The sequence below is a fragment of the Triticum dicoccoides genome, chromosome 1A, assembly GCF_002162155.2.
Source record: "Triticum dicoccoides isolate Atlit2015 ecotype Zavitan chromosome 1A, WEW_v2.0, whole genome shotgun sequence".
NCBI classification, from domain to species: Eukaryota; Viridiplantae; Streptophyta; class Magnoliopsida; order Poales; family Poaceae; genus Triticum; species Triticum dicoccoides.
Genome location: NC_041380.1, coordinates 473,007,686 through 473,061,384, shown reverse-complemented (window position 1 = coordinate 473,061,384; position 53,699 = coordinate 473,007,686). Strand labels below are relative to the sequence as shown.

Sequence of the window (53,699 nt, the reverse complement as noted above, 5' to 3'; positions counted from 1 at the left end):
GGCCCACTAGACCGGGAACTCAAGTGGCAAAGACCCCCTCGGTTAGGACTGACAACACGCTTTAAAAAATATACTTGACATTTTTCAAAAATGTGTATACAATGTACATATAAAATGTTCTTGTAATTCAAAAGTAATTTCCTATATAATTAAAAAAATATTCATGTGTTTCAAAAATATATCCATGACATCCTAAAAAAATATTCAAATGTAAAGGAATGTTCGCACAACTAAAAAAATTACCGTCATTAAAAAAAATCAAGGCACATTTGAAATATTTTTAACACGTATTTTTAAAATATATTATAAATGTGTACTTAAAAATCATTTTATTTTAAAAATATTAAACGTGTATATTTTTTCAAATATATACGAAAATATGCAATGTGTATGAAAAATGCACATCACAACATATGTTTGAAAAAACAGATTAAAAAAAGATAAATAGGTATTAAAATTATTTCTGCTGTATACAAAAATGTACAGCGTGTGTGAAAAAGTAATCATGTGTTGAGAAGAAGACACATCTAGCGGGCAAATGGTTGTCCCCTAGTGCTCCCCGGCAGTTGGTCATTTTAGGAAACATTTTTGTCCCCTTCCTTAGCTAGAAAAGCTTTTTCATCTGTTTCCCTTTTTTCCCAACTTGTTGGATGCTCCCACGATCACCCTACGATGCATGTGTTTTGTGATGTTTTTCATTCAATTCACGGTTTTGAAAATTAAAAAAGGCATAACTCCAAAATGTGCATCAAAATTATGATCTGTTTTCACTGTTTGAATCACCGTGATGTGCTTTTTGAAACTAGATTATGTATAGTATGTTTCACGAGGTGCAACTATGTAGCGTTTGATGTGCAACTGCCTGACAGTCGCCTTGCAATTTCCCCATACCCGTGGACATGCAGTATTCATCGATGGTACCTTGATGGCCACGAGTATAGGAGATCAATCATAGTCCTTTCAACAAGTAAGGGTGTTGAACCCAACGATGAGCAGATGAATTTGATAGGCAGTTTGTAGTAAGGTTTTCACCGCAAGTGTTGTAAAAAAGTTTAATATATATTTTGATAGCAAGATAATTTGCAACAAGGTAACAAGTAACAAACATAGTAAGGCCTGGCAAGTGACTCGATCCTTAATTGTGATAAGGACAAGCCGGTTGTACTTTTTATAGTGATCAAAATGATCTTGAGGACACATGGAAATATCGCCAAGTTACTTTCACCATCATTCATCGACTTACATTGGCCTAGATGGACCAGAGCTAAGGTATTGTCCCAACTTGAACTAATACCTATTCATGATTATACTCTCCATGCAAGCCCCCACAACTACAAGAGAAATAATTAAGATAAATATAACCATGTCATTGAACAATTGGACTCAAAACAGTCTCTTACAAAATATATTCCAAAATAATTCTCTAAGAATCCACCGTTTTGAGCTTCAAATAATTGCTTTATCTTATGTTGCTATTTCAGGCTCAGAATTTCAGCTGCTATTAACCCCTCTCTCTTTTTATAACTTGCATTTTAAGAGAGAAAGCTTGCACCATGTTGTGAAATACATCATTAGTAGGATAAACTACAGTAAGAAATAATGTTGCAAAATGCACGTATCACATCTTCATCCCAAACAACCCCTAGCAGTGAGATGCCCAACTTCGTCTGTTGCCTAGATCAACTGCCTAGTAGTCGATGTGCAACTTTCTCCTGCTCGTGGATGCGCAGTTTTCATTGTTTGCTGCATTGGTCAACTACTTAGCAGTAGATGTGCAACTTTAGATGCTGCCCCAACCAAATGCCTAACAGTGATGCGCAACTTCCCCCCACACTCTGTGGACATGTAGTTTTATCTGCTAGCGCCCCGTCCAAACCACCGCCGCTATTGATATGTGCAACTTTTGTGCCCTGCCTATATGAATTTTTTCACTGCCCTCATGAATGTGCAGTTTTCACCATCCAACTATCTCTGCCAGTGAGATAAGCAACTTAATTTGTTGCCCCACCAATTGCTTAACAAACTATGTGCAACTTTTCATATGTTGGCCCCATCAACTGAAACTATACATCCACAAATAGGGAAGGGAAGGAGTTGCACATGAACTACTAGGCAATCGGCTCAAAAAAGAGACTAAGTTGCCCCTATCATTGGTAGCATTGGTGGGATAGGGTGTGCCAATAGTGAAAACTACACATCACATCTACAAGTAGGGACATGAGTTGCACATCTACTACTAGGTAGTTAGCCGGGCAACAGACTATTTACATGTCACAAAAAGTTGGTTGCCATGTTTGTTACGTTGCAACCTCATAGGAGGTTGGAGCATGCCACTTCAAAATTGATTTTGAAAAAAAATGCACCATGTAGTACTAAAATTGCAGCATGTAGTAATAAGGTCGCACCATATCACACCAAAGTTGACATTGATTTTTTTTGTCCATTAACGTCAAGAGGATCCTAACAACGAAAAAGGATATTAATTCTGATGCGGGGTTAAAAGACATGACCTTTTGATTTTATGTGAAAATACACGCAAGGTTGCATGCAACTCATGTATGATGGCCTCGTACGTCTGCAAAAAAAAACCCACTAAGCCTTCACGCATGCATGCAGAGTGTTGCAATCTTGTTTCAGTTTGTTTTGTCGCGTAGCTCGGCCACTCATTTTCATCAAATTGTGTGCGCACACGATCTAGAATTTATGTTGAAAAAGACCCCAAGAAATATGTAAAAAAAACACTTCAAACCAAAACCCAAAAGAAAACCATTGAAAACTGCCACAGAAAACCGAAATAAACATAAAAAACCAGAACCCGCAAGAAAACCAAATAAAAACCAACACAGAAAACACACAGTAGAGAAAAAAACGCGCGTAAAACCTCTATCCTATTGGTCCGGGCCGGCCTAGCAGGCGCGAAAAAACTTCCGGCGAGATGGAAGGTAGCGTCGCAGTAGGCGTTATATAGCTTAGAGGACTATGTACCGCACCTGTGCAAAGGCTCAGTATGGTCCTGGGCTTACGGAGGCAACGCAGAGGTGTTGGGTGGGTCACCTTAGGCTTCTCCCAACTCTCAGCCCACGATGGCACAAGGCTTTCGGCCCATTTGTTGCATCACAACGACCCCGGTACCGCCTGCCGTTCCCGCCATCACCCACCCCACCTTCCCGCCGAAACCCTCTCTCCCTCTCCCCCAATATATTCCCTTCCCGCCGAAACACAGTCTCTCCCCACCATTCCCCCCTTCCCGCCGAAACCCTAGCCTCGGCGCACAGCCGCACGCGTCCTCCACCGGAGCCTCCTCCGACCCCGCGGATGGTAAGCGGCCCGTCTCCCCCAGCTTCCCCTCTCTCCCCGACCCACGCCGCCGCCCCGCGCGGCCGCCGCCGCCTCCGGATCTAACCTTCTCGCCGGCTGATTTGCTTTTCCCAGGACGACTCGGAGAACAACGCGCCGTCGACCCCGGGCTCGCCGGGCTTCAGCACCGACCGGCTGCCGCCCAACACCACCACCAGCCGCGGCGCCACCGACCCGTCCTCCTACTCGGACGACGATGGCGAGGCGGAGGTCGACCCCAACGTGCTCCCCGAGGACGACGGCGCCACCGTTATCCGCGACGAGGAGGAAGACGACGGGGAGGACCTCTTCAACGACGACTACCTCAAGTAAGACAGAAACGTCTGAGCCGGAGATTTTCCGGATCTAGTGTTATTTGGGACAGCGTTTAGGTGTTTCTACTAGTAGTTGACAGGTTTAGTCCGTTAAATCTGGCAATAAATTGATTATTCAGCGACTTTTGGTGGTTGAGAATCTAGGGATTGCGGCCTAGATTTACTTCATAAATAGGCAGATTTGTGGCACAGACAAGGGAATAGTCAAACACTTCACCTGATTGTGTCTTTTTTGTTACCTTTAATGTTTTGTTAGTTCCTTGAACTTTACAATGTAGAAATGTCTGCTAACCTGCTTTCCAGTATTGAATATTAAAACCTTGTGTTTGTGCTCAGTAATTTGTTCGGTTATATTTCAGTTTACCAATTTCAGTTGCCTATATGAACTGGTGCCTGTCATGTCCTATCCCTTTTTGATGAAAATGGTTGTCTGAATAGGATTTGTTGATCAGTTGTCTGCTGTCCAGTTTTGCTAGTGTTTTTTTTACTTTGTGGATTTGTTGATATCTTGGAAACTGCATTGTTGAGTAATAATTCATTTTGCCATACAGTTTGGTTTCAAGATAGTTAAGTTAACTATAGGATTGCATGTTTTAGTGTGTATGAAATAAGCCATACCTCAAACAAACACAAACATGTTCGAAATTGTGAAGTTCTTGCTAGTCCTCTTATTTTTTTCCCACCTTTTGCAGTGATTACCGAAGAATGGATGAGCAGGACCAGTATGAGTCAGTTGGGTTAGATGACTCAATAGAGGATGAGAGGAACCTGGATGAGATCATGGCTGATCGAAGGGCTGCAGAAGCGGAACTTCATGCAAGGGATGTGAGGACTGGTGCAACAGCTGATCGAAAATTGCCTCGTATGCTTCATGATCAGGGTAATGGCATCACACACAGTTCTTATTTTCTATGGTGTATTAGGACAAACCTTACCTTTTTTCCTTTGCACTTATATTCTGTTTGTTTGAATTGCTGCTTGAGTATTTGGGTTATGTTTATTTTTCATATTGTTGTGGTGAAATGTTCCTTTTTTAGTATGGTTGAAATGAGCATATTTTTTCCTTTGTGGTTTCAAGTTTGATAGAAGTGTCATGGGTAGGAACTTTGAAGCCCATATAATAATGCTGATTTTTTCTGAAAATATCAATAAGTAGTATCATATTTACATTGTGTATTTTTCTGACCGTCATCCATTTATCAAAAGATGTGATGTATCTTCAAAAATCAGGGTCACTATGTATACAAAAATAAGCAAGCTTGGATTTGCTTGAAGATCTTAGTAATAGTATCCTCATATGGATGGTTATGACTTGTGAGTTTTCCTCTGTAGTGGGTATCCTTGATCAATAACATAAAAAGCAAATGCTTGGATGTCAGCCATTGTAAATTAAAGACAACATTTTTTAATTGTGCAGATACAGATGAGGATATTAACTTTAGGCGTCCTAAAAGGCACAGGGCTAATTTTAGACAACCAAGTGGAGGACCAAGAACACCCAGAAGTGATGATGATGGTGATGGTCTCACTCCTAGTTCACCTGGAAGATCTCAGCCATATTCTGGTGGTGATGTGCCTATGACTGATCAGACTGATGATGATGGATATGAGGTATTTTCAGTTTGAGTGGAAATTAGTCATGCTGTTGTTTAGCATTTGCAATTAATTTTGTTCTTATTTTCTAGATATTTCAGTTGAAGTAGGCAACTCATGTTTGAAGGGCCTGTATGGTTGTCCAGTTTTCAAATGGGGTTATATTTTCTGCAGGATGAATTTGATGAAGAAGATGAGATGAACATGTATCGTGTGCAAGGAACACTTAGAGAGTGGGTCACAAGAGATGAAGTCCGGCGCTTCATTGCAAAGAAATTTAAAGAATTTCTTCTTACATATGTAAACCCTAAGAATGAACAAGGAGAGTTTGAATATGTCAGACTAATTAATGAGATGGTTTTAGGTACTGTTTTTCTCCACTTTCCCAGTTTACATGAAAGAGGCTGCACTATACTGGTTATAACAATTGGCATCTTGTAACCTTTACTTCCATGTTTTGCAGCTAACAAGTGTAGTTTGGAGATAGACTACAAGCAATTTATTTATATACACCCAAACATTGCCATCTGGTTGGCTGATGCACCTCAATCAGTGCTGGAGGTTATGGAGGAAGTGGGCAAAAATGTTGTTTTTGATCTCCACAAGAATTACAGAAACATCCATCAGAAAATATATGTGCGAATCACCAACCTTCCTGTCTATGATCAAATACGCAATATCAGGTAGAGAACACCTTTTTACCATGTTATCTCTTAGCCCCCAAATTAAATTTATGTCCTTAATCCTAGTTGTCATTGTTCAGGCAAATTCATCTGAACACAATGATTCGAATCGGGGGTGTTGTTACTCGAAGGTCAGGTGTGTTCCCTCAGCTGCAGCAGGTCAAGTATGACTGTAGCAAATGTGGAACTGTCCTGGGTCCTTTCTTCCAGAACTCTTACACTGAAGTAAGGGTTGGGTCTTGCCCTGAATGCCAATCCAAAGGTCCATTTACTGTCAACGTTGAGCAAGTAAGTAACATTAAACAGTTAAGCTTAGTAGTACTATTTTTCTCCTTGCATGATATTGATTTTTCTTCATTTGGTATGCATGGCTGAAGTATTTTCCTTTGGAAGACTATATACAGGAACTATCAGAAACTCACTCTTCAGGAAAGCCCAGGGATTGTTCCTGCTGGCAGGCTTCCCAGGTACAAGGAAGTAATACTTCTGAATGATCTGATTGACTGTGCTCGTCCAGGAGAGGAAATTGTAATGCTCTCCAGACTCTTATTGGTTCTTATATATTACTCTAGAAAGAACATGTTGATTAATACTTATTATCCATTTCAGGAGGTTACAGGGATATACACAAACAATTTCGACCTGTCTTTAAATACAAAGAATGGTTTCCCAGTTTTTGCCACAGTGGTGGAGGCAAACTATGTATCAAAGAAGCAGGATCTGTTCTCTGCATACAAATTAACAGATGAGGACAAGGCTGAGATTGAGAAGTTGTCAAAGGATCCTCGTATCAGTGAAAGGGTTTGTCCCTGAATCCGTAAATCTCTTCCAGTGACTATGATAGATAACTAGCCTTGTTAACAACCAGAACTTTGGGTTTACAGATTGTCAAATCAATTGCACCATCCATTTATGGTCATGAAGATATCAAGACTGCCATTGCACTAGCTATGTTTGGCGGGCAAGAAAAGAACGTGAAGGGAAAGCATCGCCTAAGAGGTGATATTAACTGTCTCCTCTTGGGTGACCCAGGCACTGCGAAATCCCAATTTCTCAAGTAAGGATAAAGTGGAATAAATCTTTTTCATCAGTTCCTTGTAAGATAATTCTCCACTAACTGTTGTTCTGTAGGTATGTTGAGAAAACAGGACACAGGGCTGTATACACAACTGGGAAAGGAGCTTCTGCTGTTGGACTCACAGCAGCAGTTCACAAGGATCCAGTAACACGGGAGTGGACCCTTGAGGGAGGTGCACTGGTTCTTGCTGATAGAGGCATATGCCTTATTGATGAATTTGATAAGATGAATGATCAAGATAGGTATGAAATACCCTTTTGATGTTGCATGATTAGCATTTAATGTTTCAGTGTGCTGAATATTAATTTATTTCCTGCTGATTGTTCCAGGGTAAGTATTCATGAAGCCATGGAGCAACAAAGTATCAGCATATCAAAGGCAGGGATTGTCACATCCCTTCAAGCTCGATGCAGTGTTATTGCTGCAGCAAACCCAGTTGGAGGAAGGTAAGCTGAATTACTTGCAATGCTAGTTATACTTGCACTCTTGTTAGGCAACATCTTGATCCTCAACATGTTGACTTCGCAGATATGATTCTTCGAAGACATTCACTCAAAATGTTGAACTAACAGATCCAATCATTTCACGTTTTGATGTCCTCTGTGTTGTTAAGGTTTGTAGTTCTCCATGTAATATATTTTGTCCAGTGCTTGGTTGTCTGTCAATACTGAGTTTTCTTACTGCAATGCAGGATATTGTTGACCCATTTACGGATGAAATGCTTGCAAGGTTTGTTGTAGATAGCCATGCCAGATCTCAGCCCAAGGGTGGTAATCTTGAAGATAGAGTTGTAGCTGATGAGGAGGATGATCCATTGACTGTTGCCCGGAATGCTGACCCAGATGTACTTATCCCTTGCACTTGTCTGTAAGAAGCTAACATTTTACTCAAATTTGCACCTCTAACAAAATCCTCCTTTGCCAGATCCTTTCTCAAGACATGCTGAAGAAGTATATCACATATGCTAAGTTGAATGTATTCCCCAAAATACATGATGCTGACCTTGACAAGATCAGCCATGTCTATGCTGAACTTCGACGTGAATCATCTGTAAGCCACCACTTTTCCTAGCCTTGTTGAATGATTAGGTCAAATATTTGAAAATTAATATTCTTGAAAACCAGGAAGTAATTGTTTGCAACTCTTTTTTGCAGCACGGTCAAGGAGTCCCCATTGCAGTAAGGCATATCGAATCAATCATTCGAATGTCTGAGGCACATGCAAAGATGCATCTGCGAAGCTATGTGTCTCAGGAAGATGTGGACATGGCCATTCGTGTGCTGCTTGACTCGTTCATCTCAACCCAGAAATTTGGTGTCCAGAAAGCACTTCAGAAGGTAACTTTTGAACAGTTGAACTTAACTGCTGTTGTGTTTCCCACTAGTGCCAAAGTATATATATATATATATATATATATATGTTGGTTTGAACTGAAGTGGACTACCTAATGCAGTTCTGTTAGCAAATTCATTCATTTGCATGATATGTCTTGATACTCAATGATCTTATATTCAGAGTAAAAATCTTGCTTCTCTTTTTGCCTAGTTGGTAGTTTTTAACAAACTTCTGTTGTCTCTGCAGAATTTCCGGAAGTACATGACGTACAAGAAGGATTACAATGAACTGCTTCTGCTCCTTCTGCGCACCCTGGTCAAGGAGGCGCTGCACTTTGAAGAAATCGTGTCTGGATCAACCACACGCCTGACTCACGTTGAGGTTAAAGTGGATGACCTGAAGAACAAGGTAAGAGCTATGAACACCTGTGTCCATGATTCTTCGTTGCCCGAGCAATACTGCTGCATGTCCCTCCGCTGTCTGTCAGTGTGCTGATGTTCTTGTCTATGAATCCAGGCCCAAGAATATGAGATCTACGACCTGAGGCCGTTCTTCTCCAGCTCTCACTTCAGTGACAACAGCTTTGTCCTCGATGAAGGGCGTGGGATCATCAGGCATCCAGTTGCGGCATAACAACTCAATCGACCTCAGCCGATGACCCTTGTGTGATGAACAGCTACCTCTTTGTTCAAGAGCTAGTGATGGAGCTAGAAATGTCCACATGTAGTGTAAGTTGGCAAAATGACTGCTTTTGTCTGTTTTATGGGAATTCTGATATTGGTGTACTGTTTGCTATCTGAAACCCTTGTGCCTCCAGTGGCATTTAGAGTGTCTGTACCTTCTTGATACCATAATTCAGTGTTATGCGACTGATGCCATCCTCCTACTTGATATTATAATTCAGTGTTATGCAACTGACGCCTTTTTTTTGGAAACGGAGGCAAAAGCTTAGTCTCATCCATTAAATAATAAGTTAGAGTGATACTACAGTGTCCCCCTTGTTACAAAATTGTTACTCTCCTGTCATTAATTTTCCAAATGCTTTGCGTGTGTGACTTCCGAAGGGCTGCATCGTTCTTGATCATGTTGAAGATGACAAATGGAGGGGAAGATTTGTGCTGGAAGACCCTTGTTTCAAAGGGGTGTTATGTAGGCACGCCCAAAGGGTAACAAATAACATGATGAAGCCCAAAGTCCCAAGTATGAGGCGGCTTAATTTTCTCCACCCAAGCATCTCTTTCATTGCCTCCCTAGCCTTCCATCGCTTCCCCTTCAAGGCCTCAAAGATGATCGGTGCAATCTCTTTTGGCTTGCTCCCATGGCGAGTCCAAGAATGGTGTTCGTGCTCTATTGCCCACGATGATATTCGTGGAGGCTTAGAAGACCTCGAGGTCCGCTTCATCCCAAGGGTTTTCCATTCCCACCCAAAGCTTGGTAGGGTCCTTCCAGTGGTACCATGGTCATCGGAGTCTAAGAAGGTGAGAAATTTTGTAAGGTTTAGGATACAAAGCCCTCCAAACTCAGTCGGTCGCCGAAACCCTAGAGGACGCATGATAGGTTGTCGATGTCTTCTCTAATTGGGGCCATAAAATTGCAGCATCGTCCGTGAAAACGGATGTACGAAATATAGTTTTCCGCCCTCTTATCCTATGCAGCAGGCCATGACGGGTGGCCAAGTTAAGAATCCGTTGAAGAGGGTCAATGGCAATGACAAACAACAATGGGGGTAGGGAGTCGCCTTATCGTAGTCCACGACAATGCTTGATAGGAGGGTCGGGGATGCCGTTTAGCAACATTCTCAATGATGAAGTAGAAAAGAGTGGTGATGCATTCTCGGAACTTGTTTGGGAACTCTTGCCGTTGCAGGAGATCGAGGATGTATTCCCATTTTATAGAGTCAAAAACCTTGCGGATGTCTATCTTGAAAAGGAGGGATGTTTCTTTTTCTTTTTTCTTTTTTTGCTTTGTGCAGTCGCCTCGCAAGGCTGCGCACGGACATGAAGTTGTTATGAATATTCCTTTTCCTTATGAAGGCGCTTTGGGCATTGGAGACAAGGTTGTCCATATGTGAGGAGCAAGCCAGTTTGCAGGCACCTTGACAATGATTTTGTGGTGATGTGAATGAGGCTAATTGGCCTATAGTCGGTGATGCCTTTCGCCCCACTTTCTTGGACAGGGGCACAATGTTGGCGGAATTTAGCCACTTCAGTTGTGAAGAATGAAGGCCCAAGAAGTAATTTATCGCCCTCATCACATCATATTTGATGATGTCCCAACAGCGTTCGAAGAAGGCGCTCGTGAAGCTGTTCGGGTCCAGAGCCTTGTTGCCAGGCAATGGATCGTCTAGACTTTGCAGATCATGAGTTTTTCGTTTTGGGACAATGCATTAGTCGGTTGGCAATACTCCTACATGTTGGTTAATCGAAATGTTATCCAACCATATTACGTAACGATGACAGCCACATTTACCAGGGAATGACTTTCATTGTATCCTGGGTTAAAGATTTCCCAAAAGACACTATATCATGCTACATTGTCGTCATAGATTTGTTATTTTTTCAGCGTGAAGTCGATGGGAAATCATTCGTTGGCCAAACTTTTACATGAATACAAATACTTTTTTTTTTTGCAGGGATGAATACTAGTACTTCATCATATTTGATTCCAAAAAAGACATGGAGTTTGTTGACTTTCTTTGGAATTACTACTAAATTATTTGGCGCATATAGGGTGCGCTCAGCAAGCTGGGACCTCATGTATGTGATCGTTCGGTCAGACTTTGGTCGCTTCTCCTCTTCCATTCCAGAGTCCAGAGTCCAGACACACAGCAGGTTTGCATCTTCTTACGTAGAGACAAAAAAAGATGTGTGTTTTCCGGATCTGCCGAACTTGATTCAGACTGGAATGCGGCCAGCCGTCAAAGGGTCACCGTCCTCCACTAGGCTTGGCCGACAGACCATATCGGGCACATAGCATTGAAAGTTCCTCCTCCACTACTAGTACTAGCATGCATTTCCTTTTGCTCAGAGTCTGAGTAGCTTCAGTTCGTTGCTGTTTCCATGGACTAATAAGCTGATCGGCGACGGGTAGCTAGCTAGAAATGCTTTATGCTTGGCATGGCAGCTGCCATTTCGTCGAAAGCCCGAGTAAAACCGCAAGGGCAGCCGTAGAAACAAGTGAAAAGCTCTAATAGTCTAGTACTTTCGTACTAGTACACAGTAGAGGAAGAAGCTCAACGTTGAAGAAGAATTTCAGAGTTGAAGTTGTCCGTGCTCTGGTACGCACGTTCGCCTCGTTCCACCAGTAGATTTCCGAGCCCGCACGCCGTCGACTGTTGAGTGCCGCTGGGGTTTGATTTCGTGCACGATAAATGTTGGCAATCTACTCCCTCCGTTTCAAATTACTTGTCACAGAAATAAATGTATCTAGAACTAAAATACATCTAGATACATCCATACCTGCGACAAGTAATTTGGAAGTATATAGGTAGCTAAATCTTGATTCGTTAAACTACAGTCGAATTGCAGACCGCACCACTCCATTCTTCACTTTTCGCGCGATCAGAGGCTGTGGATCGCTCACTCGAGGCCACCGAATCCGTGGCGCGCACGATTCAATTCGGTCTAGTCAAACACACGGTCGACGCTAAGCTAAAGTTCCAGTAGGATCAATGCATGCACGCTACTACACTAGTTTAAGAGTAATTAGCTAGTAACACGAGTTACTTAGCCACCGGCCGGACGCCAACACGTCCACTAAATCCACTAGCACTAGCTAGGGCGGTGACCCTATTCATTCATTCGATCTGCTTAGTGGTTGCCTAACTGCGTGGAACGCACGAGACCACAGAAATACAATGTGATTCTTGTGGCTGTAAAATCTCAACACTCTGGCGTAATCGGACGTGTGGATCTCGTTAGTTGTGCCTTGATCAGCAGCAAACACAGTGGAGTTCGTTAGGTTCAGCTTTGGACCGAGCAAATGGGTTTAGTGCTTTTTGACGGCGCCACCAAATCTTCAAGCAAGGTGTTTTCTACTAGGAGAGAGCCACCAAGGATTGATTCAAGGATGCTGACCTGCTGAGTCAAGGAAGGGAGGGAGTCTATGGCCCCATGTATGCAATGTTTTCGAAATTGGAGGAACACTAAAGATTCAAATAAGGCATGAAATATACGCTAAGTCTGGCTAGATAAAATGTTTTGGATAACTGAGGCTCTAGGGCATGTTGTTTGTTTTTTGTACTTAGGAGAATGTTCTCTTGTTCTTGTCTCTGTCTCTGTTTGGGTTGATCCATGTACTTCTATGGTTGCTGAACCTTGTATGAGCTCTTTGGGCTCCTCTTTTCTAATCTAAATGTAATCTACATACAATTCTTCTGCATGGTTCAAAAAAAAATAAAATTGTGGTTGTACTCCTAATCCACCATGGTTAAACCTCGGGCTGACAGTTCTGGTTTTCTCCTCCGACATCGTAGTCGTGCGAGGGTGTCAGTTCTGGAGTTTGATGGCGTGTCCGGAGACACGTTGCCCTGGTCTGATTCTTTCAACGACAATGATTTTACTTCAGGCAAACTACTTCGGAGCAGTGGCGGAGCTAGCCAGTACATGGAGCCGGGGCAAAATACAAGGAGATGTGGTTATGGGCATTTGCCTACTAAAACTGATGATTAATTCCCCATCTCCTTTTATAATCAAGTGGGAATTTCTGGGCAGAGCCCGGGCAGCTGCCCAGGGTCCCCGGGAGGTGGCTCCACCACTGCTTCGAAGGTTCGTAAAGTTGCAGATCAGCGATGGGGCACGTCGAGCTCGGGCGAAGAGGTGATTTGTCTCCTTTTCCATGGTTGGGAGGTATATGTGTTGGATTTTTGCGTAGGATTATCCTATCTTTTCAGCCCTGTAATCTCGGTGTTTATGTGGCTTGTAACAGAATCTTTATTTTTTGATGAGACATGTATTACCATGCAAAAAGAAGGTTTGATCCTCTATATGCCTCATTTAAGGCATGCTATTCTTTTAGTAGAAAATGACTTCATTAATACTGAAACACGGAGACTCTAGATTTTAGTGCATGATGTGTGAGTGTCTGACTATCATGTATGTATGTCTATGTTTAACTATGTGTTCACTAAAAAAACAAATATTTTCAGCAAAAAACTATATTTAAATTAACTGGATGAAACATTTTGTAAAAAAAATTATTTCTACTAGGAGATTAAGGTTATGGTTAGGTCTCAGTAGACTAAGACTTAACCAAGTCTAAATCAAGTGACATAACATGTAAGAAAGAAAAAAGAAAAAAAATGAAAATTTTGCACGGATGTTAATGTAAGATCCCATGAATATAGCTTCGACTTAGACTTGGTTAGATTCAGTCGACTGAGATTTAGCAATCCCGAAAGATTAAACATTTTTATGTAGAGAAAGCACTACTCCCCTCCGATCCATGTTACTTGTCGCAGCTTTAGTACGACAAGTAATATGGATCCGAGTTAGTATTAAGTTTTCTCCAAATCTAAGAGAAGCAATATAAAGATGATAGTACACGAAAAGAAGCATTCACGAATGGTGTATGGTTTTTGTGCTTTGGCACATATCAACTGAGTTTTGGCCCCATATCCGCTTTACATTTTTGTCCTGGTTTATTGGTTTTTATTTTGGCAATCCCCGACAGGGATATATAACCCAACCACACATAGGATTAACACGCATTACATATTACTCGCAAAAAAACCCAAAAAAAACACGCATTACATATTCCCCTAAACACACACATTGCACATGTCCAATGAATCACAATACATGTTGCTGTAATTTGTTAACCCATGGAAGAAGAAGTGTCATTTGATTGAATCCTACCAAACCAACCCATGCAAACGTCGCCTCCCCCGTGTAATGCATCACATGCATCTCCAGCTCGAGGGTTTGACTTGTCACTTGAGCAGTGCTTCCTTCTTTTTTCCTTGGCGTCACCGCCATCCAACCGATCGACCATCGTCCAAACGCGTTTCTTAATCAGGGACCCCAAAGACCAGCCAACCTTCCAAAAACACCACGACTCCTATCTTGCACACACCCACACTGAATCTGCTTATAAAAGGCCAGCGCAGCTCGTGCAATCGCCATCTCAAGCAGGGACACTGCACTTGACAACCTCGATCGCCATCTCAAACATGGCGGCGTACCACCCTGCCGCGGCGCTCTCCTTCCTCCTCGTGCTCTCGCTCTTCCTCCTGGCCCGCGCCGACCCGCCGCCGGCCACGCCGGTGCCGCCCTCCACGGCGTGCGACGACACGACGGACCCCGCATTCTGCCGCTCCGTGCTCCCGGCCAACGGCACCGGCAACCTCTACGCCTACGGCCGCTTCTCCGCCGCCAGGTCCCTCTCCAACGCCAACCGGTTCCTCGGCCTCGTCAACCGGTACCTCGCCCGCGGCGGCCTCTCCGGCGCCGCGGTCGCCGCGCTGCAGGACTGCCAGCTCCTCTCCGGGCTCAACATCGACTTCCTCTCCGCGGCCGGCGCCACGCTGAACACCACCAAGTCGGCGCTCCTCAACCCGCAGGCCGAGGACGTGCAGACGCTGCTGTCGGCCATCCTGACCAACCAGCAGACGTGCGCCGACGGCCTGCAGGCCGCCGCGTCGGCGTGGTCCGTGCGCAGCGGCCTCGCCGTGCCCATGGCCAACAGCACCAAGCTCTACAGCATCTCGCTCTCGCTCTTCACCCGGGCGTGGGTGCCCCGCGGCAAGGGCAGGAAGCCGAGGCCGGCGCCGTCGTCGTCCGCGAAGCCGCCTCGGCAGCGCGGGAGGGGCCTGTTCGACGCCACGGACGACGAGATGGTGCGCAGGATGGCGCTCGAGGGGGCCGTGGCGGCGGTGTCGGTGGCCGGCGCGGTGACCGTGGACCAGAGCGGCGCGGGGAACTACACGACCGTCGGGGACGCCGTGGCGGCGGCGCCGAGCAACCTTGGCGCCAGCAGCGGGTACTTCGTGATACGCGTGGCCGCGGGCGTGTACGAGGAGAATGTGGTGGTGCCCAAGAGCAAGAAGTATGTCATGATGGTCGGCGACGGCATCGGCCAGACGGTGATCACCGGCAACCGGAGCGTGGTCGACGGCTGGACCACCTTCAACTCCGCCACGTTCGGTGCGTTGCTCAATTTAGCTTCCTTTATCTTTACTCCGCTTTTGGCTTGGCTTCGTTTGAAAGTTTGGCCGTGCTATTTCTATAGTGCCGGTTGAAATGTACCTACCATTGACATGATCCCATGACACGACTGCCCAACATGTTCTAGAGCTTCTGTTGTGAGCTTGACTACACTTACGTTACTGCCTTGCATGATGAACGTGCTGGGCGCGTCCTAACTTTGAAGATTCGACCATGCAGCCGTGCTCGGGCAAGGGTTCGTGGCGGTGAACATGACGTTCCGCAACACGGCGGGGCCGGCGAAGCACCAGGCGGTGGCGCTCCGGAGCGGGGCCGACCTCTCGACGTTCTACCAGTGCAGCTTCGAGGGGTACCAGGACACGCTCTACACCCACTCCCTCCGCCAGTTCTACCGCGCGTGCGACGTCTACGGCACCGTCGACTACGTCTTCGGCAACGCCGCCGTCGTGTTCCAGGACTGCACGCTCTACAACCGCCTCCCCATGGCCGGCCAGAGCAACACCGTCACGGCGCAGGGCCGCTCCGACCCGAACCAGAACACGGGCACCACCATCCAGGGCTGCTCCATCGTGGCCGCGCCGGAGCTCGCCGCCAACACGGCCTTCGCCACCGCCACCTACCTGGGGCGGCCGTGGAAGATGTACTCGCGCACAGTGATCATGCAGTCGGACGTGGCCGGGCTCGTCGACCCGGCGGGCTGGATGCCGTGGAGCGGCGACTTCGCGCTCGCCACGCTCTACTACGCCGAGTACGACAACTCCGGCGCTGGGTCGGACACGAGCAGGAGGGTGAACTGGCCGGGGTACCACGTGCTCAACAGCACCGTCGACGCCGGCAACTTCACCGTCGCCAACATGGTGCTCGGGGATTTCTGGCTGCCGCAAACCGGCGTGACCTTCACCGTCGGGCTCAACTGATCCATCATCTGACTCAGTGCACCAGACATTACAACATGCGCAAGAAATATATATTGAAATAGCTAGATATATATACAGAGAATAAAGTTCAAAGAATATATACCATGGAGGCAAATGCTTTAACTCATGAGTCTTTCAATTCTTACGTGTAGAATTGACAGATTCCAACTTTATATACTCCCTCCATCCGGAAATACTTGTCCCAGAAATGGTTGTATCTAGATTTGTTTTAGTTATAGATACATCCATTTTATTCATATTTAGGACAAGTATTTCCGGACGGAGGGACTAACTTATGGGTGGTAGAATGACATTTTAGTCACATTTTCCTTGTTCGTCCGATTACAATCTTGCACCTGGTTTTGTCTTCTGTTGGACAGAAGTAACTGAAATGATGCAAGTTTTAGTCAATCTGTCCTTTGTTGCTACCTTTTCAAATTTGCAGCGGGAAGAACTTGACCAAAATTTGTATAAGTTTTAGTTGATCTGTTGCATACGGTTAATGATCTGAATTTGTGTTAGAGGCAAGGAGAAAATCGAGTGGAAATTGTGCGAGGTTTAGACATTTTGTCCCATGTGCTTATTCTTTTGAATCTTTCTTTTGCGAAACTATTCTTTTGAATCCGAGTTGATGGCGGGTAGAAACCGACTAAAAATTAATCAATGCTGAGTAGAAATCAATCTCTTGCATGTGTCTGTTATTTTGAGTTTCTGCTAAAATCAGGGAGAAAACGACTAAAATTGTGCAAGTTCCAATGACATGCCCATGTGCCTATTCTTTTGGATTTGTGCTAAATGAGGGGACAAATTGATTGAAAATGTGAAATTTTAGTCACTTCTATCTGCCGCAAAAACACACACATCCAAAAGCCCAGTTTTAAAGCAATTAACACCAACAATCTAGCACACGAACATTATAGCATCAAAATCCATAATTAAGTAAAAAAATTATCATTCAGTCAACAAGCCTACAATACTCAACCTAAACATCATATATTTCGCGGCATCATCAAAACCAATCGCGGATGCAGATACAATACATATGTAATGGTGACAACATTATTATTGATCAATTGATGACTCAGTGTTGCAGATTGATTCTCTCCTCAACCCATTTCACTAACAGCCTAACAACAATGATGTCGAGTGGAGAAATAGTTAGCTAATCTTCAGGCCACGCAAGCCGAGGGTAAAGTCACCAATAGAGTAGTTATGTCGATCATGAGTGTTGTACTTCCATGGAACCGTTAGTAGTGTTGCGCCCCCGAACCAGGCGGCCCATACATATGACATGTGATCTCCATTGCAAGTCGGCCATTTGCGAATCCCCGAGTACAAGTTAATGTGTCAAACTAATAATAGAATATGGGCGGAAGACCAAACCGTGCATCTTCGTTATATAACACTAAACCGTCCTCCTGATTTCATCTGCACTGCCTTCCTCCCACCCCCGATCCCATCTGCTCACCTCCAGCTCTCGCGAGCAGCCATGCCTCCTCCTCTACCTCATGCCCCGTGGTCATACCGCGTTGCACCCCGCATCGCCCCCTCCCCCCTATCCTGCTGATGGCCTCGTAGTTGTCGTCCCTCACTCCATCCCGACTCTGCCGCCTCCTCCCCTATGTGGCCACTTTTTTGGTAACTGTAAGTGCATCTAGTGCCACCCCTAGTTGGTTTTGAAGTATTAACGACAAACCTAGTTGAGGGACTAATGTGTTTGTGAGAATTGCAGGATAACACAGGTAGAAGTCCCTCATTGATTCGGTTTTACTACCAGAGATGACCCCTAAAACTGTATGAAGACATTGAAGTCAAAGGTGATATATGAAGATATTCACATTGAAGACTATGACAAGAGAAGACACTATATGAAGCCTATGGAGCTCGAAGACTTAGATCTTTCGTAGTTCTTTTTCTTTTGTGTTGAGTCATAGGAACCACCGTACTGTTAAATGGGGTCCAAGAGAACTAGTCAGAATGACTGAAGTGATGCCTAAACCAAAAACCTATGTCTTCGAGTGAAGACTATGAGAGCGAATCTTGTCTAGAGTCGGACAAGTCAGCTTTGCTTGTAGCCCAAGTAAAGTTGCCGTGTGAGTTTGAAATCTGACCATTGGAACATGTGTCAGTTCCTTAGTGACCCAGGGTCATTTCGGACAAATCAGATCGGGTTGCCAAGTGGCTATAAATAGCCCACCCCCTACAACCATAAACGGTTGGCTGCTCAGATTGAAAGTATGGCTTTTGTCGTTTGAGAGCAACCCACCTCGAAGCCTTTGAGAGAGAATTCCTTGCGAGGATAAAGCCCTAACCACCAGAGCCAGAGAGAATTGGGCATCACTTAAGTCTTCTTGTCTGTGTGATCTGAAGACTTATTACACTTGAGGACTGTGCATCCTCCAGTCGGTTAGGCGTCACGTTCTGAGCTTCCAAGAGACATTGTGGATTGCCGGTGAACGAAGTCTGTGAAGGTTTGGGAGTCTACCTTAAAGACTTACCAGAGTGGTTGGGCGAGATCTATGTGACCTTAGCTCAAGGAGAATACGGTGAGGACTGGGTGTCCTGAGCTGCGTGTTCAGGACGGGGTATCCGGGACTGTGTGTCCTAAGGTTTAAATACCTAGCCGCTCCAACCAGACGTACAGTTGTCACAGCAACCGGAACTGGTCCAACAAATCATTGTCTTCAACGAGTCACTGATTTCATCTTCACTTCCCTTTACTTACTGTTACTCCTTGTGAAGTCATTGTATGTTTGTACTATCATTTGTCTTCACTGAGTGACTGCGTGTTCTGTTTGGCTTCACAATATCTTCCTACCTGATCCTTACTACCTAGCTGCTATTAGTCTTTGTGCTTTCACTTTATTGAATACTTGACTATGGTTTGCCTAGTGTAGTCTACCTTCCGCTGCATGGTAATAGGTTTAATTTTATCGTTTGTCTTCAAAACTTCTATGTTCTGAAGACTTTCATAAAAATCGCCTATTCACCCCCCTCTAGTCGATATAACGCACTTTCAATTGGTATCAGAGCAAGATGCTCCCTTGTTTTGTGTGATTCGGTTTAACCACCTGGAGTTTTAGCTATGTCGACTACAGGGATAATTAAAGTCTCCGCTGCGTGCCCCGTCTTCAATGGAACTGAATATCCCTACTGGAAGAATAAGATGCGCATACATCTTGAAGTCATTGACGTCGACCTATGGTATGTCGTCGAGAACGGCGTTCCCAAGGCTGGAGAAGGTGTCACTGCTGCTGATGTCAAGAAATTCATTCAACTGGACTCTACTGCCAAGAATATCATCTGTGGTCATCTGACCAAAGGACAGTATGGCCGTGTGAGTGCTTTGAAGACATCTAAGCTGGTCTGGAACTGGCTCTCCAAGGTCAATGAAGGCATCTCAACCCAGAGAGATCAGAGAATCAGTGTCCTTCGCAACCTCTTCAACCGCTTCAAGTGAAATGACAATGAGAATGTCCAGCACACATTTGACCGACTCACTGACATCACAAATTAGCTTCAAGCCCTCGGTGCCACTGAGATTACCAAACACGAAGTCGTCAAGACGCTGCTGAGATCACTTGATAGTTCGTTTGACATCCTGGCCCTGATGATTCAAGAACGTCCTGATTTGAAGACACTCGATCCGTCTGACATACTTGAGAGGCTCAACACACATGAGTTTCAGCTTTTGGAGAAAAAGATATCTACGGTCCAAACTATGGGCGAACTCGTGCCTTGAAGGCAAAAGCTGTCTTCTCATCTGAAGAAGAATCTGACAGCAGTTCTGATGATCCTGAAGACATTGGAAAGGAACTTGCTATGCTTGTCAAGAAGTTCCAAAAATTTACCAAGAAGAAAGGCTTCAGAAAGTCTTTCCGATCAAGTTCAAGGAATGATGAAGCTCCTGCTCATGACTACAAGAAGAAAACATGTCACAAGTGCAAGAAACTTGGCCACTTCATCTCTGAGTGTCCACAGTGGGACAATGAGAACAAAAAGAAGAAGAAGAGCAAGGAATATGACTCTGACGACAAGAAGAAGAAGAAGAAATACTCAAAGTCTTCTTCCAAGTCTTCCTCAAAGTCTTCATCACACAAGAAGAGCTCATCTGGCAAGGCACGTGCGTTTGTTGGCAAGGAAATGGATTCAGAGGAGGAGTCTGCTTCTGAGGAGGCGGAGGTGGAGTCTGAGGAGGAATCTGACTTAGGCGTCGCAAGTCTGGCTACATCATACGTTGCCAAGTCCATCTTCAACACTGAAGACAATGACTTCATCACCGACACCGATGCAAATTACAAGGACTACTCCGCTTCTACCTACTGCTTCATGGCACGCGGTGCCAAGGTAAACACATGCACTACTCACTATCAAACATCTAGCAACAATGACTCTGATTGTGGTTCAAAACCTAGCTACAAAACACTTGCTAAAATTGCAACTGAACAACAGAAAGCTATGGAACATATTCAAAAACTGTTAGACAGAAGCGATGATCTGTTAGGTGCTGAAATGACTCGATCTGAATCCTTAATTGAAGACATAAAAAATCTTCACGTTAAGTATCAGGAACTTGAAAGTCATCATGAAACTCTCTCAACAACTCATGAAAAGCTTTCCTATGATTATCTTCAAAGGAAGCAAGATCTTGAGAAATTGAGAGCGGTTCATGAAGATTTTCAAACGGAAAACGAGTCACTTCGCGCCAAACAGATCAGTCCCGCTCAGGAAGGATTTGAACCACCATGTCTTAAATGCATTGAGTGTGATAATGCTACTTCTGTTGCTGAATGTTCTACTGCTACTGTTGTTGCAATATCTTCAACTGTTGATGTGGTAACTAACCCCTCTGCTGAGGATACCACCGCTATTGCTGATGAGAATGCTAGGTTGAAGACATTGCTTGAAACAGGGATGTACAAAAGTCTTAAAGGGCATCAGACACTATGTGATGTCCTGAAAAAGCAGATTCTGAACCGAAACCCTAGGAAAGAGGGTGTAGGGTTCGTAAGGAAAATGAATGCAGATGGCTCTTACTGGAAACCTGAGCAGTACCCCAAAACCATGTGGGTTACTGCAAAGAAACCTTCAGCAGATCCATCCAATCTATCTGGCTTCACTTGTGCTAACCCCGTTGTCATTGATGAATCCTTTGATGCAAACTATATACTGTTTAAGAATCAGAATGGTGAAGTATTTGCCAGGTATATTGGTACTAACTGCAGGAATGAACCGCCTATGAAGAAGATCTGGGTTCCGAAAAGGTGTTTGGAGAGTCTTCCTGTGAATGTCATCATGACACCTCACGTGAAGAAGACAAACCTCAGACCAAAGGCTTTATACGGTCCAAAGGCTTCATACAGACAGAGGACTCACCTGAGTCACACTAACACAAATGTTTTGCAGGGAAACCATACTCAGGCATATGAATATGAGAGCGGTTCATCAAACCGCCATGTTCATAAGACCAAGAACAATTCTGCTTATTCTTATGAGTACTATTGTCCGCCTGCAAGACTGTTTGCTAAGGCTTCAAAGCCAAAATTCTCAGATGCTGCACTTAGACTTATTGCTTCTAATCCGCCCTTGATGTGGGTGGCTAAGAAAGCTTAACTCTCTTTTGTAGGGAAAGGTCTCCAGCAGAAAACCAAAATCGTCTTACGCTATTGCTGGGGACCTTAAACATCTTGTAGGGCGCAAGATCAAATGCCCAAATGGTCTTACTATGTACTTCGTACCTGAATCGCTTGCTACTCTCCCTATTAGTCCTAACATGGATCTAAGCTTTCATAACCCACTGGTTCGTCAAATGTTTTTGCTTCACAATGCTCTTGGTGAAGCCTATCCCCCTAACTGCACTGTAGGGTACGACACCAGCGTCTTCAGAATGGATTATTGACAGTGGGTGTACAAATCACATGACTGGCAAAAGAAGTCTTCTTATGGACTCAACCTTACGTCCATCTGACAAGAGCCACATCACATTTGCTGACACTGGTAAAAGTAAGGTATTGGGTCTAGGTAGAGTTGCAATCTCAAGGGATCAACACATGGATAAAGTCATGCTTGTTGTATCCCTTGGCTTCAACTTAATGTCTGTCTCAATGCTTTGCGATTTGAACATGATCGTAATGTTTGGAAAATATCGTTGCCTTGTACTAATGGAATCTGACAAGTCTCTAGTGTTTGAAGAGTATCGAAAAGATGATTTGTACGTGGTAGATTTCTCAGCAGGGCCATAGCTTGCAGTATGTCTTCTACCAAAGGCTTCAGAATGCTGGCTCTGGCATCGGAGGCTTGGACATGCTGGCATGAGGAACCTCCACACCCTTGCGAAGAAGAAGCATGTCATAGGCATCGAGGGCGTCAAGTTCAAGAAAGACCACTTATGCGGTGCCTGTGAAGCAGGGAAGATGACGAGGGCCAAACATCCCTCGAAGACAATCATGACCACTACTCGACCCTTCGAACTGCTTCACATGGATCTTTTCGGTCCCACTCATTACTCAACTCTAACTACTACTGCTTGCCTCTATGGCTTCGTTATTGTTGATGATTATTCTAGATATACTTGGTGCACATAATCCTTTACAAGACTGAAGTGCAGGATGTCTTCAGACGCTTCGCCAATCGAGCTATGAACAATTTTGGCGCCAAGATAAAGCACATCAGAAGTGACAATGGCACTGAATTCAAGAACACTGGCCTTGATACATATCTTGATACCTTGGGCATCACACATGAATTCTCAGCCCCGTACACGCCACAGCAGAATGGCGTCGTCGAACGCAAGAACAGAACACTAATTGAGATGGCCAGAACGATGCTAGATGAATACAAGACCCAAAGAAAATTCTGGCCCGAAGCCATTGATACTGCATGCCATACAATCAATCGTGTTTATCTTCACAAGCTACTGAACAAGACATCTTATGAGCTCCTTACTGGCAAGAAGCCAAATGTCAGTTACTTCAGAGTATTTGGCGCAAGGTGCTGGATCAAGGACCCACATCACACCTCAAAATTTGCACCAAAAGCACATGAGGGTTTTATGCTTGCATATGGAAAGGATTCGCACTCCTACAGAGTTTTCAATCTCTTTCATTACAAAGTGGTTGAAACAGTGGATGTGCGGTTCGATGAGACCAACGGTTCACAAAAAGAGCAGCTGCCAAATGTGCTAGATGAAGTTCCATCCAGTGAATCAATCAAGCTAATGAGAACTGGAGAAATTATACCTTCTGAAGCTCATCCTGAAGAAGAACTTATCATTTCAGCACCTGATCAACGTGAAGACAATGCTCAGCCTGAAGACATTCCTTCCAACAACGACAATGAACAGCAAGAGCAAAGTCTCCGCCCTGTACATCCTCGCGTTGCCAATGAAGTGCAGATTGAAAGAATAATTGATAGCATCAATGCACCTGGTCCACTCACTCGTTCAAGGGCAACTCAGCTAGCAAATTTCTGTGGGCACTTTGCATTCATCTCAATAACAGAACTCAAGAAAGTTGAAGAAGCCTTCATGGAACCTGAATGGATTCAAGCTATGCAAGAAGAGCTTCAACAGTTTGAACTGAATAATGTATGGGAACTGGTTAAGCGTCCTGATCCACGGAAGCACAATATAATAGGCACCAAATGGATATACCGCAACAAGCAAGATGAGCATGGTCAAGTTGTCAGAAACAAAGCTCGTCTCGTTGCTCAAGGATATACTCAAGTGGAAGGCATTAACTTTGATGAAACATTTGCTCCTGTGGCTAGACTTGAAGCCATACGCATACTGCTGGCCTATGCAAATCATCATAACATACTTCTATATCAAATGAATGTGAAGAGTGCCTTTCTCAATGCAAGATTGAAGAAGAAGAGTATGTTGCACAACCGCCTGGCTTTGAAAATCCAAAACATCCTGACATGGTATACAAGCTCAACAAGGCACTGTATGGCCTCAAACAAGCCCCTCGGGCCTGGTATGACACACTCAAATACTTCCTGAAGAGCAAAGGCTTCATACCTGGTTCCCTAGATCCCACTCTTTTCACGAATACATATGATGGTGAACTATTTGTGTGCCAAATATATGTGGATGACATTATCTTTGGCTGCACCAATCAGAAGTACAGTGAAGAGTTTGGATATATGATGCAAGAGTAATATCAGATGTCCATGATGGGGGAGCTGAAGTTCTTCCTCGGTCTTTAAATACGACAACAACACAATGGCATCTTCATATCTGAAGAGAAGTATCTCAAAGATTGCCTGAAGAAGTTCGGTATGCAAGACTGCAAAGGCTTCACAACACCAATGCCAGCCAAACATTATCTGGGTCCTGACGACAATGGTAAAGAGTTCGATCAAAAGGTATACCGCTTCATGATTGGTTCTTTACTTTACTTATGTGCATCTAGGCCAGATATTATGCTTAGTGTTTGCATGTGTGCTCGATTTCAAGCGGCACCAAAGGAGTCGCATCACTTAGCTGTGAAGCGAATTCTTTGATATTTGGCTCACATCCCAACTCTAGGATTATGATATCCAAAGGGCTCAGAGTTTGATCTGGTTGGATTTTCGGATGCTGATTATGCTGGTGACAAAGTTGATCGCAAGTCTACATCAGGCACATGTCACTTTTTGCGACGATCACTTGTATGTTGGTCTTCAAAGAAGCAAAACTGTGTATCTCTCTCCACTGCTGAATCTGAATACATTGCTGCTGGATCTTGCTGCGCTCAGCTTCTGTGGATGAAGCAAACACTCAAGGACTATGGCATTCATCTGAAGCAAGTGCCACTATACTGTGACAATGAAAGCGCCATCAAGATTGCCAACAACCCAGTTCAGTACTCGAAGACAAAGCACATTGAAATTCGTCATCACTTTCTCAGAGATCATGTTGTGAAGGAAGACATTGATATCATACACGTCAACACTGAAGAGCAATTGGCAGATATCTTCACCAAGCCCTTGGATGAGAAGAGGTTTTGCAAGTTACGTTGTGAGCTAAATATCCCGAAATCCTCAAATGTCCTGTGATCAGACACACATCCTAACCCTTATGCATATTGATGACTTAGATGCGCAACACACGAAGTAAAGTATATCTTCAATCAATGAAGACATACATTCTAAGTGTGAATACATTAATATGGAATTTGACTTCGGAGCGCCACGATAATTGTGCGCCGTATCTGGGTCTAATACTTCCTATATGGTGGGTAACGCCACCAACAAACGTTCTATTTTGAAGTGTTTCACTCATGGCGTTACCTTGCAATGTCTTCATATTTGGTTTGGCTTCGATCTCAACATATTTTCATGATTATCTTCACTATGTTGATTATATATATATATATATATATATATATATATATATATATATATATATATATATACACTAGTGTTCTGTTCTCTACAGCATTCACTTATAGCTATGTCTTCGTGTTGAATCTTTTGAACTAAGCGAATGTGATCGGACCCTAACCTCTCTATGATTTCTATCTCAAACTCTATCTCTCCAAGTCATATGCATTCTATTGAAACTGTCAAATATCTTCTCTGCGTCCTTGTCAGCAGAAGATACAGAGACAACCATTAAGTCCGTTTTCAATGCTCATTCCTCCACATGAAATCCAGAGAAGTAGGAACGAACACTCGACAATCCAGGCGTGCGTGGGACGTGGAACAACCCCCGATATGCTGCATGATGGCCACGTGTTCCTCAGATGTGAATCGCCAGGGGCACCTGTGTAATAACGCAGTGCCGCCCCTGTACCTATAAATACACACCTCACAACAGTCATTATCTCTTCTTCCACTCTCGCACGAACCCTAGCGCCACCGCTAGCCCTCGATGATGCCGGCGATGAAGCGCTTCGCTGCCGCAACCTCTCCGACGCCGTCTTCACGCCGACCGCGGACATCGTCTTCTCCGCCGTCGCTGTAGGTGTCCTTCGTCGCCAAGTTAGGGCACGGACGATCGAACTGCTCGGCCTCCTCTTCCACTCCGTCTAGCAGTTCTTCGTGTGGTAAATAAAACCTCCTTTTTACGGCCCCTTTGATCCTATAGCTTTATCACTTTCTACCACAAGCAGTTTCTATTCACACAAGTTGGATCTCCTTCATACTGCATCTCATAACATGCCTAGTATATTCACTTATGCTTCACAAAGTAGTTAGATTCCTCACTTGTACTGATCCGTAGATTCGTACAAATCTGGAACCAACTCCTTATCTATGAGTGAATGTCTTCGCACGATGAGGTCAATGTCTTCTAAACTGATTTATCTTCAAAATCTTCTGAGAATTCATATGACCTCTTCCCCTTCCCTCGCACCTTAATGCTGTCACTGGTACATCTCCGTGGGAGAATCCTTTGGTTCTCATAGTCTGCATTCATTTGCAGAATTCTTACAGCATCACATAAATTCTCCCGAAGCCAGTTCCTGTTGGTCCAGCAAATGAAAACCTTTGAAGCCTTTGAACGTCTTGAAGCCTTTCAAGTTAAAGTTTATGGCATCAGAGAAAGTAGCAAGGAAGGGTGGCAGAAAGCGTCGTAGTGAGACCTCCAGAGATCTGCCAGATGAACTCTCAGAAATGTACAAGACAGATCCTGAAGAGGATTACAGTCAGCGCAAGACCCGAATCCAATGGATTCAAAGATATTGGGCAGAACAATGGTTCAAATACAGATTTGTGACCCAGAAGTATGTTGAGAAAAACGCCATCAAGGGACCGTGGGGAGACATCCTATTCAAGAATCTTCTACCCAGGTCCAGAGATGAAGCCATTGCTCAAGGCTTCTATCCATGCATGGTCCATGGACCACAGCCTGCTGATGCATGCTCGTCGTCACTGCTATGGTGTCGTGACGACAATCTGTTCAAGCACAACTTCCAGTTTGCTCAGAACTCAGCGAAGCAGAACAAGAAGACTTTTGGGTTAGACTTCAACCCTGGTCCATCAGCACTAAGGGCAGATGGCACACGAGATGCTGAACCCAATGTCATCGGTCTTTTCGCCAACCTTGAAGGCCTCATCACCTACATCTTAGTTCAAGGGACTACAGTGAATGAGCCTGCAGCTGACACTGAATCAGAAGAAGCTCCTGCAGCTCTGAAGACAAAGAAGCTGAAGAAGCCTAAAGCTTCAAACCTGCCCCTTCACCAAAAGTCTCAAGGGCGAAGCCACTGGCAACTGCACCTCCTGAAGACAGTGTGCAGTCTGAAGACTTATCACGCGTCTCCAAGCCCCAGAAGGCCAAGATGCCTCTGCCTCACACTGGCCAAGAGCTAACAGCTGTTGCCATTCTACGCAATGACGACATTGATCTGTCAAGTGATAAAGATCTTGCAGATAACGCTCTTGAGCAACTCATCAAGAGCAAAGAATAAGTAGAAATCTTCAATGATCTGCCTCTCTTTGATGTCACCATCATCCACAACTTCATTGACGAGTGGTTTGACACGCCAAATATCAGCTTTGAAGATCTGCAGCTACCCATTGGCCTCAGTGTCGCCTTCCAAGGCGCCATTGCTTCAGAACTTGCTATTGCCCAGCGCATTGTTGAACTGAAACAGAAGATTGACTATGAAAAGGCTCAGTTCAAGAAGCATATGGCCAAACTCAGCGTGCAAGAAGTGAAGAACTTCAAGACAATGATGCACGAGCTCAAGGAAGCCTTTGTGAAGAAGCGTGCAGAAGCTCAGGGTTCGCGTGAGCGCATGAAGACTCTGGCTGATAGATGTGTGCAAGCCTATAATGAGGCTGAGAAGCGCAAGGCACTTGGGCGTCCTGGCATCAACCCCAGGATGGCCGCAAAGAAGAAGAAGAAGCCTACTACGGCTGAACCTGATGCACCAAGGCAAGAAGCAGTTCTGATTGTCTTCCCAACTAGACCGACTGGCTCGAAGCCAAAAAGCCGGTCAACAGCTTCAGAGCTCAAGAAGACAAGGACTGCTGAGGCTGAAGCCAGGAAGAGAAAACACTCTGAAGCCTCTCCTACTGCCCCCTCCAAGAAGAAGATGAAGACCAAGAAAGCTCGGGCTGCTTCCACAGAGCCCTTGATAGTTGAACCCATTTCTATGGTCTATCCTGAAGCTGAACGACAACTAACAATTCATGAGCCTACTTCCACAGAGGCTCATGAAGCTGAAGACATTCCAGCAGCTGATCCCATCACTGCTGAAGACATTGGTCATCATGACAATGTAGTAGATGGTGCAGTTCTTCCTCAGTTTGAAAACAGCAAACTCATCAGCATTGGTCGTCCACTGACGCCAATTGCACAGGATGCTTCACGGGCGGATCGCCCACAAGAGGAAGAAGACTATGAGGCCCAGCCCACTCCAACTCCACAGACGTCGTCTGCGTCCCGCAGGCTTCACAAAAGTCCAAGGCCTCAAGTCTCTACTGAAGACATTCCGGTTGTATCAGCCGCAGAAGAAGGAGTCCCACAAGATCCCACTCCCCTGTCCCACCAAGAAGCAGTTCTCCAGGAGAATGTGCTTGTGACCGACCCTCCAGCTAGTCAAGTGGAGGATGAAAATCATGAGGCTGTCACAATCACCAATGAAGCTAATGTGGAGCCCTCCCCAACAAAGGCATCAGAAGACAGCGAAGCCACTGATCCCGCCACTTCTGTTCCTGAGTCTGCTGCCAGTCCTCAATTCGACTATCATGTTGAGCACAGGCCTCAAGTCCAGAAGCCAATCCCAAGACTGCCAAGATTTCCAGGTCCTGCATCAGCACCTGGCTCCTTCAACATCAATGGCTTCAGGGCAGACAACACGTTCTTCAATAGCTCCAGGAACCCCTACTCAAGGGAAAGGATATCATCTGATCGGTTCTGGAGCTATCCTCAGCGAAGCTATTACTCTTGCGTTCTTTATAACCAAGGTCGCATCTTCCCACACAAGCGCCTTGACGTTGAAGCTATAGCTGGTCTGCCCTGTCTAGAAGAAGCGTTGGATTGCTTCAAGCAAGTGGGTCTGCTGCAGTTTGTTACTGACGAAGAGCACTGGAATGAAGAGCTGCTGCTTCAATTCTATGCCACACTTCACATCAGAGGGTACAACAGAGATCCGAAGACTTGGGTCCTAGAGTGGATGAATGGCAACGTTCATCACGAAGCCAATGCATTTGACATCATTGAGCTCACTGGCTTGCCCACTCCTGGCGATCTCTTCGAGCAAGGCTGTCAGCTGCATACTGAAGCTATTGAGAGCATCTTTCAGTGGCCAGAACCTGATATGAGTCAGATGCTTAGCATGATGAAGCCATTGCCCCAAGATGCTGCTTATCCCACAGAGTTCTTCGTTGAAGACCTTGATATCTGCCAAGAACCATCTATCACATAATCAGGCGAACTCTTTGGCCTATCAAAGGGCACTCTCCAAATGCCAAGCTTCAGGGTGCAATGAAGACTTTGGTCTTCTATATACTCCATGGCAAATGCTTCAATGCACATGACTCCTTCATACGCCAACTTGCTGCATCAGGCATTGATCTATTTGGTTTGAAGTTCTACGCCCCTTGGGTCATGCGGCTGATCAAGCTACACTCCGCCATCTCGTATCAGCCCTCAGCCCGCAACCATCGGATCTTCTTGCCTGACGTGGACATGTCTACTGAAGCCATATATTCTGAGCCTGCCAAGCAACCTCTAAGTCTTCAGAATGCAGAACATCAGAGTTTTACTCAGAACGTTGAAGGCGTTGAAGCAGTTTCTCGGGTGTATCCTTTGGCTGGCACTACACGTGCACCACACCCTGCTTCCACTGAAGCCACTGACAGTGCCACTGCTCCAAGACCCAAGAAGCGCACTCATGTTCTCAACGACCAAGAGCTTCTTGTGGCTCTACATCAGAAACAGGATAGGCATCATGACTGGCTGAAGCGTCAGATGAAAAGCCTCTTGGTGAAAGTTAATCGCGTTCGCAATCTTGCCACCAAAAATGCTTTCATTGCCCATGAAACCTGTCGCCGCACATGGAAATGGCTCACGATGATGTGTTCTGAAGCTGATCTTCAAGAGGATGGCTTCACTGAGAGATTCAAGTTTGACTCCACACCTCCTCGAAGGGCTGTGCTGCTAGGAACTCCATCCCTTGAAGACTCTGAATTCTCTTCCTCTGCTGCCACAGTGACTGCCAGAATTATTGAGGAAGAAGACGATGCTACTTCACCGCCACCTCCTTCAGCACCTCCAAGCTCTTCAGCACCGCCAAACAATACCAACAACCCTGCTACTTCACCTACTCCTCATGGGAACGAGTAGAGGCTCTATGTCTTCAAACCTTTTTGGTCATTACTGACAAAAGGGGGAGAAGCATATGAGATTGATAGTCTTCAAGCGGGTCCATATGGGCGGGTGCTTTATATTTTGCTTCATGCTTACAACTCTCATTTTTGATACATTTGGTTCTTATGAGTTGTAACACTTAAACTAGATGGTCGTCTGCTACTTATTTGCCACCTTGTTTTGCGAAGATAAATTCCGCATGTGCGACGATAAATTCCGCACTTAGCTCATTCTGCAGACGTCCATTTTCCATTATGCATGTCATTTTCTTCACATACTTTCACATGCATAGTGGATTGTCATCATAAGTTGAAGTGGATCTCCACAAGTACAACCTGCCATGTGCATTTGCATTCCAAAAAGCAAATTAACTTATATGCACATCTTCAGGGGGAGCCCTTGCAACTTATGAAGACAATTCCTTATCCTTTACAGTTTCACAGATTATATTCCCCGTTGAAAACTTCAACTAGTTTGTCATCAATCACCAAAAAGGGGGAGATTGTAAGTGCATCTAGTGCCACCCCTAGTTGGTTTTGGAGTATTGACGACAAACCTAGTTGAGGGACTAATGTGTTTGTGAGAATTGCAGGATAACACAGGTAGAAGTCCCTCATTGATTCGGTTTTACTACCAGAGATGACCCCTAAAACTGCATGAAGACATTGAAGTCAAAGGTGGTATATAAAGATATTCACATTGAAGACTATGACAAGAGAAGACACTATATGAAGCCTATGGAGCTCGAAGACTTAGATCTTTCGTAGTTCTTTTTCTTTTATGTTGAGTCATAGGAACCACCGTACTGTTAAGTGGGGTCCAAGAGAACCAGTCAGAATGACTGAAGTGATGCCTAAACCAAAAATCTATGTCTTCGAGTGAAGACTATGAGAGCAAATCTTGTCCAGAGTCGGACAAGTCAGCTTTGCTTGTAGCCCAAGTAAAGTTGCCGTGTGAGTTTGAAATCTGATCGTTGGAACACGTGTCAATTCCTTAGTGACCCATGGTCATTTCGAACAAATCAGGTCGGGTTGCCAAGTGGCTATAAATAGCCCACCCCCTACAACCATAAACGGTTGGCTGCTCAGATTGAAAGTACGGCTTTTGTCGTTTGAGAGCAACCCACCTCGAAGCCTTTGAGAGAGAATTCCTTGCGAGGATAAAGCCCTAACCACCAGAGCCAGAGAGAATTGGGCTCACTTAAGTCTTCTTGTCTGTGTGATCTGAAGACTTATTACACTTGAGAACTGTGCATCCTCCAGCCGGTTAGGCGTCGCGTTCTGAGCTTTCAAGAGACATTGTGGATTACCGGTGAACGAAGTCTGTGAAGGTTTGGGAGTCTACCTTGAAGACTTACCAGAGTGGTTGGGCGAGGTCTATGTGACCTTAGCTCAAGGAGAATACGGTGAGGACTGGGTGTCCTGAGCTGCGTGTTCAGGACCGGGTGTCCGGGACTGTGTGTCCTAAGGTTTAAATACCTAGCCGCTCCAACCAGACGTACAGTTGTCACAGCAACTGGAACTGGTCCAACAAATCATTGTCTTCAATGAGTCACTGGTTTCATCTTCACTTCCCTTTACTTACTGTTACTCCTTGTGAAGTCATTGTATGTTTGTACTATCATTTGTCTTCACTGAGTGATTACGTGTTCTGTTTGGCTTCACAATATCCTCTTACCCGATCCTTACTACCTAGCTGCTATTAGTCTTTGTGCTTTCACTTCATTGAATACTTGACTATGGTTTGCCTAGTGTAGTCTACATTCCGCTGCATGGTAATAGGTTTAATTTTATCGTTTGTCTTCAAAACTTCTATGTTCTGAAGATTTTCATAAAAATCGCCTATTCACCTGCTGCTTACGTGCACGTTAGGGCAGTTGCCATGTACATGCACGTTAGAGCAGTTGCCATGTAACATGTAAAAACATATGGCAACTCGGTAAAAGAGAGTTGCCATCTGCTTACGTGCGCACTAGGCAGTTGCCGTGTATCCTGCAAAACACATGGCAAACTCGGGTAAAAAGAAAGAGATGCCACCTGCTCATAAAGCACACTAGGGGCAGTTGCCATGTGCGCTGCAAAACACATGGCAACTAGCAGCTTGGGTGTGGGAGAGGACACGGGCGTGCGGGCGAGATGACAAATGTCCACACACTAGCCTTTGTGTGTGCGTGCAAAGTGACGTGTGGGCAAACTGCTGTACGCCCACACACCAGCCCCTCCTGTGTGGTGAAACGGCCGTGTGGGCGACCGGCTAAACGCCCACACATCAGACCAGTCCTACGTGGCACTAAAAATATGCCAAAATTTATGCGCTCACGAACGGACGCGAATCCACACGTATGGGCAAGATGCAAACGCCCACACGTATGGGCGTTAACATTTACCGATGTTAAGAAAATTCCAGCCCGCCGGAACTGAACTCTTCAGGCTTTGGCGACTCCTACGAAATTCGTCGCGTTGTTGTGCAGCCGCACGGTCCATACTATGGCGCGACACGTCATCCTCGGGCACGGTCGATAAACGAACTACTCCGAGTCGCCGGCCGGCCCCGCCTCCTCCCTCGAGGCACCCTCTGCCCCAGCGGAAGCCGAAGCCGAGCCGAAGCGACGGCCATGGCGAGCGCCGCGCCGCCGCCGCCAGACGCGGAGCCGCCCGAGTGCCCGGTGTGCCTCTCCCCCTTCGACGACTCCTCCGTCGTGCCGCGCGTCCTCCCGTGCGGCCACTCCCTCTGCGGCTCCTGCATCTCCTCCCTCCCGCCGGCCTCCGCGTCGGCCGCGGCCTCGTCCCTCCGCTGCCCGCTCTGCTCCCAGTGCGTCCCCTTCTCCCGGGCCCTCGGCCCCTCCTCCCTCCCCAAGAACCTCGCCCTCCTCTCACTCCTCCCCTCCCTCCCCAACCCTTCCCCGCCCCGCACCGCCGGCGCCGCCTCCGCGGCTCGACCCCTCCCTCTCCCGCTCCACGCCGCCCACTCGCGCCTCCTCGCCCGCTTCCGACACGCCATCCTCCCCGAGTCCGCCTCCCCGCTACACTCCTCGCCGCCCGGCCACCCTCCCGCCGGCCTCGCGCTCGGGTCGATCGCCTGCGACCTGGGAGCCCCCTGGTTCTGCTCGCGGGGTCACCCCGTAAGCCTCCTCCCGATCGACGCTCCCGCCGGCGGGGCGCCGACGCAGGAGGCCGCGTTCTACCGGCCCAGCCACGCCGCGCGGGTCATCGCCGCGATCGACGCGCTGAGCAGCGCCGCCAGGGAGGAGATGGTCGATTTGGTGGCCGCCTCCACGCGACTGGCGCGGCGGGTGTGCAGGGTTTACGGCGCCTGGATGGGCCCCGATGCGGCAACGCTGTGGCTGGTCTCTGAACGGCACACGCCGGGAGTTCCCCCCTTGCTGAATGACAGGAGCGACGAGCTGGAAACTGTGGCTCGGGTTGGAGCTCTTGGAATGGAGGTGTGTGAAGCGCTCATGGGATTGCACGGCGAGGGGCTGGTGCTGGGTTGCCTCCGGCTGGACTGCTTCCGCCTTGATCACTTTGGGCGCTGCCTGCTCGACTTGAATGAGGTACTGGCCTTGTGCCGTGGAGTCCGGGCAGGGGTTTGCTTGTCCATGGACGGTGCTTTGGTTGCTCCCGAGATGACAGCAATTCTGAGGGACGCCACAAGGACGAGGAGTCATGATTTCAATGGCTTGATAGGGCGTAATTCAGATGTTTGGTTGCTGGGTTGTATATTGGCGGCGCTTGTTACTGGAGAGGAGCGGCTTGCGGCGGGGTGGAATACTGATGGATCATATGATGATTGGCAGAAGGAAGTGCTTGCGAGGCTTGACGCTGCATTGGTTGGTACACAGTTAGAACCATTGGCTGCAACTACAGCGTTATGCCTGAGCTATGAACCAGAATGCCGCCCAGAGATTGCTGATGTTTGGAAATGTATCAGAGGCTCACAGATGAAACCTGGTGCTGATGCTTTGGCTCCTGCTGATGATATTGTAGCTCAGAAAAGTTTTAGGTGTTTGCTCCTCGGGGAGTTGTCCTCAATGTGCTCCGCCCAAGCTGTTGAGTCAGATGAAATAGTGCAGCCCTCTCAAGATTCTGATGACAAAAATTCAACTCCAGATGATGAAAGCAATTGTGGTTGCTCAAACGATGAGTCTGTTTGCACAGCAGGAACAGATGAGCCACAGCGTAATGGAGTGTTTAAATCTTCAACTCTGCTTGCTCACCGTGACTGCGTCACAGGATTAGCCATTGGAGGTATAAACATGGCCAGTGTGCTGTGTACGTAATACACTGTTTCATTATTGGAGGCATATCCTGTCATGCCATAATTTAGTACAATCATGCAAAACATTTTGATCTGGGGACCGATGCAATATGAAAAATTCTGGAAAGAAATGATAATTAGGTCTATGGAGTGTTATAGTACCCTTCAAAATTTCAACTTGAAACTCAAAATGTGTTAGAAGAAAACAGTGTATAATTCTTTGAATGAAACCTCCATTTTGGTCTGTTTCTGTTCTCTGTTATTATGTCATTTTTCAGATTTATTTTATCATTTTCATTTCTTTGGACATAGATTATAACTTGAAATTCCATAGTGTAGTGTTGAGAAATACATCTAATAAATTTTTTTGCTGAGTTTTTTATGTTCATTTTATGCCAAAACCAAAATGAAATGCATAATTTGACCTTTCTATTACTCCCTTCGTTTACAAATATAAGACATTCTAACTTTTTTGTGAATTGGATGTATGTAGACATGTTTTAGTGTGTTTGTTCACTCATTTCAGTCTGTATGTAGTCCATACTGAAATATCCAAAACATCTTATATTTGTGAACGGAGGGAGTATTTTGCAGTTCTGCTAGATATCTCACTTCATAGTTTGACGTCTTACTTACTAGTGTTTTACTATGTTTTTATCTGTTGTGCTATGTTATTTGGTTTCTCTCCATGGCCATCGCTTGCCTTACCATACTAGTGGATCTTCCTAATGCCTTTGACCAGAATTATGACTCAAGTAATTGGTGTTGATGAATCTTTACTGTATTGCAGGGGGATTTTTGTTTAGTTCTTCCTACGACAAAACAATCAATGTATGGTCACTGCAGGTATGAAACTGTCGGTGTACCCTTTTCTCTTGGTGAGCTGTTAATTGTGTGAGTTGCATTCTTGAAACAAATAACACGCTTTTCCCGGAATGAGAAATCACAGTGGCATACAGCAAACACATCCATTACCATAAAACACATAACCTTTCCGTGGCCCATCTTTTCTGACTTGACTTGCTTCTACAGGACTTCTCTCATGTGCAGACTTTAAAGGGCCATGAGCACAAAATCACAGCAATTGTTGTTGTTGACAATGATAACCAGTCTCTTTGTATAAGTGGAGACAGTGGCAGTGGAATTTTTGTCTGGCGTGTTGGTACCTCTCTCAAGCAAGAACCATTAAATAAATGGTATGAAACTAATGATTGGATCTACCGGGGTGTCCACTGCTTGGCTGTGTCTGGAACTGGTTATCTTTATACTGGCAGTAGAGACAAATCTATTAAAGCTTGGTCTCTGGAGGTAAAGATGCTAAGCTGACTTGCTTTTTCAGTGCCATGTTGAAACAGGGTGGTTAGTTGGGCTGTATTAAAAGTATAGACAATGGGACTAAGGTTTGTTCTGCATTTAGACTGCAAAATGGTTTCCTTTTCTATTGGATCATCTAGTCTTTGTCTGAATAATGAGCCTGTATCTTCTGGCATTCATAAAGCTGTTTAATCTGCCAAACCATTTTGGCAATTTAAGAATGTTAGGAATTAATTCACAATCTCTCTTTGGCAGGATTATTCACTTGGATGCACTATGACAGGCCACAAGTCAACCGTGTCTTGCCTTGCAGTTGCTAGCGGTATTCTTTACAGTGGAAGTTGGGATGGTAGTATCCGATCATGGTGGCTTACTGATCACAGCCCGTTGTCTGTACTTGAAGATGATGCACCGGGAAGCATAGCCCCTGTGTTGTCAATTTCAACAGAAGCTAATTTTGTTGTTTCATCATATGAAAATGGCTGTTTGAAGGTTTCACTATATCTCAATCATGAATCGTGTTATAGATTAACTGCATGTTGTGTTATAATGTTTGCTTACAGTCGTTTGTAACACATTTTTTTTTTTGGAATAATCACATGCTAAATTATGGTTATTTTATAAATCAGATTTGGAAGGATGATGTCCTCGTTAAGTCAGAGAAACTTCAAAATGCTTCTATTTACGCTGTTAAATTGAACGGTAAATGGCTATATACCGGTGGATTGAATAAAGCCATAAATATTCAGGTCTGTATTTCTGACACATATTTGGTGCCCTTAGAGCTTTTCAGAAATGGCCTTGAAGCTTCTCCATTGCTAACATATTATTTGTTGCCTTGCATTTTTATTTTTGGTCAATTCTTCTATAGGAGTTATTAGAAGACGAGTCAGAGTTGGAAATCAGAGATGTCGCTTCCATCTCTTGTGATTCAATTGTAACTTCAATATTGTACTGGAATGAAAAGCTGATAGTAGGACTCTCTAACAGGGAAATTAAGGTATATATGATTCCCCTTTGTTATACATTCATACATCATTTCCTTTGCATTTTATTCTAGCTTCTTGTTCTAGAGTAATTTAAAGGTGCACTCAAGAGAACGTGCTCCCTGGTGAAAAAATGCTTATGTTCCACTTGTTATATTTTTTCTTTAAAGTTACATACTCCCTCCATTCCACAATGTAGTGCTTCCTCTATCCACGTGCTTCAACTTTGACCGTAAATTTAACTGCCAAGACCGATTGCGGCGGGAGCAAAAATTATATCAGTGAATTCGTATTCGAATGAAGTTTTCAATTATATAATTTTTTCTCCCGCCGCAGTTGGTCTCGTTGGTTAAATTTATGGTCAAAGTTGGACCTCGGGAAGCGCGGGCGCACTATATTTTGGAATGGAGGGAGTATAATTTTTTGAGTCCTTTATGTGATTGTGCAATTTCTTGGAAGAAGTTTCAGTTTTGCATCTTGATTCTTGTGTAAGAAAAGGTTTAGTGTTAACAAACTGCACTGTAGAACCCTGAAATTTGGTCTTCGTCTAGAGTGCGAAAATGCTAGTTTTCCCCAAGTAAATTATGCAAACATTTACATCTGTAATTGCTTTTGAAATTGTCTGACATGTATGAATTTACTGGTCATCCCAACAGCACATGCTAGGAGCCATTTTACATGTGTAAACTTTAATGTTTGTTGCATCACTTATTTTACATTGTTACTTTGTACAGGCCAATCCACAACACTTATTACTTGCACAATGCTAGCCACTAACTTTTCCTCTAGGGAAACAATAACTTCTCATCAACTTCCATGTCAAATACAAAACCCAGAGTTCGGTTTCTAGAAATGAATGATCAGTGCATGCTTGATATTGTACTTCTATCTGTTTATAATTTCATGGTACATAAATGGAACGAGCATTCTGGTACACTTTAAAGCTTATAAACAACTAAAAGCTGCTGCTTTTCATATTTCATCAGGTTTACGACAAGGGTTCTTAGACCAAATCAGGAGTCGCTTACCATTTGTTACTCCATGGCCCTATATATATTGTGAATAGCTCACTCTACAGCGAGCGTGATGAAGAAATACACATGGAAACATAACTTATCACCATTCTGATGAACTATGATACACCTGTATGGTAAAAGTTTGAAGGGAAATGCAAGCTAGATTAGGTATTTGTAACTTAAACAATTAGCCGCTATAGGCATAATTATCTGTTATAATCCGCTATAGGCAGGGCATAGTGTTTGGGTGTGCTACTTTCTAAAATTGCTAAAGATTATGGGTTGAATTTTAAGTGATTAAGTCTGAGCTTGGATGCTATATGGGTTGAAATTTTAAGTGACTATGTCCGTGTGCCCAATGAAGGCTTATCTTTACCTCAAAAAAATAAAATTAATAAAGGTTTATCCCTGCCTAACATGTACAACCATCGTCATCATCCAAATGCGATATAAGAGCATCTCCAACGGGACTCACCAAACATCCTCCTTTATACTCCCTCCGTTCGGAAATACTTGTCCTAAAAATAGTTGTATCTAGACTTATTTTAGCTATAGATACATTCATTTTATTCACTTTTTGGACAAGTATTATATATTCATTTTATCCATTTTTAGGACAAGTATTTCCGGACAGAGGGAATATGTCTTGACCGGTTTAGACACTTTTAGGCTTCCAATGTGCCACCCATTTTACACACTAGGGGAATCTGGACACAGATGCTAGGTCTTGCATGCAACGCTCGCCTGAAGCGGTGAATAAGCCGGCCCAACAGGGTGCAGCGAGTGGTTTTGAGAAGCTTCTGAGGACTGGTTCCTTCCTCTGGTTTTGGGAAGGTTCTACGCGGGTTCTTTTTTCTTTGTGTTTTTCTCTATCGTTTTTATTTTCGTCTTATATTTATTTCTGTTTTTTTTTCTGTTTTTTCAAATACATGTCGATTTTTTTCAAATGCACATTGCACATTTTTTGCATCAAATTGAATTTTTGTTAGATTTGAGCATTTCTTTAAATACATTTTGAATATTTATACAAATATATGTTGAATTTTTTTTAAATGCACATCAAACTTTTTTAAATAAACAGTGAACATTTCTAAACACATGACTGAACATTTTACAAAAACACCATGAACAATTTTTTAAAAACAAGTAAATATTTGTTAAGTGTTAAAATATTTTCTTAAAGTGTCACGGAACAAAAAATATTATATGCTATGTTTTTTTAAATACGTGAATAATTTTGCAGGTTTCATAAACACCTTTTTAAATGTCATGAAACATATCTTTAAAAACATGAACGTTTTCAAATGCCATTACAATTTTTTTGAATTGTACAAACATTTTTACAAATTACACGAACACACATTTCCATTTTCGTGAACATTTGAAATATATATAATGACAATATTTTAAATGTCACGAGCAATTTTTGAAAATTGTGTGAACAAAATTTTGACATTGCAAGAACACTTTTTAAATGAGCATCAAACACTCATAAAAATTTAAGTAATATTTGAAAAATACATGTTTAGGATATTTCAAGATATAAACAAAAGTGAAAAAAGGAGAAAAGTCACCTCACCGCGTCACATGTACGAGCATCAACCAACGCTAGCTATGCTGGCGCACTACGGCACGCCCATGCGAAAGCATGCTATAGGCAACGCTAGCTTTGGACTCGCAATAAGCGAGACCTAGCAGCGCCCGAGTCTGGACATCCGCCGCCGCATCGGTGTGCGACACCCCGGTCCCATCCAAAACCCCTTCCTGGCACCGAGGTTTTGCCATTGAGGGTGGCTGATCCAAGTATCCAACTATCACATTCATGGTGCGGTTGTCCAAAGAGGCTACTTCGCCCCTCCACCTTGAGGAGCAGCTAGAGGCTGAGATTTGTACATACCTCGGCGCGGCCCCAGGAGCCGCCGTCCTAGACGCAACGCCATCTTGACACCTAGTGGCGTCTGACCATTGTCAAGCAGGAGTGGCAGTCGTCCCATCGCAGTGCCACCCTGACACCTAGTGGTGTTTGGTTGGCGTCAAGCAGAACCGACGACCGTCCCCATCGCAACCGCGCTCCCTCCTGGAGTACTAAGAGATGGGTGGTGGGTAGCACAATGTGTCGTCTTCATCGTCTGGGGGATCGAAATTCCTCAGTGCGGCCAAGCGGCGCCGAGTGTTGTGCTTGGCGTCTTTCGCCAAGACGCTGGTGGCATCGTACTGTGTACTCGCCGACGAGGAGCTCGCGGCGGTGTGGGCGGCCGACCGGTCCAAGACCACCAAGGAGATCGTCGCCCACTGTCGACGTCAGATCAGCTTGGGCCTATTTTATATTCGCGTCCCCGATTCAAAGTGTGCCGCCCGCAAGAAGGAAGAGAAGGTGGGGCTCAAGACGGAGGAGGACGCATGATAGTTTTGGAGCGAGCGCACCACCGCGGCTTGCCTAGATTCCCCAAGCGTCGTGACGACGATGATGACGACGGTCCGAGTGGCGTCAGTGGCCATGCCAGTGTTCGCTATTTAATTTAGTTTAGATGTAATATATCAAACTTTTTAAGTTTCACCCTAGCCTGGATGTAATATAGCGAATTTGGTTAAATTTCGTCAAAACTTTACGTTTGAAAACTTTGAAATGGGGAAATTATAAGGGATAGTGCTAGATGGCCGGCGCCCGACCGGATGTCCACAAACATGTCCGGGCATGGCTACGGGCATTTGGGGATGCCGTTTGGTTGGTGATTTCCTAACCCTTATTATGAGATATAGTGTTGAAGTTTCGCTCCTGATGAATCCCTTTTTCCGCACTTCTATCATTATTTCTTTCCTTTTGTATTCTCTTGGTTTTCTTTTTTCCATTTTCTGTTTCACATTTTTTTGCGTTTGTGTTTCTTGTTACTTTTTTCTAATGTTTTTTCATTAAAATCTTATTTCCGTTTGCCTATTATTTATTTATTTCAATAAAGAAATATATACATTTTTCTCTAAACACACGCACATTTGAAAATACATGAAGAGTTTTAAAAATTACATGAATACGTTCTAAATAGGTGAAGTTTTTTTCAATTATGCAAAAAAATATAACATTTTGAAATGCATGACCATATTTTTTTAATATTTTTTCTTTCTAAAACATGTGAACATTTTTAGTTTCAAGAATTTTTCTGATTGGATGAACACTTTTACAATCACATGACTATTTTTCAAAATGAGCAAGAACTTTCCAAAATTACATGGAAAATATTTTAATTATGCGAACATTTTTTATAATACAGAACACTTTTTAAAAATGTGCAAATATCTCTCTAACACATAATTTTGCATAATTTATTTTAAAGTTGATTATATATAAAATAATGAGATACATATTTTGTGAGTTTTCAAGAAAAAAGTTGTACTATGTGTTATGGGCCGCACCATTGCTGCATTTAGCTGAGGCATGCTTGGTGCGGTGCAATTGCACACCATGAACTTCATATAGCAGCTCTTCGCGTCACCGCTGATTATTGATTACTAAAAAACCCAACAATTCTTTTTTTTCACAAAAAATACATGAATATATTCTAAATAGGTGAAGTTTTTTACAAATATGCAAACATATGTATATTATATTTTTAGTTCCATGAACATTTTTAAATTAAGTTTTTCCAAAATATGTGCATTTTTATTTTCAAGCATTTTTCTGATTGGATGGACACTTTTACAATTACATGACTATTTTTCGAAATGAGCAAGAACTTTTCAAAATTACAAGGAAATATTTTAGTTATGCCAACATTTTTTAGAATAAGAACACTTTTTTAAAGTGTGCAAATATCTTTTTAACACATAATTTTTTCATCATTTATTTTAAAATTGATCATACATAAATTAATAACATACATATTTTTTGAGTTTCAAGAAAAAAGTTGTACTATGCGTTATGGGCCGCACGATTGCCGCCATTTAGCTGAGACGTGCGCGGTGCGGTGTGATTGCACGCCATGAACTTCATATAGCAGCGCTTGGTGTCACTGCTGATTATTGGTTACTAAAAAACCCAACAATTATTGAGTTTACAAAACATTTCTTTTTCTTCTTCCGCTTGATCTAAAAATTGTCTAATTGAAAAGCTAAACCCAGATCTGCTCTGCTCTGATTTATACAACTCCTGGCATCCACGTAGCAGGACACCTGTGTGAAGCTGACCTCTAATCCGCTTGGAGCTAAATATAAGGACGGAATGTCCACTGGCACACTTCCGGGCTATTATGCAACCAAATTGGTCAGAAAACTCACACAATGATTGCTTTATTATAATATAAAGCGGGAAAACCCTTCAGCGCGTGGAAAACTCACACAATGATTGATTATAATCCTGTAATGATAGATGACCTGACGTATTTTATTAGTCAGAACAACAGCTGGTTCATATTTTCTGTTCGGCCATACCAACCGGCCGACATGGCATCGTCAAGAAGGTAGCCAGGCAGCCACTTCCATTACAAAAATAATAATAATAGCACTAGCTCCGCAGATTTCTAGCCCTAGTTTAGGTCAGTACGCACTCCAAGCTTCCGGAAGTATGCCTGCCGTCAGCCCGGATCAAGAGACAGTTGAGATTGCATGTACGCAGTGGGCAGTGGCATCCCATCACCCTCAGCGTCTGCATTAAGCAATTGATTATCTTTCCCCAGCCAAACTGAGCAACCGATCGTGTCGTACGATCGATCTGCATGATTTTGGCTCGATTAGTCCGGTAATCTGCTTCGCGATGGCATACGTACGTGGCAGGCAGGCAGGCAGGCAGGCAGGAGATGCAAATAAAATGCAGGACAGATTGATGGGCAGATTGCAGGTATGAGTCAGGACACTCATCAGCACTCGGTACACGATCATGGGCCGGCCATCGTAGCAATATCTCCAGTATCTTTTCTTGTTGTTTTGCCCGGTCCCTTTCTCCTCCATCCGCACCTATCTCTCTCCCCCGTTGCTTTCTCCGCTTTTGCTTGACGCCGAGACGCGAACGGGCCCCGGCCACGTTGCCCGGAGCGAGCGACGCTTCCCGCGCTTTGGCTCGCAACAGCGACCTGCCTGCCCGCGCCTTCCTCCCCTCGCGTGATGGCGCCCGTGTATCTACCTTGTAGGCGCAATCAATTAATAGAAGATTTTAGATTTTCATCAACGGGATGAGTTCACTATTCTACGTGGTACACATCTGCTCCCTCCGTTCAGAACTACTCGTCGCAAAATTAATGCATCTAGACGTATTTTAGTTCTAGATAAATCCATTTTCAAGACAAGTAATTCTGAACGGAGGGAGTATATGCTTTTGAATGCCGATCACTGCTAAGCATAGGCTCGAATCATTGAGTGCTCCATTAAGATGCATGCTTAGCCACCGGGTCCCTTCTAACGCATCATTATTATTCTACAAGCTACTACTTAGATACTGATAGCTCGTGCCCCTTTCACCAAAAAAAAGGAGATCGACGAGAGGAGAGACGTACGGCGACAAGCCCAGCGAGTGGCTACCGGTGTACAGTACACGCGATGCCTACGTGCCGCTCGTCCCGACGTGGCGGATGGCGCCAGGTCGGTGCGCCGGGCGGTCGATCTTGTACTTTCGGGCGGGGTCGGTTAGACGTACGTCTCGGACAGCTATGGAGCCCGAGCGCGCGTTGCTGTCCGGAGGGGCACGTACACATCCATCCATCCATCCATCCCACGCGATCATTGAAAGAGGTACATGCATGCATGCGACCGCTCGCCGCTGACACCGCACCGTACCGGCTAAAAGCTACTACTACTAGCAGTAGCTAGGCCAGGCCGGGCCACCGCCGGCCGGCGACCCCCACCACGCCGGGCAGGGTCGACCTGTGCGAGCCTGCGCCACGGATCTCAAAGCAGCCGTCGCCGTGCAACCACGTGTGCTGTAGCGTTTTCCGGCGAGGTCGATCGAATATGCCGTGGTTAACGGGAGGAAAATGACGTGGGTGAAAAGAGAGGTCGCGTTGCGTGTGTGGCCACGGTAAATTAGCTAGAAGTCGACCGCAGCATAACGATCGATGTCCATCCGGATTTTTTTCGAGAGTACGCCTAGGCATATCATAGCTTTATACAAGGCAGAATTTTCAGTTATAAAAAAACTATCACTCGATACGAACAACGAGCGTAGCACGAACACCACAAACAACCAAACCAAAGACAAACAACACCGCCGAGCAAACTACAACACAAAAGAGCCTATCCTAAAGGGACACAGAGCACCGCGTCTCAACCGACGCCGGACTCACCCGAAGACCAACAACTTCCACAGAGAATCTCTTGTCGATGCACCATTCATCCTTCGTGCCTAAGAGAAAGTGGCAGATGAATGGCAGGACCCGGTCCGCACCGGGAAGACACCGTCTTGGACACACCCACGACGAACGTGCATAGCGCCGCTGAGGATCAAAAAAGGACCGTGGCGAACACCGGAGGAGAGCAACGAGGAGTCAGCCTTGTCTCCAAACACCATGCTCCCAACAAAGGAACGGCGTCAAGGACGCCGCCATCCTCACACCGCCGCCACCACAACACTTGCCGAAGTAGCTGCAAAGCCGAGCACCAAGGACCGAACGCCTGGCAGGGAACCACACCATCCACTCCTAGCCTGCACAAGGAACTGCAGCCAACCAACACCTAAAGCCCGGTCCAAGACCGCCCGCAACGGCCGTCGCCCACTCCAAGGGATGGCCTTGCGACAACCGAACCTGCCTCTCCCCAGGACAAGCCCAGGCCAGCACCACCAGGAGAGCACCGCCGCTCGCCACGCCGCACAGAGATGACGACCACTCGCTTCTCGCAAGACTCCAACTTGGCCGAGCCATCGCAGCGCCGCCACCGACCTGCCGTGGGAACCCGCCGCTGCCTCCAGCCGGTGCCGCCGCCACTAGAACGCGCCACATCTCCGCTGCCAGATCCCGCCAGGCCGTCGCACCACCAACCGACCTGCCATGCGCCGGCCCTCAGCCCTCATCTCCGGACAACACAAACGAACTGGCTTGAGCCGCCACAACAAGGAGTACCAAACCGCCACCGGCCTGCGTGCTCCGCTGCGGCACGCCACCACCAGCCGTCTGCGTCGCTCCTCTCCGCCTCCACGCAGCGCGCACTGCAGAGCCCCGACGCGCCGACCACCGAGGCCCCGAGCCAGCCACGCAGGAGCGCCGCCCGCCCACGACGCTGTTGGAAATATGCCCTAGAGGCAATAATAAAATGATTATTATATTTCCTTGTTCATGATAATTGTCTATTATTCATGCTATAATTGTATTGTCCGGAAATCGTAATACATGTGTGAATATATAGACCATAATGTGTCCCTAGTGAGCCTCTAGTTGACTAGCTCGTTGATCAACAGATAGTCATGGTTTTCTGGCTATGGACATGGGGATGTCATTGATAACGGGATCACATCATTAGGAGAATGATGTGATGGACAAGGCCCAAATCTAAGCATAGCACAAAGATCGTGTAGTTCGTTTGCTGTAGCTTTTCTGGATGTCAAGTATCATTTCCTTAGACCATGAGATTGTGCAACTCCCGGATACCGTAGGAGTGCCTTGGGTGTGCCAAACGTCATAACGTAACTGGGTGACTATAAAGGTACATTACAGGTATCTCCGGAAGTGTCTGTTGGGTTGGCACGAATCGAGACTGGGATTTGTCACTCCGTATGACGGAGAGGTATCTTTGGGCCCACTCGGTAATGCATCATCATAATGAGCTCAATGTGATCAAGTGGTTGATCACAGGATCATGCATTACGGTACGAGTAAAGTGACTTGCCGGTAACGAGACTGAACAAGGTATTGGGATACCGACAATCGAGTCTCGGGCAAGTAACGTACCGATTGACAAAGAGAATTGAGTACGAGATTGATTAGGTCCTCGACATCGTGGTTCATCCGATGAGATCATCGAGGAGCATGTGGGAGCCAACATGGGTATCCAGACCCCGCTGTTGGTTATTGACCAGAGAGTCGTCTCGGTCATGTCTGCTTGTCTCCCGAACCCGTAGGGTCTACACACTTAAGGTTCGGTGACGCTGGGTTGTATAGATATGAGTATGCAGTAATTCGAAAGTTCGGAGTCCCGGATGAGATCCTGGACGTCACGAGGAGTTTCGGAATAATCCGAAGGTAAAGAATTATATATGGGAAGTTGTCATACGGTCACCGAAAAGGTTCGGGGGCATATCGGTATTATACCGGGGCCACCGGAGGGGTTCCGGGGGTCCACCGGGAGGGGCCACCTCTCCCGGAGGGCCTTATGGGCTGTATAAGGAAGGGATCCAGCCCAAAGTGGGCTGGGGCGCCACTCCCCCTAGGGCCCATGCACCTAGGGTTGGGGGAAACCCTAAGGGGGGCGTCCCTTGCTTGGGGGGCAAGCCCCCCTCCCCTTGGCCGCCCCCCCCTCTAGATCTCATCTAGAGGGGGCCGGCTCCCTTCCCCCTTCCCCTATAAATAGAGGGGTGAGGGGAGGGCTGCAAAGGACATCCAAGGCGCAGCCCCTCCCCTCCCCAACACATCTCCTTCTCCGTCACGAGCTTGGCGAAGCCCTGCCGGAGTACTGCTGCTCCACCACCACCAGGCCGCCGTGCTGCTGCTGGAGCCATCTTCCTCAACCTCTCCTTCCCCCTTGCTGGATCAAGAAGGAGGAGACGTCACGCTAACCGTACGTGTGTTGAACGCGGAGGTGCCGTCCGTTCGGCGCTAGGATCTCCGGTGATTTGGATCACGTCGAGTACGACTTCCTCATCCTCGCTCTTTGAATGCTTCCGCGCGTGATCTACAAAGGTATGTAGATGCAATCCGATCACTCGTTGCGAGATGAACTCATAGATGGATCTTGGTGAAACAGTAGGAAATTTTTTGTTTTCTGCAACGTTCCCCAACAGACGCGGCCAGCATGGAGGCCCCCGCGCGCCCGGCACCGCCGCCACACTAGGCACCAGATTCGGGCTGGCCAGCCCCGGATCCACTCCCTGACGTCGCCGAAGGTCCCTGCCGCGCCAAATCGCAGCGCCGCCGTGAGAAACCTCCGCCAGCTCGCGAGCACCATCGCAAAGAGCCCCGCCGCCGCCATCCCTGGGGCGCGCATGGCTTCGCCGGTGTCCTCTCCGGTGGCGGCGAAGCGGGAGGGAGGGAAAGTGAGGTGGCCCGGCGACGGCGGGATTAGGGTTGCCCCCCGAGTCGCTATAGGAGGCGACGCGGGGAGGGGGGGGGTCATGTCCATCCGGATTTCAATGAAGCGGTATATGGTTAGCACGATCACCTGGCAAAAGAAAACCCAAATGATAAGTGCAACCTGTGTGGCACAAAGTGATCCGGTCATAACATTTTTTGCAACTAAAGGTTTCATTAAAACGAACAAACCCAGAAGAAAAACTAAAACTTGACATCCAAAAGGAAGGTTGCCATACTTGACAACTAAAGTTGACATCCTTGCATCACTAAATTTATCATAAAAATGTTCGGAGTTACCATGTGTTTGTGCCACACATGTAGCACTTATATCAAAGAGGCAAGAGCACTAGGGATTGTTGGGTAACGTAGCAGAAATTCAAAATTTTCTTACGTGTCACCAAGATCTATCTATGGAGAAACCAGCAACAAGGGGAAGGAGAGTGCATCTACATACCCTTGTAGATCGCTATGCGGAAGCGTTCAAGAGAACGGGGTTAAAGGAGTCGTACTCGTCGTGATCCAAATCACCGGAGATCCTAGTGCCGAACGGGCGGCACCTCCGTGTTCAACACATGTACAACCCGGTGACGTCTCCCATGCCTTGATCCAGCAAGGAGAGAGGGAGAGGTTGAGGAAGACTCCATCCAGCAGCAGCACAACGGCGTGGTGGTGGTGGAGGAGCGTGCTACTCCAGCAGGGCTTCGCCAAGCACCACAAGAGACGAGGAGGAGAGAGGTAGGGCTGCGCCAGGGAGAGATCAAAATCGTGTGTCTTGGGCAGCCCAAAACCCCCACTATTTATAGGAGAAGGGGAGGAGGGTGCGCCCCCTCTAGGGTTCCCACCCCTAGGGGGCGGCAGCCCTAGATGGGATGGAGGGGGGGCGGCCAAGAGGGGGAGAGGGGGGCGCGCCCTAGGGTGGGCCTTAGGCCCATCTGCGCCTAGGGTTTCCCCCTTCTCCTCCTAGCTGCGCCTTGGGCCTTGTGGGAGGCGCACCAGCCCACTCAGGGTCTGGTCCCTTCCCACTCTTGGCCCATGCAAGCCTCCGGGGCTGGTGGCCCCACTTGGTGGACCCTCAGGACCCCCCCGGTGGTCCCGGTACGTTACCGATAAAACCCAAAACTTTTCCGATGACCAAAATAGGACTTCCCATATATAAATCTTTACCTCCGGACCATTCCGGAACTCCTCATGACGTCCGGGATCTCATTCGGGACTCCGAACAACATTCGGTAACCACATACAAACTTCCTTTATAACCCTAGTGAAAGCACAAGTGCTCCCTAGGTGGTTTTGATAATTGATGACAACATATCTCTTGCTGGACTAACATTTCTATCTAGCATGTTTCAGATAAGTTCAACAATGGAGTGGCATGGACTAAAGGTTGTGGGAACTCCTTCAAGATGCTAAGGACAAAGGATTGGCTAAAGCTTCAAGCTCAAGACTCTTCATTTTACATTTTAGTGATCCAAGATCACATTGAGTCCATAGGAAAAGCCAATACTATCAAGGAGGGATGAGGTGTTGCTTAATGATCCTCTTGCTTCATGTGCTTAATGATATGCTCCAAAATCCTCAGCTACTTTCCCACTTCCACATATGACCTAAACCCTAAGCCAAACTCGGTCCTACCGATTCTTCCTATCCGGCGCCACCGAGTTTCACTTGTCATAAGCCACTGCCAAACCCTAATCATTTCGGTCTCACCGATGGGATCTCAGTCTCACCGAGATGGGCTTGCAAACTCTCTGTTACCCGTTGCAATATTCTCGGTCCCACCTAGATATGCAATCGGTTCCACCGAGTTTGCTTGGCCAAATCTCAGTTTCACTTATTACCCAAATCGGTCCCACCGAGTTTGAGTAATCGGTCAAACCGAGTTTTGGATTTACCCTAACCCTAGCACATCGGTCTCACCGAGTTGATCCAGTCGGTCCCACCGAAATCTCTAACGGTCACTAGGTTTACATTTTCGGTCCGACCGAGTTTATTGATTCGGTCCCACCGAGATTGGAAAACTGTGTAACGGTTGGATTTTGTGTGGAGGCTATATATACCCCTCCACCTCCTCTTCATTCGTGGAGAGAGCCATCAGAACACATACACCATTCCAACTCATATGTTCTGAGAGAGAACCACCTACTCATGTGTTGAGACCAAGATATTCCATTCCTACCATATGAATCTTGATCTCTAGCCTTTCCCAAGTTGCTTTCCACTCAAATCTTCTTTCCACCAAATCCAAATCCTATGAGAGAGAGTTGAGTGTTGGGGAGACTATCATTTGAAGCACAAGAGCAAGGAGTTCATTACCTACACACCATTTGTTACTTCTTGGAGAGTGGTGTCTCCTAGATTGGCTAGGTGTCACTTGGGAGCCTCCGACAAGATTGTGGAGTTGAACCAAGGAGTTTGTAAGGGCAAGGAGATCGCCTACTTCGTGAAGATCTACCGCTAGTGAGGCAAGTCCTGTGTGGGCGATGGCCATGGTGGGATAGACAAGGTTGCTTCTTCGTGGACCCTTTGTGGGTGGTTGCTTCTTCGTGGACCCTTCGTGGGTGGAGCCCTGTGTGGACTCGCGCAACCGTTACCCTTGGGTGGAGCCCTGTGTGGACTCGCGCAACCGTTACCCTTCGTGGGTTGAAGTCTCCATCAACGTGGATGTAGGATAGCACCACCTATACGAACCACGGGAAAAACATCCGTGTCTCCAATTGCGTTTGATCTCTCCAAACCCTTTCCTTTACATTCTTGCAAGTTGCATGCTTTACATTCCGCTGCTCATATACTCTTTGCATGCTTGCTTGATATGTATTGTGTGTGTTGAAATTGTGCCTAAACTCCACTTAAACCGAAAAAGCTTAAAAATTGCAACTTGAGCATTATGTGTCTAATCACCCCCCTCTAGACACATCTACTTCTAGATCCTACAAGTGGTATCAGAGCTTTGGTCTCCATTGCCTTGGTTTAATCACCATTGGAGGAAGATGGATGTGTCTACATTAGGGAGTCTTAGACATAGAGTGCCTATTCTTGATGGAGAGTATTTCCATGAGTGGAAAAATGAGATGCTTGTAATCTTCAATCAATATCATTTGAACAAGTATATTGCTAGCCCTTGTGCACCTCATATTGATCCTTTGCATCCTACCCTAGATGAAGATATTGACATGATTCACAGTCTTAGAACTATTGAGCTCATCATTAGAGGATTGCCCAAAAATTTGATTGCTAGTTTGCCTACTCACAATTGTGCCTATACCATATGGAAATTTCTTGAGGAATGATTTCCTGATTATTCCTTGAAAACTTTGGATGAAATTCTCCATAAATCTATTGCCTTGAGTAAGATGAACTCTAGTGATCCTAGTTTTGGTAAATGTCTTTTTGAACTTTCCAATCTTAAGCATGCTAAAGGAGATGTTGGAATCATTAATGATATCGTATTCAAAGCTATAAGAATTCATAAAAGTAACCACTTTGATCATTTATCTAATGAATTACCCTCTCTAGGAAATGATGAGTCACAAGATCCTGATGAACATGAATATTATGATGATGATGATAGTGACTTTGATCTTGATGATGCAATGAGACATTTTGGTCTTATGGCAAATCTTCGGGGATATGAATCAGGAGGAAAGGAATGGGTTCTTGATAGTGGATGTACCGATCACATGACCGGAGATGAAGAGATGTTTCGTGAGCTTGCTGAAAACAACGGCCCTCGAAAATATGTCACCTTTGGTGATAATTCAAAAGGTAAAGTGGTTGGCCTTGGTAAGGTGGCCATCTCACATGATAGTTCCATTCAAAATGTCATGCTCGTTGAATCTCTTGGCTACAACTTACTTTCAGTATCTAGACTTGCTGATTTCGGTTTGAATGTCCTATTTACTGAGGTAGATTGCCAAGTATTTCGTCGAGACAATCATAAAATGGTCTTTACGGGTATGCGTAGAGGTGATCTTTACATTGTCGATTTCTCTAAAAAGGCACAACCTCAAACTTGCTTTGTTGCTAAATCCTCAAAAGGTTGGTTGTGGCATAGACGACTAGGTCACGTTGGCATGAGAAACCTTGACAAGCTTATTAAAGGAAATCATATCCTTGGAGTTAACGATGTCATATTTGATAAGGATAGACTTTGCAGTGCTTGTCAAGCAGGTAAACAGGTTGGAGGAAGACATCCCGTGAAGAACATCATGACCACAAGGAGGCCACTCGAGCTACTTCACATGGATCTTTTTGGTCCCAACGCCTACAAGAGTCTCGGTGGAAATTCTTTTGGTCTAGTTATAGTTGATGACTTTTCAAGATTTACGTGGGTGTTCTTTCTTAATGACAAGTCGCAGGTCCAGAAGATCTTCAGAAACTTCGCTAGGAAGGCCCAAAATCAGTTTGATGTGAAGATCAAGAAGGTTCGGAGTGACAACGGAACGGAGTTCAAGAACGCAAATGTGGACACCTTTCTTGACGAAGAAGGGATTTCACACGAGTTCTCGGCTACGTACACACCTCAACAAAATGGAGTTGTTGAGAGGAAGAACCGTACGCTCATCGAAATGGCAAGAACGATGCTTGATGGATACAAGACGCCAAAGCACTTTTGGGCAGAAGCGGTTGAGACAGCTTGTCACGCAACAAATCACTTATATCTTCACAAGCTACTCGGCAAGATGGCATACGAGCTTCTCACCGGTAACAAACCCCAAGTTGGATACTTTCGAGTATTCAGCTCAAAGTGCTACATTCTTGATAAGCATCGTCGTTCAAAGTTTGCTCCTAAAACTCATGAAGGTTTTCTACTTGGTTATGGCTCAAACTCTCACACTTACCGTGTCTACAACAATTTCACCCGAAAGGTTGAAGAGACGGTAGATGTGAAGTTTGATGAATCTAATGGCTCGCAAGTAGAGCAATTGCCAATTGATGTAGGAGACAAAGACTCTTCAAAAGCAATTCAAGACCTGTCCATCGGCAAAATTCGTCCAACGGAGGTGAAGGAGAGTACTTCATCCGTTCAAATGGAAGCTTCTACTTCACGACAAGGTGAACCAAGAATCGACACGGAAGCATCCACAAGTGGGACATACCAAGATGAAGAAAACGAGGAAGTACGTCAAGATGAACATCAAAAACCTCCTTCTCCACGACGATAAGAGAACGACGATGTCAACAATGAAGAAGGCCAAGAATAAGAACAAGATGAAGAAGATGTTCAACGAAGACCCAAGCAAAAGCTCTCACGAGTTCGAGCAAGAATTGCCAAAGATCATCCCGTCGAGCAAATCCTCAATGATATACAAACCGGGAGAATCACTCGCTCAAAAACTCGTTTAGCTAACTTTTGTGAAAACTGTTCATTCATCTCTAGCATTGAACCAATGAAGGATGAAGAAGCATTGGAAGATCCGGATTGGATAAACGCTATGCATGAAGAGCTACATAATTTTGAGAGAAACCAAGTTTGGACATTGGTTGAGAAGCCCGATGTAACGCCCCAGATGTAACTTTCCATATTTGTATCCAACTCTTGCCGTCTCCGGCGCTAAGTTATATTTATTTCTCGGGTTGGGTCTTTGTCTCCGTGTGTTGTTTTTCTTTTCGTGCATCCCTCATCATGTTATCACGTGCATTGCATTTGCATACATGTTCATCTCATGCATTCGAGCTTTTTCCCCGTTGTCCGTTTTGCAATCCGGCGTTCCATTCTCCTCCGGTGGTCATTTCTACCTTTCTTTCTTGTGTGGGGTTTAAACATTTCCGGATTGGACCGAGACTTGTCAAGTGGCCTTGGTTTACTACCGGTAGACCGCCTGTCAAGTTTCGGGTCATTTGGACTTCGTTTGATACTCCAACGGTTAACCGAGGGACCGGAAAGGCCTCGTGTGTGTTGCAGCCCAACACCCCCCAAATTTGGCCCAAAACCCACCAAACTCTGCTCCATGTCCTAGAGCGTTCGATCACGATCGTGTGGGCGAAAACCGCACCTCATTTGGACTCTCCTAGCTCCACTTATGCCTATTTATACCCCCTCCATTCGGATCTCTTCTTCCCCCGTCCGAAACCCTAGTTCAAAAAAAAAACATCCTCCGCCGCCGACGGACACGTCCGCCCCAGCGCCGGACGCGTCCGCCGCCGCCCGCCTCCGCCACTCAGGCGCTGCCACGTGGGC

General features: G+C 45.5%; 3 protein-coding genes across 3 annotated transcripts; all 3 read left to right on the top strand.

Moving 5' to 3' along the window:
• Positions 1-3,197: 3,197 nt before the first annotated feature.
• Positions 3,198-9,278, top strand: LOC119280118 (DNA replication licensing factor MCM2). Its single transcript, XM_037561089.1, has 18 exons — positions 3,198-3,318; positions 3,433-3,665; positions 4,364-4,551; positions 5,089-5,282; positions 5,439-5,628; positions 5,728-5,947; positions 6,028-6,235; positions 6,341-6,475; positions 6,557-6,748; positions 6,832-7,004; positions 7,079-7,267; positions 7,355-7,471; positions 7,554-7,638; positions 7,717-7,869; positions 7,950-8,075; positions 8,180-8,362; positions 8,607-8,768; positions 8,877-9,278. Exons 1-18 carry the CDS (start codon positions 3,316-3,318, stop codon positions 8,991-8,993), a joined length of 2,868 nt encoding a protein of 955 aa, XP_037416986.1. The 5' UTR covers positions 3,198-3,315; the 3' UTR covers positions 8,994-9,278.
• Positions 9,279-14,484: 5,206 nt separating this feature from the next.
• Positions 14,485-16,780, top strand: LOC119280107 (pectinesterase-like). The gene is made up of 2 exons (XM_037561082.1): positions 14,485-15,502; positions 15,743-16,780. The coding sequence occupies exons 1-2, from the start codon at positions 14,530-14,532 to the stop codon at positions 16,438-16,440; spliced, it is 1,671 nt and encodes a 556-aa protein (XP_037416979.1). The 5' UTR covers positions 14,485-14,529; the 3' UTR covers positions 16,441-16,780.
• Positions 16,781-33,277: 16,497 nt separating this feature from the next.
• Positions 33,278-38,677, top strand: LOC119280096. Its single transcript, XM_037561075.1, has 7 exons — positions 33,278-34,992; positions 35,793-35,848; positions 36,035-36,310; positions 36,572-36,808; positions 36,946-37,065; positions 37,188-37,316; positions 38,289-38,677. The coding sequence occupies exons 1-7, from the start codon at positions 33,360-33,362 to the stop codon at positions 38,307-38,309; spliced, it is 2,472 nt and encodes an 823-aa protein (XP_037416972.1). The 5' UTR covers positions 33,278-33,359; the 3' UTR covers positions 38,310-38,677.
• Positions 38,678-53,699: the final 15,022 nt, after the last annotated feature.

Excerpts from the sequence above, each read along its gene's own strand:
- LOC119280118 (XM_037561089.1), top strand. Across the intron at positions 3,666-4,363 it reads TTCAACGACGACTACCTCAA|TGATTACCGAAGAATGGATG; the intron begins GTAAGACAGAAA and ends CACCTTTTGCAG. Across the intron at positions 5,948-6,027 it reads GATCAAATACGCAATATCAG|GCAAATTCATCTGAACACAA; the intron begins GTAGAGAACACC and ends GTCATTGTTCAG.
- LOC119280107 (XM_037561082.1), top strand. The coding sequence starts at position 14,530 with ATGGCGGCGTACCACCCTGCCGCGGCGCTCTCCTTCCTCCTCGTGCTC. Across the intron at positions 15,503-15,742 it reads CTTCAACTCCGCCACGTTCG|CCGTGCTCGGGCAAGGGTTC; the intron begins GTGCGTTGCTCA and ends TCGACCATGCAG.
- LOC119280096 (XM_037561075.1), top strand. The coding sequence starts at position 33,360 with ATGGCGAGCGCCGCGCCGCCGCCGCCAGACGCGGAGCCGCCCGAGTGC. Across the intron at positions 34,993-35,792 it reads CACAGGATTAGCCATTGGAG|GGGGATTTTTGTTTAGTTCT; the intron begins GTATAAACATGG and ends ACTGTATTGCAG. Across the intron at positions 37,066-37,187 it reads ATAAAGCCATAAATATTCAG|GAGTTATTAGAAGACGAGTC; the intron begins GTCTGTATTTCT and ends ATTCTTCTATAG.